The sequence below is a fragment of the Mustela erminea genome, chromosome 6, assembly GCF_009829155.1.
Source record: "Mustela erminea isolate mMusErm1 chromosome 6, mMusErm1.Pri, whole genome shotgun sequence".
NCBI classification, from domain to species: domain Eukaryota; kingdom Metazoa; phylum Chordata; class Mammalia; order Carnivora; family Mustelidae; genus Mustela; species Mustela erminea.
In genome coordinates this window covers 7,511,207-7,574,923 of record NC_045619.1, presented here as the reverse complement: position 1 = coordinate 7,574,923, position 63,717 = coordinate 7,511,207, and the positions used below count along the sequence as shown (strand labels likewise).

At 48.5% G+C, this 63,717-nt stretch overlaps 1 long non-coding RNA gene and 1 other non-coding gene across 3 annotated transcripts; one reads left to right on the top strand and one right to left on the bottom strand.

The window, feature by feature from the left end:
- Window positions 1–14,768: 14,768 nt before the first annotated feature.
- Window positions 14,769–14,875, bottom strand: LOC116594583. The gene has a single exon (XR_004287296.1). It is a non-coding gene; the product is annotated as a U6 spliceosomal RNA (small nuclear RNA).
- Window positions 14,876–23,822: 8,947 nt separating this feature from the next.
- LOC116592726 lies at window positions 23,823–63,369 on the top strand. Of its 2 annotated transcripts, none has more exons than XR_004286595.1 (4): window positions 23,823–24,445; window positions 50,794–50,870; window positions 59,999–60,098; window positions 63,336–63,369. It is a non-coding gene; the product is annotated as an uncharacterized LOC116592726 (long non-coding RNA). The 2 variants fall into 2 exon arrangements; XR_004286594.1 differs by lacking the exon at window positions 23,823–24,445 and adding an exon at window positions 38,515–39,104.
- The last annotated feature ends 348 nt before the right edge of the window (window positions 63,370–63,717 follow it).

Sequence of the window (63,717 nt, the reverse complement as noted above, 5' to 3'; positions counted from 1 at the left end):
TCACTAGAAACTCGATTTCTTGTGTAGGGACAATATTTTCTCTAGATGCCCCTTCTTTCCTTTCTATTTGAACCAATTTCGAACACCATTAAAACACCTTTTGCTGAGCCCGCTGTTGGGCTCCCTAAACTGGGCTTCACCCCTTGGAACACAGAACCTCACACAGACCGCCCTCTGTGCTCCTTCCAGGAATATCTCCCACCTCATCCAGTCAAGCCTCCGAGCTGGCCCTTCGAGGCAGGGGTCCCCCTCCAGGCGTCTGTAAATACACACTGGGCACCTGCCTCCCTGTAAGGCCCCCAGCACGGAGACTTCCTCTCTTCTCTGAACTTTCTGACATCTCCCCCACAGTGAGGGCATATTTCTAGCTAAACCCAGGCTAGGATGAAGTCTGAAACAGCACGGTCACTTTCGCCAAAGTGTCCCTTTTCCTCCCCTTCAGTCAGAGTAGCCTCAGAGTAGCAATTTTTCAAACTAATTGTGTCTACATTTTGGATTCTGAGACATGAAACTATCCATTACACCAACGTAGAACCTATCATCCTATACTTACCGGAGAACGAAACTTTTTTCAGATGCCTTGATAATTAAATATTCTATTTTCTGCCAAACTCCTTGTCTCACCATGGGTTGCCTCTATCTTGCTTAAAGACACTGCCCTCCTGTCAAAGAGGTGAGAAACTTTAGAATCATCTTTAATGCCACCTTCCCCCTCCTCCTCAATATTTGCGCAACCGCCACCATGTCCTATCGATTCAAGTTCAACTTGACATCATTGAAGTCTACTCTCTTCCCTAGCCCCCGCGCCGTGTAGACCTTTAGCATCACTTGAGTCACTGAAATGACTTCATTAATCCCCTCACCTTTAAGAACCAGGAGCCCTGATAACAGAAAGTATCATAAAGAATAATCCTGGGGCCCAGCCCTGTAGGTTCTGGAGATTTCTACCTTTTCAACCAGCTCCCGTTCCGTGGGTCTTCTAAACTATCTTCTCCAGATCCTTCAGGAAGCGTCTCCATTCGTCCACAGCTGTTGGAGAACATGGCAAAGTTAGCGGAAGAAGAAAGTTACACCTGCCAACTCTGTCTCTTTTTAATCCCACTGATGATTAAATCTCCCTGAGTTTCAGATCTTCTTGAAAATACAATTGCCTCGAAGGTATAAAGACATAGAAACAAACTGACGCTAATAAAATGCTGAATAATCAGACGACGGGACTGCAAGAGGGTGGAATGTTATTTTTCCAAAACCGTAAAAACTAAGACACACTGGAAAGTGTTTACTACACGACGCCAAGAGGAAATAGAATCATCACAGGCAACGTGACTGCGACGATCTGTAAAAATAGACAACATGCAAAAATGAGATTGGAGTCGGGCGGATGACATGATGGGGCATTTATAACTGTTTTTGTTTATTCCTGCTATGTTTTCTCTTGTATTTAAAATCGGGAAAAAATCATCCCCCTTAGCAGTTAAACTGTCTACAGTTTTCAAAAGCCTCCATTTACCAAGATGAGTGACTCAAGCTGGTGAAACCTTAGCCTCACAATTTACCTCTTCCATAAGCGCTCTTACATGCCCGAGGAGCCCACTGCACCTCTGTCAAATCTTTGCTTTTCAACAAGGTCATTTGCGGGACTCCCTGTCTCCATTCCCACCGCAGCTCATCTCAGAGACCCCTGGGACTACATTTAGTGGCGGTCCGTCCCATCACGCGGCCACAGCATGTCTCAACAAAGACGGCAGAAGCCATAAGGCTCAGGAGACTTTCTCTCTCTCCTTGCTTTATCCGAGTTCCCAGGCACCTCTTGCTTCCTTGTATCCCCCATCCTCCTGAGGATCCGGCCTCATCTGTGTATTTTTACACTCCGATTCACATTTCTACCTGAGGCCTTGATTCCCAAGGTCCTCCTATGGGGAGAGGTCAAATGAACTTGGGTTGAAATACTGACTCTGCCACCATCCCATGAGGGGCTCTGACCACGCCCCTGAGCCTGTGTTCCTTACCTTTAAAATAGGGATAATGGGGGCACCCGCTGGCTCAGTTGGTTAAACATCCCAGCTCTCGATTCTAGCTCAGGTCGTGAACTCAGTGTCATGGGATCGAGCCCCACATCAGGCTCCACGCTCCTCACAGAATCTGCTTGAGATTGTCTCCCTCTGCCCCTCTTCCCTGCTCATGCGCACTCTCTCCCTCAAATAAATAAATATTTTTTTTAAAAACCCAACATATTGGAACAGATTAAATGTAGACACAAGTATGAGATTCCAGCTGTTTTATATTAAGGCAAACATTAAAAAGAGATTTAAAAAAAAGAAAGAAAGAAAGAATGTCATCCCCTCTGGTGTTCACAGAGTTCCAGCCACCCTGGAGGGAGTCAGCCCCTGCCCCACGGCCTTGGCCTGGGACTCTCCTGCCACATCTCTGCTGGGCTGGCTTCTGAAAGTCTTAGAAGTCACCTGAGCTGTCACCTTCTCAAGAAGGACTTCCTCTGTCACCCTGTGGAAATGGCCACCCGGTTCACTCTATTACATCAACCCACTTTGTTGGCTACATAGCACTTAGATTTATCTAAATTGTCTCGGCCACTTATGTGATTACTTGTTTACAGTCTGTCTCGCCTCCTCGTTCGGAAGCTCCAGGAGAGCTCCTCAGTCTGTCCTGTTCACCCCTGAATCTCCACGGCCTACCCTGGTGCCTTCATTGGTTGGATAAATAAACAGAGGAATGAAAATCAACTGCCCTCGCTTTTATTTTGTTCATGCCTACCAAGCCAACCGGCGGGTCGGGGTTTGTGGGGGGGCCCCTGCGAAGGAGTATTAAACTAATGGTATCAATATGAGTATTTTTTCTCATCCCTGTAATAGCGGTGGTTCGCTGTGGAGTTATTTTTGTGTAATCTTTTTATATATGAGTCTAAGAGCTTGGTAATCATTGCTACTGTTTATTACTGTTACCACCTACTATTCACTGATGGGCCAGGCACGGGTGGGAACTCTACCAAACACTTAATCTTCACAAAAATAGAATCTAGGAAGTTGGTGCTGTTACTGCCCCATGTTGCAGATCAGGAAACTGAGGCTCAGAGAGCATGAGTGACTGTGTAAGTTCTCACCATAAGGGATGGTAGAGGCAAGATTGGAATCAGGGTTCATCGGACTCCAAAGCTGCTGTGGTCCTCCCTGGTGTCCCAACTGACACCCAGCCTCTCCCCTTCCCCACCCAGAGCATTCAGCCCACCCTGCCTTAGTCTTTGATGATGATGATTCTACCTTACCCAATCCCTTGCAGAGGCCTGGCCACCCTGTGGGGCCATCATCCATGGCCCAGAGTAGCAATCTTTTTATTTTATTTTATTTTAAATATTTATTTATTTATTTGAGAGAGAGCACGCATGCACCTGCGTGCACACGCACACGTCGGGGAAGGCGGGGCACAGGGAGGAAGAGAGAATCGCAAGCAGACTCAACACTAGCACAGAGCCCAATGTGGGTCTCGATCTCACGACCTAGAGATCACGACCTGAGCCAAAATCAAGAGTCAGAGGCTTAACTGACTGAACCACTCAGGCGGCCTGGCAATCTTTTTATTTTAAACTGTGAGATACTCCTTTCTTTGGTTCTTTTCCCTTCGAAAGACGTGGTCTTTAGGGAAGGAGTGGAGACAACACCTGGTATTTTTTGTTGGTTTGCTTTGTTTTGTTGTTTAGAATCTCAGTTCTTAATCTGTTGAAGGTCAGAGTTGAGCAGTTGAATAAACTGGGACTTGGAGGGACAGCTCCACGATTGACTGGGTAGCCTGACATGTGTACAGCCCATAACTATTTGCAGAGGGTTTTCACTCCACCATCTCATTTTCCCCTTGACACTGACCGCCCCCGAGAGGCAACTTGGGATGGTGGAGATGAGGCAGTCTTGGAACAAGATGAACCTGGGTGCACATGGCAGCCCACCACTGAGACGCGTGACTGGGGTCGGGTCTCTCCATCGGTCTGAGTCTCTTACTTATTTTGTATTTTGAATTCTTACACAATGAGCTCAATTTTTTAAACACCTTGGGAAGGGCGCCTGGGTGGCTCAGCTGTTAAGTATTTGCCTTCGGCTCAGGTCATGAATCTGGAGTCCTTGGATTGAGCCCCATGTTGGGCTCCCTGCTCAGCAGGAAGCCTGCTTCTCCCTCTCCCACTCCCCCTGCTTGCGTTCCCTCTCTCACTGTCTCTCTCTCAAATAAATAAATAAATAAATAAAATCTGAAAAAATAAAAAATAAATAAAAATTGTGGTAAAATATACATTTACATAGCATGAGACCACTTTAAGAGCATAATTTAGTACACTTAGAATGCATTTAGTACATTCAAAATGTTGTATAACCATCAGCAACTCTTTCCAGAACTTTCTCATTATCCCAAACAGAAATTCTGTACCCATTAAACAATAATTCCCCATTCCTCTCTCCCGTCAGCCCCCGGTAACCTCTGTTCTATTTTCTGTCTTCAGGAGTTTGCCTGTTCTAGAGACCCCATGTAAGTGGAATCATATAATATTTGTTCTTTTGTGTCTGACCTACTTTACTAAGCACAATGTCTTATAGTTTTGTCCATATTGTAGCATGTGTCAGAATTTCCTTCCTTTTTAGGCTGAATAGTAGTTCATTGTATGTATAGACCGTATTTCGTTTGTGCATTCATCTGTCAATGGATACGTAGGGGTTTTTTCCCCCCCACATTTTGGCTATCATAAATACTGCAGCAAAAACATTGTGTGTATAAATATCTCCTTGAGACCTTGCTTTCAATTCCTTTGGGTATACCTAGAAATGGAATTGTGGGATCATATGGTGAATTCATGCTACTATAACAAAACACCGCAGACTGGGTAACTTACATAACAGAAATCTATTTCTCACAGTTCTGGAGGCTGGGAAGTCCAAGATCAAAGTCCTAGCAGATTTAATTTTTTAAAGTTTATTTATTTATTTAAGAATGTTTATTTATTTATTTAATTACTTATTAAGTAATCTCTACACCCAATGTGGGGCTCAAACTCATGACCCCAAGATCAAGAGTCACATGTTCCTCCAACTGAACCAACCAGGAACCCCTAATAAATTCAGTTTCTGTTGAGAACCCTCTCCCTCGCTTGTAGACAGCCATTTCTGGCTATGTCCTTACATGGCCTTTCCGTAGTGTGTGCTCGGGAGGAGAGCAAGAGAGAGAGCTCTTCTTCTCTGTATAAGGATACCAGTCCTATCGGATTAAGGCCCCACTTATGACCTCATTTAACCTCGATTGTTTCCTAAAGAGCCTTTAACCAAATAGTCATACTGGGGGCTGGGACTTCAACATATGAATTAGGGAGGTGAGACACAATTCAATTTATAGCAACATCCTTGCCAACACCTACTATTCTCCTTTAATAATAATAATAATAATAAAATCCCAAGGAGTGAAGTGGTATCTCGTTGTAGTTTTGATTTACATTTTCCTAACGACTAATGACACTGAGCATATTTTCATGGCTATTTGTAGGTCTTTGGTGAACTGTCCATTCAAGTTCTTTGCCCTTTTTATAATTAGGTTGGTTGGTTTTCTACAATGTGTTAGAGGAGTTCTTTATATAATTGGATATTAAATGCTTATCCTGCTTACTATGATCTGCAAAACTTTGCTCCCATTCTATGGGTTGTCTTTTCACTCTCTTGGGAATGTCCCTTGATGCACAAAAGTTTTTAATTTTGGTGAAAATTAAAATTAAATTAATCAAAATTAAAATTAAATTTTAAGACAAGGGGTGCCTGGGTGGCTCAGTGGGTTAAGCCACTGCCTTCGTCTCAGGTCATGATCTCAGGGTCCTGGGATCAAGTCCTGCATCGGGATACTCTGCTCGGCGGGGATCCTGCTTCCCTCTCTCTCTCTCTCTCTCTGCTTGTCTCTCTGCCTACTAACTCTCTCTCTCAAATAAAGAAAGAAAATCTTTAAAAAAAATTTTTAAGACAAAATTAAAATTTTGTCTTTGTCACCTGTGCTTTTGGTCTCCCATTTAAGAAACCACTGCCAAGGGGTACCTGGGTGGCTCAGTGGGTTAAAGCCTCCGCCTTCGGCTTAGGTCATGATCCCAGGGTCTTGGGATTGAGCCCCTCATGGAGCCCCGCATCGAGCCCCGCATCGAGCCCCGCATCGAGCCCTGCATCAGGCTCTCTGCTCAGCAGGGAGCCTGCTTCCTCCTCTCTCTGCCTGCCTCTCTGCCTACTTGTGATCTCTGTCTGTCAAATAAATAAATACAATCTTTTAAAAAAAAAAAAAACAAACAAGCTTCCCTATGACCCTGCAGTTCCACTACTGGGTATTTACCCCAAAAATACAGATGTAGTAAAAAGAAGGGCCATCTGTGCCCCAATGTTTATAGCAGCAATGACCACGGTCGCCAAACTGTGGAAAGAACCAAGATGCCCTTGAACGGACGAATGGATAAGGAAGATGTGGTCCATATACACGATGGAGTATGATGCCTCCATCAGAAAGGATGAATACCCAACTTTTGTATCAACATGGACGGGACTGGAAGAGATGATGCTGAGTGAAATAAGTCAAGCAGAGAGAGTCAATTATCATATGGTTTCACTTATTTGTGGAGCATAACAAATAACATGGAGGACAAGGGGAGATGGAGAGGAGAAGGGAGTTGAGGGAAATTGGAAGGGGAGGTGAACCATGAGAGACTATGGACTCTGAAAAACAATCTGAGGGTTTTGAAGGGGCGGGGAGTGGGAGGTTGGGGGGAGCCAGGTGGTGGGTATTAGGGAAGGCACATATGGCATGGAGCACTGGGTGTGGTGCATAAACAATGAATTCTGTTATGCTGAAAAGAAATTAATAAAAATAAATAAATAAAATAAAAGTACTCAAAAACAAACAAACAAACAAACAAAAACCCATTGCCAAACCTAAGGTCATGAATATTTGCCCCTGTGTTTTCTTCTAAGAGTTTTATAGTTTTGTTTATTTATTTATTTATCTAAAGATTATTAATCTATTTATTTATTTGACAGACAGAGATCACAAGTAGGCAGAGAGGCAGGCAGAGAGAGGGGTGGGGGGAAGCTGGCTCCCTGTCTAGCAGAGAGCCTGATCCCAGGACCCTGGGATCATGACCTGAGCCCAAGGCAGAGGCTTTAACCCACTGAGCCACCCAGGGGCCCAGTTTTATAGTTTTAGATTTAGCTCTTTGATCTATTTCCAGTCAATTTTTGTATATGGTGTGAGGTAAAGGTACGGCTTCATTCTTTCGCACGTGAGTAGCCAGCTTTCTCAGTATCCTTTGTTCAGGTTGACTGTCCTTTCCCCGTTGAATGTTCAAGGTACTTTTGTCAAAAATCGATTGACTGCACGTGTGAAGGCATCTTTCTGCGCTCTGTAATCTATCGGTCTACATGCCTGTCTTTATGCCGCACAGGGGAGGATGTCACCTCCCTTGCAAGTTGTCGTGAGGATGAGAAAAAACCCAAGTGAAGTGCCTCGTGCACAGCTGGGTGCACAGCAGGTGCCGGACCGATGGCAGCTGTCCTGAGGAGACGTCTGCCCCGCTGCCTTCAGGTCGAAAGGCCGAGAAGCACTCAGGTTCCCCCAGACACACTGGGCATTCGGCCCCGGAGAAGTCATCCCCGCCCTCGCAGTCCGCCTGGGGAGACCGGAGAGTCGCTCCGAGGCCACAGGCCCTCGTCTGGTTGTCCCGCTTGTGTCCGCTGCTTCCCAGCACCTGCAGTAGATTCTCCATGTCTGCTTCTCCCTTCCCGAGCTGCTGGCCACACTCCGATCCCCCGCCGAAGACCCTGGGACAGGAGCCTGGTAGTTACCTGTGAAGGGTTTTCCTGGAGGGGTGGGGAGGGAGAGAGAAAATGAGAGCAGGAAGCAGGAGAGCCCCCGGCGGGCTGCCCTGGGGGCCCTGGGGACCCGCTGAGCCACCTCCGCACTGGGCTCCTGGGTGGTTGATCCACTGACGCCCTCAGGCCTGGGGGTTTTAAACCGGCCCGTCTGGGTTACCCCCGCACAAAGAGCTGAGCGGGTTCCCACCCGGCTGGAAGAAACCCCGAGGCTGAGAAGCAGAACGAGGAAGGGACTGGAGGCGAGAACCGTCACGGGGAACCATCGCCTGCACCCGCGGGGGGACTAAGGAGGACAGAGGGGATATGAGGTGAGACTCCGCGGGCGCCTGCAGCCACCGCCACCGGCCGCGGCTCCGCCTCTCCTGCTCCGTGACTCCTGCAGGCTCAAAGCTTCTACTGCATCATCCTGGACTCTTGGCTCTAGTTCCTGCAGATCTCTGGGTTTCTGTGTCACTCTGCTGTCCACGCCTTGCCTTTCACCTGTCCTCCAGAGAAGCCTGGGTGGCCGTGACTTCCCACCAGCCCAGCTCTTCGGCACTGGCCGCCCTCGCCCCAGGCCCTGAGCCTCCCTCCGTCCACGTTTCCAAGGTTCCAGAAATAAAGCATAAAAACGTGTTCATAAGAACTGACAGTTTCTTCAGCAGGAGCTGGGGTGTGACGGCACCCAGGGTCACCCAGATGGCTTGTCAGGGTGTCCCTTGACAAATGAGGATATTGGGGATCGGTGGAATTCAGAAACGTGCCTCAGGGCACAGTTATTTAAGAGCAAGCGTGGACTCGAACCGAGTCTCCTGATTCCAAATCTCATACCCTTTCCATGTAATCGTTTTACCTCTTATACAGGGAACGGAACCTCCAAGTGCCGAGTGTCACGAGAATCTTCTCATGAGAATCTATCTGGCAGGTTACTTCATTATCCCAAAGGATCTGCCCAGGGATCTGTAGGTCCTGGAGGACAGAGCCCAAGATTGAACCCTCAATAAACAAACCCATACCTCTTGTGCCAGTTCGAATAGCACTTCTTACGAAATTCTAGTGGGAGCAAGTGGGAGCAGACGCCGAAGATTTCAGAGAAAAGGTTGTGGGAGAAAAGCATGAGATTGAGAAGAATTCTGATGGTTCCCTTCGATGTCCCTGAGAACTGGGGAAAGCTGCGTAACCAGTCATGGTCCTGGTGGCAAACAGTAGGAGCCAACTGGCCAGCCCACGCTGGAAAGGGTTCATGGGGAGACTGTGGGATGGCTCACCCAATGGTGGGAAGGCTGGGAAAGCAGTCTAGGCTGGAGCAGAGAGGCCTTCGTCCGCCTAGACTGAACCACAGGAATGGCCAGCTGCAATCGCCGTTCCTGGACACCCTGCTGGCCTGGCAGCTCTGGGGTGCCTCCCGCCCCCTGCTGGGCCCCAGCGCCACCCTCGGCCGTCCTGGGGGGTGGGGGGTGTTGTCTGATCCATTTCTGTTTCTGGGATGGGAGCTGGGGACTTGAGATAATGCCCCAAATCAGAAGTGTGTGGAGGCTGGGCAGCCAAAGGGACGAGAGTTTTCAGAGCTATTGTTATTCTTCCTCGACGCGGGACACCACCTGGTTCCTCCGAGACACGGTGGCTCAAGGCTCTTCCTTCTTAAAACATTCTGGCTCCCGAGACTTCCTCCTGCAACTCGTCTTCCTCTGCAGCCAGGTGTCTTGATAGGACTGTCCATACTCATGGTCTCCCCTTTGTCACCATCCCAGCCAGCAGTCTGCCATTTCTTCCCAGAACTCCACCCGCTGGAACTGCCCACCGAGAGGTTACCAGGAGCTTCCAGGTGACAGTCCCACTTGTCGATTTCCGTCCTTCTCTGCGCTTGGTGAAACCCTCCACTCCCTAGTTACCTGCTTCGTTTTGCTTTTAACTGAGGTCGTATGCTATGCAGTACACAGGGGCAGATTGGAGTTTGATGGGGCCTGAAGCTGATGCATTTGGAGGAAACTTCCTTAAGAAAAATATGATGGAGTTGCATAAAGCAATTGCTGGAGCCCCTTCCGGGCATTCAAAGGAGCTGATGCCAGTGAGGGGCTGCGAAGCGTAAGCTCCAATAATTTCATGAATCATCCCTGAGAAGAGACAAGCTAGTTTACGGAACCATTCTCTCTCAACAGACATGGTGTGTCTGTCGGTTTTTTGCCATTACCAAAACACAAAGAAAGTTCGAACATGCAACCCTTTCGTGAACACATGTCTTTCTCTACAACAGACAAGAACTACCGAGAGCTGGGTCGGCAGATACGGAAAATGACTGTTTCATTTTTATTTTCAGGTTTTATTTCAAGGAGGGCTACATTGCCCTTCAAAGAGGCGTCACTAAATACCACTCCAACCAGCCATTGCAGTGGGAATTCTCAAACATCCTTGCCAGCACTGGGTATTATAATCTTTTGGGGGTTTTTTTTTTTTTTTTTTTGACAAGCTAATAGGAAAAATAAAAAGGCATTTCAATTTTAATTGAATTTATTTTAATTTACTGTATTAATTTCTAAGGCTGTTGTAATGAAATACCACATACTGGCTGGCTTTAAAAACCCAGAAACTGACACCTGGGTGGCTCAGTCGGTTAAGCATCGACTCTTGATTTCGGCTCAGGTAGGGTCTTGGTCTCAGGGTCAAGCTCCGCACAGAGCGTGGAGCCTGCGGGAGGTCCTCCCCTCCCTCTGCCCTTCCCCCCTATTTGCGTGTGTGTACTTGGGTGCTCTCTCTCTCTCTCTCTTTCTTTCTCTCTCTGTCTCAAAACAAAAGCAAAAAGCCCAGAAACTTATCATCTCACAGTTCTGGAGACTAAAATATGAAATAAATACGAGAGCCCGTGGGGTCCTGGCTCTGAATCCTGTAGGGGACCATCCTTCCTTGCCTCTTCCTAGCTTCTGGTGCTGGTCACCCACCTTCGGCATATCGCTCCAATTCTCTGTCCTCACACGGCGTTCTCCTTGTGTCTCTGGTGCTACACGGCCCTCTTCTTCTAAGGAGGACACCAGTCATGCTGGATTATGAGCCCGCCCCACTCCAGTATGACCTCATCTTAACTAATCACCTCTAGGACAACCCTGTTTCCAGATAAGTCACATTCTGAGGTACAGGGGGTTAGGATTTCCACATATTTTGGGGAAGGGGGACACAATTCAGCCCATGACATTGACCTTCCTCTAATTCCTAGGGGCATGGAACTTCTCTTTTACTAGAAATTTGGATCCTTTCTTCTGCAAATGGCCTTTCCATATTGGTTACCCAGTCTTCTATTGGGCTGTGTGTCATTTCCCTGCTTCTTTCTGTATCACTGATCTTTTCCATGATGAACCTGTCATATGTGTGGCAAAGGCTTGCTCTCAGCTTATCACGGGTGCTTTCAATTTGGTTTTAGTGTCTGCCTTGACGGCTGTTGCATAAAACTCCCTACGTTTCCCTCCTGCTTCTCTGGCTCCGCGTCTGTTCTTCCTCCTCCCTCCCTTCCCTTGACGCCTTCCCTGTCTCATCAATGGCACCACATCCATCTCTGCTCCAGCCAGAAACACGGCACCTCCTTCGATCTTCCTTCTCCTTCATCTGCTGTATCTGACTTATCACCAGGCTCCACCATTCAGCCTCCTAGGGGCTCAGTCAGTTGAGCATCTGACTCTTGATCTCGGAGTTGTGAGATCGAGCCCCACATTGGGCTCCGTGCTGGGAATGGAGTCTGCTTGGGATTCTCTCTCTCCCTCTCTTTCTGTTCTGCCCCTCACCTCATGTGCTCTCTCTCTCAAAGAATAAAAAATAAGTAAACAAGTAAGTATAGTGCTGATTTATATGAAGTAGATTGATGTGTATTAAGAAAAAGAAGCAGAATAATGGACAGAGAAGAGGGAGGAGCTATTTTGGGCAGGAGGGTTAGCAAGGGCCTCTCGAAGACGGTGGCATGGAGCAGAGCTCTGAAGGTAGTGGAAAGTGAGCACGCAGGTAAAGGCCCAAGCTGGGGACAGACTTGAGTGATGTATAAATGGGGACTCTCTGGCAGAGAGTATTCTAAGACACGGGATTGGGTTCGATGAATTTCAGTAGAGAAGCAAAGGGACCCAAAGAACATGTAAGGGGCAGGAGCCCACCATGCCCTATGCCGCCCAAATGCACACCTCCCAGCTAACCTCTCATCTCCGAGAACCCCAGCTCCACGTGGTTCTGAACATCCCCTATTTTGCCCCAGTCTCACATAATTACCCTTGTCATATACTGGACCCTGTCATCAGCAAATACAGCACATCTTACAGAACGTCCATGTCTAACATCTCGGTCTTGGACCTCCACCTCCAACTATATTTCTAGCTCCTTCCTTTTAGTCTCCTGATATGACAATTCTTCCTCACTTTTGGGATCCCTAAGCCACCAGCTTTCCATTTTTTAACCGGTCCTCCTATCCTTCCTAGGTTAGACTTGAGGTCCATCATTTTAATCCATTCCTTGCAGAGCCGCTGATATGGCTCAAGCATGCTGAATGTTCTCATTTTGACTTCATCACACAAATCTCAAGTAGGTCCTACGTGTGATGAAGTTAAAATGAGAACAGCGCTGCTCAGAAATCCAGCACCCACCCAAAAATGCTGATCCATTTTTTTTTTCTCCCACCTCTCTCAGAGATAGAGAAGTAATCAGTCATAAACACGGGCTCCTTCTTGGCACCGGTTACATAGATATTTTGTCTGGATGAAGGCTGTCAGGGGGCAAGGAGATCCGAGGGCTGGCTACCCATCCTGTGGTGGGAGGTCCTGGGGCCAGGACTTCTGATTTGTTTTTTTTTTAAGATTTTATTTATTTATTTGACAGACAGAGATCACAAGTAGGCAGAGAGGCAGGCAGAGAGAGAAGAAGGGGAAGCAGGCTCCCTGCTGAGCAGAGAGCCTGATGTGGGGCTCCATCCCAGGACCCTGAGACCATGATCTAAGCAGAAGGCAGAGGCTTTAACCCACTGAGCCACCCAGGCGCCCCCAGGGCTTTTGATTTGCACAAGCTGGTGGTGAGACTAGAGGGGCCCCTGAAGGGGGAAGGACACGGTGTCTGTTCATCAACAGTAGCTTGGAAAGTGCTCGGCATCACCTGGTGTGGGACGAGGAGATTCTATGTGGGAGTACAGATGGAAAAAGAGTCGGGATGAGTTTGGTGTTCCAAAGGAGTTGGGATTCTCTCTGGGTGTCTGGCCTCCGCAGGAAAGCTAAAGCAACTCCTGGGATCCCGAGACACCCACCACCATTCACCTGCGTCAAGGTGGACTGTGAGCCATCTTGCCCCCCAGGAGGGTCTCCCACCAGCAGCTGCCTCACACTACCCACTGGCTGCCCAGCTAGTGATGTCTTTCTGTCTGGAGGCCTCACGCAGGGCATCAAAAGTCTTCCATGTGAACAATGACCTCGTCAATAGCCCACGACGTATGTCAGCACTCCCTGAACAGGCAGGGTCTCTGGACATCTGGAGGGGGTGGGGCTGGATCTGGGAGGCCTCTACCTAGAAGGGGCGTGGCTTGATCCTCCCTGTGGAGACTGTGGTCTCCACAGTGGTAACACCTACTTCCCATATCCTCGCATTTCAGGGCCTTGCTCTTTTTGGAAAAGACACCAATGCTATTTAATTCTTTCCCCAAATGGGGTGTGGTGGGAGGCTTCTAAGCCCTCTCAGTGCGCAAGGTTTCCCGAATCTACTTGCTTAGCTCCCACCCCGTGGCCACCTCCCTAGTGTGTGTTCTCTCTCCCAGATTGCTGCCGCGGCTTGCTTACCGGTCCCTCTGGCTGGCAGACACCGCCCCCCACCCCGCCCCGATCCATCCTCTGAAGCCCAATTCTGGTACATCAGCCCCTTGTTTCCCCTCGGGGGTGGCAAACTTCAGCCTGTAGGCCAAAGCCAGACCGCCGCCTGTTTTGGTATCGCCCCTGAGCTAAGACTGGTTATTACATTTTTTAAAAAAAGATATTATTTATTTGACAAACAGAGATCACAAGTAGGCAGAGAGGCAGGCAGAGAGAGAGAGGAAGAAGCAGGGTCCCTGCAGGGCAGGGAGGCCCTATGTGGGGCTCGATCCCAGGACCCTGGGATAATGACCTGAGCCGAAGGTACAGGCTTTAACCCACTGAGCCACCCAGGCGCCCCTGGTTATTACATTTTTAAGTGGTTGGGAAAAATTCAAAAGAAGAATGTATTCCGTGACTTTTAAGAGTTATATGAAATTCAGGGGGCGTCTGGGTGGCTCAGTCGGTGACTCTTGATTTCAGCTCAGGTCATGAGCTGAGATTGAACCCCATGTCAGACTCCACACCCAGTGCAGAGCCTGCTTCAGAGTCTCTCTCTCCCTATGTCCCTTCCCTCCCCCTCTCCCACCCCTGCTCATGCATATGTGCACCTGCTCTTTCTTTAAAAAAAAATTTTTATTAAGGGCTCCTGGGTGGCTCAGTGGGTTAAGCCGCTGCCTTCGGCTCAGGTCATGATCTCAGGGTCCTGGGATCGAGTCCCGCATCGGGGGGACCTCTGCTCGGCAGGGAGCCTGCTTCCCTTCCTCTCTCTCTGCCTGCCTCTCTGCCTGCTTGTCATCTCTCTCTGTCAAATAAATAAAGAAAATCTTTAAAAAATTTTTTTATTAAATAAAATAAAAATATATTGCTTTAAAAACTATATGAAATTCACATGTCAGTGTGCATAGAGAAAACTTTATTGGAACAGAGTTACACTATGACCTATGGCTTCTCTCCTGCTATCCCAGCAGAAGTGGAAAGTTGCAATAGTCTAAAATACCTACCGTGGGGCCCATTATATCAAAAGCTCACTGACTTCTCCTTTAGGTCACATATGTATTCCCATTGCCTCCGGATTAAAATCCAAACGGCAAACTCTTTTTTTTAATATGCGGAACACTTCACGAATTTGCGTGTCGTCCTTGAGCAGAGGCCACGCTGATCTTCTCTGCACCGTTCCAAATTTCGTATATGTGCTGCCAGTGTGAGCACCAAACAGCAAACTCTTCAACATGACCTTCAAAGTCCTTTGTAACCCGTCTCCCAGTTCAGATTCCAGGAGGTTCAACTTCTTTCATGTTCACAAATTCTGGAATTCTTCCCACTTTTTTACCATGCCCTCGCTCCCCTTCTCTGCTTGGCCAACTTATACTCGTATTTTCAGGCTCTGCCCTGGTGTCCCTGTCCTCCAGGGAGCCCTTCCTGACTCTCCCCAGGGCTGATTAAATGTCTCTCTGGCGAGTTCCCTCAGACCCTTCTATCCCACTACCTGCCACAGGGCAGGTCTCTGGGAGGTTAGCTGCTGCAGAGAAGCCAAATGAGCTCCTGACTTAGAAGTGTCAGTTAGATTGAGTAATTAAAGGATTGGTGGTGACCTCCGAGAAAAATTTCAGTAGAATTGGGAGCAGAAGCCAGGTTGCTTTGGGGAGGAAGTGGTGTATCAGGAAACTGTGGCAGTCAGTGTAAACAACTCTTTCAACACGTGCTTTGGCTTAAGAGGGGAAGGGTCTAGTTGCTGGAAAAGGACCCAAGGTAGAGGGAGTGGGGGAGGAGACACGTGGGGACTCTTGTTTGTTCTTAGCGAGGCATCAGTAGGGAGACATCAGAGAAGCCCGAGAGAACATCAAGGAGCCGAAGGTGGAATCCGGTTTGGGATCCTGTGCGGTGGGGTGGATGGCCTTAGGCGGTGCCTTAGTCAGCGCGGGCTGCTAAGACAGCATACCACAGACTGGGAGATTTGCAAACAGCAAACCTGTATTTCTCACGGTCCTGGAGGCTGGGAGTCCAGGTTGCACACTGCATTACATGGTGGAAGGATTAGAGAGCCCTCTGGGCCCTCTTTTATAAGGACACTAATCCCATTCATGAGGGCTTGGCCCTCATGACCTAATCACCTCCCAAAGACCTTACCTCCTAGTACCATCACATCGGGCATGAGGGTTTAACATTATGACATTTGTGGGATACAAACATTCAGCCCATAGCAGTTGGTAAAAGGACAGGTCTTCCCCTTGGAGGCAATATGTGGGTGCAGTCAGGGGCACCTGGATGGCAGGATGATGGGGGGTCCCTGTCTGAAGCCTTCCAGCTTCTGTGTGTGAGAGGAGAGGCTGGAGGTCTGGGGAGACTGGAGCGGACAGGGTGAGCCCCTAAGGAAGACAGAGCGCCCGACGGGTAGTCTCCGAAGCCTTGTTATGGTTGACGTCCATGAATTTATGGCACCGGACTCTGTGGTGACATGGTTTTCTCCAGCAGAGCTGAGGGCCCCAGTGTCCCCAGGGACAGGAAGAGCAATCAGACTGCCCCGAGTAGAGGTTCCCAGACAGGTGCAGCAGAGAGACAGCCCAAGAGAAGCCAGGGGGTTGTCGAGAGAGTGGTCGGGCTGGGGAACTGTGGCATCCCCGCAGGAGGGGAAGGAAGTGAAGAAGGAGGAGGGAGTCAAAGACCATCTGAAGGTAAAGAACGGGAAGTGTGAGCTTGGCAATGAGCCAACAGCCGGAGGGGCGGGGCCACAGGGAGAGAAAGGGCTCCGGGGGTGTCAAAACACGGGGTGAGGTCACAACGTCCACAGTTCGGCGCTGTGGACGTTGGGAAGTGGAGTGCCCAGGTGAGAGGGAAGGCCAGGAGCTGAGCACGCAGGCTCTCCGCTGTGTGACACAGGGGCGCGCCGACAGCACAGCAAAGGAGGGTCTTGGGTCGAGGGGAAAGAGAAACCAAGTCTGGGCCCAAAGCTGCCGTGAAGGGGTGAGGCAAGAACTTCAGAGGAGACGGGTTCTTGACCAGACTCTAGAAGATAATGGCCTGGAGGGAGCCTCAGGCAGGTGCACCAGGGGCACGGAAGGAGGGCAAAGGAACACTGGGGAGGGGGCGGGGCGGGGCGCGTGGCCTCACGGAACAGCCCGACTTCTGTTCAGACAGAGGCTCCAAACTGCAGGCCCACAGGCCAAACCCCCACCGCTGTGCTTTGCTTGCTCAGAAAATGAAGAGTCGACATGAAAACCCTCAGGAGGTTTCTCACAACGTTTCAGATGGCAGGTCTCTTTCTGATCGTTTTTTCTAGGGTAGAATTCCCATACCATAAGATTCTCCATTTTAATGTGTATAACTCACTGGTTTCTACTACCTTCACAAGGCTGTACAACCGTCTTTGTTACCTAATTCTAGAACACTCCTCTCAACCCCCAAAGAACACTGGTTCCCATGAGCAATCATTCCTGCTCCAGCCTGAACCCCAGTGACCAACCAATCATCTCTCTCTATGGGTTCTCCCATTGGGAACGTTTCATGTTGAACAGATGACATAAGAGGACTTTTATGTCTGGGCTTCTGTCGCTGAACGTAATGTTCCCGAGGCTCAATCATGTTGTGACACGTTTCACAACGTGTCTATGGCCGAACCATATTCCATTGGATGGACGTACCACATGGTGTTCGTGTGGTCATTCTCTGACGGACTTCGGGCTGTGTCCACCGTGGGACATTATGAATATTACTGCTGCGAACATTCACATACAAGTTTTTGTGCCAACTGTTTGCTTACATACCTAGGAGTAGACTCCTGGGTGACGCGGTGGCTCTACGTTTCACTTTCTGAGGCGCAGTCCATAGTTTCACAGCCCTGCACCGGTTGGCTTTCCCACCAGCAGGGTGGGAGTGTTTCTTGCCTCTCTTGAAACCACTGGAGACCTGGCGGGACTGAGTCCACATTCTGCACATGGCTCAGGACACTTAGGCTCTCCAGCTTGTCACTCTTGTCACCACAGGCAGTGGGCACGTGGGCATCTACTCTCCCCCAACCCCTGCCATTAGTCCTTCATATGTCATGCATTTTCCTTACCTGCCAGGCCCCAAAGGTAAACCCTAGGCTGTGTCATGGGAAGAGCAGCAAGACGGTGGGTGATTTTGTTAAGCAAGAACCAGCTTTTGAAATGACCAAGTGAGAAGGTCCTTGGGAGGGTGGAGAGCAAGGGTTTGTTAAGATGGGACAGGAGGGGCACCTGGGTGGCTCAGTGGGTTAAGCCTTTGCCTTCAGCTCAGGTCATGGTCTCAGGGTCCTGGGATCGAGCCCCGCATCAGGCTCTCTGCTCGGTGGGGAGCCTGCTTCCCCCTCTCTTTCTCTGCCTGCCTCTCTGTCTACTTGTGATCTCCCTCTGCCAAAAAAATAAATAAAATCTTTAAAAAAAAAAAAAAAAAAAGGACAGGAATGACAGAGCAGTATGAAGAAAAAGAATGACCAGAGTTGCTGATCTTTTGGGCAGGACCAATAAGAGGTATGGCGGGCTGAGCATCCTTGCCTAAGGGCTGAGGCCCAGCCCCTTCCACGGTGGTCCTGGCCGATAGAGAAGGGCGAGGCCTCCAGGCCCTGCAGCCCAGTGACCTCAAACTCCAGGTAGAATTGGTCTCAGTCTCGATCAGTACTGTCCAATAAGGAGAGTTATGAGCCACATATGTTATCAAACTCTTTTTATCTTTGCCAATCATTGAGTCTAAATGGTATCTTGCTGTAGTTTTAATTTAACTGAGGTTAAGCATCTTTCAATATATTTAAGAGCCATGTTAATTTCCTTTCCTGTGAACTCTTTGTTCACACCCCAAGACTGCTTCTCTCTAGGATTTTAGTCTTGCGCTTTGATTTATAGACGTTTTTCTTCTGCTACGGAAATTTGTCTGCATACGTGTTGCATATAGTGTTCTGTTCATTGTCTTTTTCATTTTGTTATTTTCTCTGTGAAAAATTTTAAGATTTTTATTGTGGTCAAAGTTGATGACTTCTGAATTTTGAGTCATGCTTCAGTAAACCCACCCCACTGCAGGATTATAAATTTTTTTAGTCTGATTCTTTTATGATTTCATATTTTAGATTTATATCTTAGAGCTGTTTGAAGTTTATTTAGTTTAAGTAATGCAGGAAGGATACAAATGCATTTGTTTCCAGATGCTGTTTCTGGAACTTCTATCTTATTCTATTGACTGATTTGTGTTCCCTCAAAAAACGATTTTTTTTAAAAGATTTTATTTATTTATTTGACAGAGTGAGAGCACAAGCAGGGGGAGCAGCAGAAGGAGAAGGAGAAGCAGGCTCCCCGCTGAGCAGGGAGCCCCATGCAGGACTGGATCCCAGGACCCTGGGATCATGACCTGAGCCAAAGGCAGAGGCTTAACCATCTGAGTCACCCAGGTGCCCCCAAAAAAGGATCTTTAATTACCATAGTTTTACAGTATTTTAAGATTTATTTATTTATTTGAGAGAAAGAGAGCAGGGGTGGGAGCAGCGGGAGACGGAGAGAATCTTAAGAGGACTCCCCACTGAGCATGGAGTCCAATGAGGGGCTCTATCCTAACACCCTGAGATCATGACCTGAGCAGAAATCAAACGTTGGGCGCCCAACCACCTGAGCCACCCAGACACCCCTACAGTATGTTTTAAAATCTGCTTGGGCTGCACCCCAACTTCTTACTTTTCTTGATAATTTCCTTAGGGGTGCCTGCCTGGCTCAGTTGGTAGAGGTGAGGCTCCTGGTCTCTGAGTTGTGGGTTCAAGCTCCACATTGAATGCAGAAATTACTTTTAAAAAAAAATGGAAAGAAAGAAAAGAAAAAAGAGGAGTGCCTGAGTGGCTCAGTTGGTTAAGCCTCTGCCTTTGGCTCAGGTCATGATTCTGGGGTCCTGGGAGGGAGTCCTGCACTGGGCTCCATGCTCAACAGGGAGTCTGCTTCTCCCTCTCCTGCTCCCCCTGTTTGTGCTCTCTCTCTCTCTCTCTTTGACATACAAATATAATCTTTAAGAAAAGGGGGGGTGCTGGGTGGTTCAGTCAGTTAAGTATCTGCCTCTTGATTTCAGCCGAGGTCATGATCTCAGGGTCGTGAGCTTACATCCCACATCAGGCTCCGTGCTCAGCAACGATCTGCTTGAGAGTCTCTCTCTCCTTCTCTGCCTCCCCCCTCTCACACTTGCTCAGGTGAGCTCTCTCTCAAATTAAATAAATAGATAAATAAATAAATAAAAGTAATCTTCTTGACTCTCAAAAACCAGCTTTTCTGTTTCTTTTGGGGAGCCCACATTAAATGTATAAATTAATGGAGAAATAATTGATATCTTTCTAATACTGATTTCCCTCCTTTTCTGACACAAAGCGTCGCATAATCTATTCTGCTCCTTCCTTTCTTTCACTCAACAGTATATCCTGGTGATCTTTCCCTACTTCGTAAATGTTCCTTATCCTTCTGTACAGCCGCAGAGCATCTCACTGGTAGATGAACCTTAGTGTGTTGACTGGTACCCTATACACGGATACTTACCCTTTGCATCTTTCGCTATTACAAACACAACTTATTTTGTGTGCACACACACGCCACTCTACCCCAGAGACTTTGTGCTCCTCTCCGCTAACCCCATATTCACGTGGCTCACCTTGTCACCTCCTTTCTTCTCCAGGAAGCTCATCTCAGCCACCTGGCACTCCCAAGCTCCCTACTGCTCAACTCTTTTCTGTTAGCAATCACCACCTTAGAACACGCTGTATCATTTACTTTTACAATTAACTTTGCTATCTGCCTCCTACCACCCAGTTGGAAGGGTTTCGGTTTTGGTTTGGGTTTCATTTTGTCCAATTTATTGTTTACTCATTTGCGTTCTTGGCATACGGAAGAGTATCTGATGAAGAAAGAATAAGCACTCAGGAATAATGGTTAAAGGAGTGAATGACTCTGCAAACATATTGGTGAGGTAAATTCCCAGAATTGGAATTTCTCAGCCAAAATGTAAATCTTCCATTATATTTTCAAACTAATCTTTTTATATTTAACAAGCTCCTGTTTTTTTATTTTTTTTTAATTTTTTTAGAGAGGGAGAGAAGTGGGGAAGAGAAATAGAAAGAAAGGGGAAGAGAGAATCTTAACCAGTCTCTACGCCCAGCACGGAGCCCAACATGGGGCTTGGATCTCACGCCATGACATCATGACCTGAGCGGAAATCAAGAGTTGGATGCTTAACTGACTGAGCCACCCAGGCTTCCCTAAGGCTATTGATTTTTTTTTTTTTTAATTTGTTAAGTAATCTCTACACCCATTGTGGGGTCTCAAACTCACAACCCCAAGATCACACTTGGAGTTGCACACTCCACCAACTAGCCAGGAACCCCAAGCCTATTGATTATTGCTTACTAAATTTGTACTCAAACACCTACTGAATTCTTTCTGGGTTACAGATTTTTAGTTAAATTTCTTACATTTTCTAACTTATAATTTTATTATATTTTCTTTAAATAATATCCCCTCTTTTTTAATCACTTGTCCATTTGTTTATTTATATTGGTAAGTGCCTCTGGAACAATTTTAAATAAAAGTGATACAGTGAATTTCTTTGTTTTGTCCTGATTTTAATGAGAATAAAATCAGTATTCTAGTATTTTATCCTTACAAATTGGCTTTTTGGCTTTCCGGGTATGTGGGTGGGTGTGTGTAATTATATTTTAAGAACATATCCTTCCCTTCCCATTGTTTAGAAATTTTCATTTTAGGGCGCCCTGCTCTCCTTGAGCCTGATGCTCTCTCCCTGCTTGTTCTCTCTCTCTGTCTGACAAATAAATAAAATAAAATCTTTAAAAACAAAAAAGAAATTTTCATTTTAAATTGGACATGGATTTTGACTTTTACCAAGTATTTTTGCAACATAATGTAATAATCATGCAATTTTTCTCCAATGATTTATCAATACAGTGAATAATATCAACAATATTCCCATTATTGAACCATCCTATATTTCTCAGTATGCCCAAAGTCGGTTGTGGTATATGTATGTTTTACGTCTTGTTAGATTTTATTTGCTAAAATTTGGCATACAATTTTTGCTATTACATTCATAAATGAGACTACTAGTCTGTAGTGTTCCTCCCTTGTGCTATCTTTGAAAGACTGGGATATTGGGGCACCTGGGTGGCTCAGTGGGTTAAGCCTCTGACTTCAGCTCAGGTCATGATCTCAGGGTCCTGGGATTCGAGCCCCACATTGGGCTCTCTGCTCATCGGGGAGCCTGCTTCTCCTTCCCCCTCTGCCTGCCTCTCTGTCTACTTGTGATGTCTCTCTCTGTGTCAAATAATTGAAAAAAAATCTTAGAAAAAAAAAAAAAGAAAGACTGGGGTATTGATATGTAATATTCATAAAAGGCATTTGGAAGAATGGACCTGATAAAGTAGTTAAGAGGGTAAATTCTGGAACTAGGTTCAAATTTGGATCTTCCACTTACAATTATGTAGCCTTGAACAAGTGATTTAACCCCTTTTTTAAAAAAAATATATTTTTTAAAGATTTTTATTTATTTACTTGACAGAGATCCACAAGTAGGCAGAGAAGCAGGCAGAGAGTGAGGAGGAAGCAGGCTTCCTGCTGAGCAGAGAGCCCGATGAGGGGCTCAATCCCAGGACCCTGGGATCATGACCTGAGCCGAAGGCAGAGACTTTAACCCACTGAGCCACCCAGGTGCCCCTAAAAAAATTTATTTTTATTAATTAATTTTTTTAAAGATTTCATTTATTTTTTGACAAGGAGACACACAGGAAGAGAGGGAACACAAGCAGGGGGAGTTGGAGAGGGAGAACAGGCTTCCAGTGGAGAAGGGAGCCCGATGTGAGGCTTGATCCCAGGACCCCAGGATCACGACCCAAGCCAAAGGCCGACGCTCAATTGAGCCACCCAGCACCCCAATTTAACTCCTTTTGCCAGTTTTTTCATCTCTAAAATGGGGACATGATTTAACTTCTTCAGGATTATCTTTAACTTTTTTTTTTAAGATTTTATTTACTTATTTGACAGAGATCACAAATAGGCAGAGAGGCAGATAGAGAGGAGGAAAGCAGGCTCCTTGCTGAGCAGAGAGCCCGATGCGGGACTCAATCCTAGGCCCCTGGGATCATGACCTGAGCCGAAGGCAGAGGCTTTAACCCACCGAGCCACCCAGGTGCCCCGGATTATCTTGACTATTGAATGAATTCAACAGAACAGCAGCTGCCACTACGGGCTCAATAAAAATAGGATTTTTTTTCTTTTCTAGGAACTTGAAGAATTTGAATAACACTTTTAGTCTCCGCACCTTAAAGTGTTGGTTGAATTCACCCAAGGACTTGTTTGATCCTGGTGCTTTTCTTTTTCCCTTTGTGGATGGGAAAACCACTCCCCAATAACATCTTCATTTTTTATATGTGATATTTGGTCTGTTTCAAATGCAATTGTCTTCTAGGATTGATTTTAATTCAGCCTTTCTCGTTTATTTGCATAATATTCAATTCTTTTAAGGTTTTTTTTCCACTATAACGTTTCCTCATTTTCATTTCTCATTTTGTTTGAAATGGTCTTAAGACCTTCCCTCCTTCCTTCCCACCTTCCTCGCTTTGTTTCTTTTTTTAAAGTAGGTTCCACACCCAGCGTGGAGCCCAATGCAGGGCTTGACCTCACGACCCTGAGATTCAAGACCTGAGCTGAGATTAAGAGTTGGATGCTTAACTGACTGAGCCACCCAGGTGCCCCAGGAAACTCTCTTCAATACCTCAAAAAGTCCAAACACTATAGGTCTGTACTACTTAGCAAAACTAGCAAGTCTCCTGCTTTGGGCTGAAATGCTGTCAACCCGTTGAGGTAATGGTGGTTATCACCTGCTAATCCAAAGCACTAGTGGCAGATCAGGGTTATAATTTATTTATTTTTTTATTTATTTATTTTTTTTTTTTTAAAGATTTTATTTATTTATTTGACACAGAGAGATCACAAGTAGGCAGAGAGGCAGGCAGAGAGAGAGAGGAGGAAGCAGGCTCCCTGCTGAGCAGAGAGCCCGATGCGGGACTCGATCCCAGGACCCTGAGATCATGACCTGAGCCGAAGGCAGCGGCTTAACCCACTGAGCCACCCAGGCGCCCCAGGGTTATAATTTAGTTACCACACAAAGGCAGATGTCCTCAGTAGATACAATTTTTTAAACCACGGATCTGTAGTGAAGGTGACAGTGGTGGGTCACCAAGGGTCCTTGGTCAATGACCACGGTCAGTAACAATAAAGATGTGTTCGGAAATATCTTCTCGCTCTCTGCCGGTTTGTGTTAATCTTCATCGGCTTGGACAGAAAAGCCTTAACTAGTTTAGCAAGAGAAGGGTTCTCTGCTTTTGTCCTGGATTGCCCCTAGCTGTTGTTTCTAAGTTCTGAGAGTTCAGTTACCATGGCAACTGTGTGAGGGAGCCCCAGAGAGAGCTGTTTGTTAACTTTGAACAGGGTGAGTCTGGAAGGAGGCAGGGAAGCTCGGAAAGAGGTTGGTGTGACCCATTCATTCATTCTCCTGGCACTGGGGATACCCGTGTGGACAAGACTGACAAAAGCCTAGCAAGACTGACGGATGGTTAAGAGTCAGGTAGATCTCTCTTCAACTGCCAGCCCTGCCTCCTAATAGCGGGGAGACGTCTGTCTACCGGCCTGGGGACTGAGCCTCCCTGAACTTCCTCTGAGAAATGGAGCTATTCACATCTGCTTTGCAGGGGCTGAGATAACTCCTGCAGGCGACTGGACCTAGAGGCTGCGCTCTGTAAGTGTTGGCTCCCTTCCTCCCAGGACCAGCGCAGCCGTGTATGGGCTCTGCGACTTGGGGGACGGTGTTTATCTGCTTGGGGATTCCATGTCTTCCTGGATGATTTCTTAAGTCCCCTCCGGTTCTGGGAGCCTTGGATGCTGAAGGGTTAAATATGGCAGTTTGGCTGCTCCTTCCTCCCAAGCAGAACAAACCCGACTTACCCGGAAGTACAGGTTCCTTCTGCCGCCAGCAAACCCCAGCCGCAGGTTTTCCAGGGCTGGGCTGATTTCAGGTGTGAACCCATGCTTGTCAGACCGGATTTCCTGGTTTGGGGTTTGGGCCATCCAGTTGCTCTCAACTGATCCTGCAGGGGATGCATCCCTCTGCTTCTCTTGGCTCCTCTGCTTGGGGGTGGGGCGGGGGGCTGGGGACCCAGACCGCTGGGTCAGTGGAGAACAGCAGTGGGAGTCAGCACACGGGGCAGGGAGCTGCGGAGCCTGGCCTTAGCTGCTTCGTGGGTTCTGTTTGTTCGTTTTAGGAAGGTAAAATTCATATACCATATAGTTAACCATTTTAAAATATATCATCTGGGGGCACCTGGCTGGCTCAGTCCTTAGAACATGCGACTCTTGATCTCAGGGTAACGAGTTCAAGCCCTGCCTTGGGCACAGACCCTCCTTTAAATAAATAGGAAAATAAATGAAGGAAGGAAGGAAGGAAGGAAAAAGAAAAAGAAAGAATCATTCTTTGGTGTTTTGTGCATTTTCAATGTTGTGCTGCCGTCAGCTCTATCTTGTTCCAAAACGTTTTCATCACTGTCCCGGGAGATCCCGTGCCCATTAACTAATCCCTCTCTGCTTTTCTCTCCTCCCAATCCCCCGCAACCACTAATCTACTTTCTGTCTCTATTGATTTAAATTTACCTATTCTGGATATTTCGTGTGAAGGGAATCCTACACTGTGTGGCCTTTCTGCGACTGGCTTCTTCCACTATGTTTTTGAGGTTTCTTTTTCATGGCTGAATAGTATTCCAGCGCCCAGGGAGCACACATTTCATACACCCACGCATCTGTGAGCACACCGTCTGAGTTGTTTCCACCTTGGATTATGGTGAGTAGGGCTGCTATGAATATTCGTGGGCAAGTATTTGTTTGAAAACCTGTTTTCATTTCTTTGAAAGGGTATATACTCTTGGTAGGACCGCCATTCTGTCCCGCTGGGAGAATAATCATAGCCTTCTTCACCGGCTGGCATGAGGGTCAAGGGGAGAGTAGAGGAAAAACAGTCATCGTCACACTAACAACGCCCCAGTTTACATCAGCAGCCCGTTAAATATCTTCGTGTAGCTAACTGACCTCTACACTTAATGCACCCCAGACCGACCCCTTACTCTCCGCCGAAGGCAGCGGCTTAACCCACTGAGCCACCCAGGTGCCCCGGATTCCACTTTTTGAGGCTCAAACCCCACAGGCACCCTGGACTCCTCGCTCTGGCTCACGCTCCCCATCCCCGCCCCTGGGGAAACCAAACTGGCTCTTCACACCCACACAGACTCTGACTCCCCGTCACCGCCAGCAGCACTGGGCCTCTGCCTGCTCTTCTAATTCTTCCCCTGCCCCTTCCACCCAGGCTCATCCCGGCCATGGGTTATCCTTCTCCTGCCCAAGTCGGAGCCTGTCATTCTTCTGCTAAAGACTCAAGGGCTCCTCTCACCCAGAGTGAAAGCTGAGTTCACAGCGGCTGGCAGTGCCCCGTGGTCTGGCCACCCTACCTCCAACTTTGTTTCCCCGCTCGCTCCTCTATAGCCCCTGCACACCCCAGCCCTCCACCCTGGCTCCCCATGGGCCTGGGCAACTCTGGCCTGAGATCCTGGCACGTGTGTCTCCCTCCCCTCCAGCAAAGGCTCAAACGCAACCTCCTTAATGCAGCCAACTCTGACGCCCTATTTCCAATGACACTGCAGACCAGCCCACGGTATGCCTCACGCCATGTCTTTCTACTTTGTCTCCCCCAAGAGCCTTTCTCACTTTCCAACAGGCTGCTGCCCTTGTCTGTTGTCTACTCTCTCTCTCCCCTGCCTGAATGTGAACCCGCCAAGGGAATGGGTCTCCATGGGTTTTGTTCCGTGATCTGCTCCGAGGGCCTAGAAAGTACCCAGCACATAGTAGGTGTTTGATGCCCATTTGTTGAATCGGTAAACAAACGATAGTGACCATTCAGCCTGTTACAGGCCACGAGCTCCCATGTAAATCTCATAAATGAGCTGGAATTTTTGGCTTTCATCTTACGGCTCAGGGCACTGTAGGTGGCTTGTCCCGAGATCACACAGCTAGCACACGGCGGAGACGGGTTTCAATTCAGGTCTGTCTGCCTGACTTTGAACCGTTGCTTCTTTTTCCTTTGCCCCGTGGTCACTGCAGCTGTGTTTAGTATGACTCGCTCACTCCCTCATTCATTCAGTACATTTCCCAACCCTCCTCCAGCTCTCCGCCAGCAAAACGCCAGGCCTGATCACTCACCCGGCTCCCTCACTTCGATGGGCCATGGATTCTGCCCAGAGGAGCTCAGGTCCCACAGCCTGGCCAACAAGTGTCCCTGGGAACTTTGCAAACCAAAAAGCCGGGTGGGGGTGTTTCCTCTCCACAACGATTCATGACCTCTGCCAGACAGGAGTCCATTTGAACTGATGTCCCTCATTTAGAGCAGTGACAAAACCGCTTCCAGCACTATATCCCCCGGCCCCCAGCCTGAGCGGGGCCAAAAGTGCACGCACCACGGCAGGCACCCCGCATCTCACCAGGTAGACAAGCCTGGAGGAGGGAGGCCGAGGGTGTGGGTACAGGCCCAGGGCCAGCCAGACCAGAACACGGGCTGAGAGGCGGGAATCTTAAGAGGAAGCGGGCAGGGGGAGGGCTCGGTCTGGAGCAATCATGATTACCAAATGGGAAAGACGCCAGCCCCAGAGGCTGTCCTGGGGCTTCCTCTCCCTGTTCTCAACCCCAGGGACTCACCCAACACAGCTGAGCAGTGGGGGCCAAGGGGATCCATCCTCCTGCTTCCTTTCCTCCCCATGCCCAGAACTCCATTCTTGGTGCCCACCCCCCCCCGGCTGCCCCACTGTCCCATCCCCATGAACCTTCCTCCCCCGCCTCCCAAGGAAAGGGGGAAATCATTCGGCCAACGAACTGCCAACTGCCTTGGTACTTCATTTTATAAAAAGTCACTAAGGAGTTGGAATTGGGATTGGGGTTTGAGTAACCACACATACTCTTGGTCATGCCCTCTGGGTGGCTTTCTCGTGCTTTCGTTGAGTGAAATGAAACACATATTGGAGAGCCTCCTCCGTGCCAGACCCTCAGCCAGGCGCTGGGCGCCCGAGATGCTCAGGGTCTGCTGGAGAAGCTAAAAAGGCAACCATAAACCACAGTGTAGCCGTGGGAAAAGCTGGGGGGCTCTGGAACCCCAGAGGAGTCCCCAGGCAGCCCGGGCAGAGAAGACACCCCGGAGGAAGATGTGAATGACAGAAACGTTATGATAATCAGCTGAAGCTCCAGGCTCAGGAGTGAGCTCCTCATTCTAATGATGAGGTCCCTGCTATGTCTTTCAGAGGCATGGAGGCTACTGCCTAGAATCTAATCCAGGCCTCCCTTGGAAGGGAGGCGTGGGCAGTAGAGTAAATATCCTGCCCTTGAAACTGTACCGCTGCGAATTAGAAAGGGCGCTCCCATTACAGAGAGCAGCCAACTGAGTCACAGGGGCGGGGCCCTCACTCCCCTAGATCACAGGCTGCCTGGGAGATGGGATATTGGGCTTAACACAGCATCTGCCCCACTGAGGCATGAAAGACTTTTTTAAACCATTGGTAGCAGGATTTTTATTGGTATGGTAATATAGAAACAGGTTGCTAAAAAGGTAAATGTTGTATGACCCAATTTTATTTTATTTTTTTTAAGATTTTTATTTATTTATTTGATAGACAGAGATCACAAGCTGACAGTGAGGGAAGCAGAGAGAGAGAGAGAGAGAGAGGGGAGGAAGCAGGCTCCCTGCTGAGCAGAGAGCCTGATGCGGGGCTCGATCCCAGAACCTTGAGATCATGACCCGAGCCGAAGGCAGAGGCTTTAACCCACTGAGCCACCCAGGTGCCCCGTATGACCCAATTTTATAAAATACATAGGCACCTATACATCAATTTTTTAAGACTACAAAATATTAATAGTTATTATCTCTAATTGTAGACTGCAGATGTTTATAAAAGACTGGATTATGTAGAATATTGGACATACACTAAAAAAGAGAATTAGACCATGAAACTTCATCAGCCCAATAGCCATCAGATCATCCCTGGCCATAGAGTTATAGCTCTATGATTTATGACATATGACATATGACATCTATGACATATGACATAGCTCTATGACATGGAAGGAAATACACACATCATACCATTCCTTCTCTAAACATTTCAGTGTGTCTCTGTTAAAATAAGAACTTTTTCTGTATTACTATATATATATATATATATACCTGTACCATATAGATAACTATATATATATATGTATACACATTATACATAATATATATACACACAAAACCACAATACCATTGCAACTAAAAAGATATACAATCATTCCTTACTATTATCAAATGGCCAGGCAGTGTTCAAATTTCCAATAGTCTCATAAATGGCAGAGATGTTTCCATATTACAGTGTTTGGGTTATAATTGGGATAAAAATGAAAACTGCCCTGTGCAACTAATTGAGATGTCACTTAGGTCTCTTTTGTACATGGTCCCCCTGCATGCCTTTTTATTTTCTTTGCAAACATCTCACTTGTCCTATCCTCTCCCACAGTTTGGATTCCGCTGCTTGCATCGCTGGGGTATAATTCAACCAGCTTCTCTGTCCTTTGTGTTTCTGATAAATCGATGGTCTAACCGAGAGCCTGATGAGATTCAGATTAGTGTTTTCTGGCAAGACTAATTCATAGGAGGTGTTGTGTGGTTTCATTAGGGGGCAAATCATGTCTGGCTGTTTCTCTTTGTGTGATATAAGTGGCCATTGCTGCTCAAACCTTATATCCCTTAATTCATGAAGGGTTGCAAGACAAAGTCATCCAATTTGAACATTCTCTCTTCTACCATGAGCTGGAATGCTTCCAGGAAGAGAAACTTCTGCTCAACCCTATTTGGTTCCTCTGAGGTACAAATCATAAAGGAAAGGCAGGATAAATGCTTCATTCTTGCCCTTAATTTACTGGTCTTCAGAATAATTAGTTGGATTTCCCGCACCCAACAAGGGTGACAACTTTGGTTTTTTTTAATTATTACTTTTAGTACCATTATGAACACACAGATTTAAATATTTGATGTGTTTTAGTCTGTTACACTTACTATTCTTATTGATGTTCCAATCATCCCATCTTTGGTGTGTGGGAATCTCTTCAACTTGGCTCTGAGGTCCTTGGAACATCCCGTGAGACTCAATAGTTTCTTTGCTAGACGGTGTTTCAAGATGTTCCAAACTACTCTTGTGTTCTGCTCCTTGTGTTCTAGCCAGGAGTCAGCCATTCTCTACGGAGCCCTGGTTCCTTTTGAAGGAAATGGTATTTAGAGATCACAAGCTGGTGCTAGGGGTATAAGAGGCTTCTAAAATTTTTTTCTTTCTTTTACTTTTTATTTTGAAATAATTTTAGACTTACAGAATAGTTGCAAAAATAGCTCAGAAGTTCCCGTATACCCTCTTACCCGGCTTCCTCTCAGGTTAACTTCTTACATAACATAGTAAAATTATCAACGCCCCCCCTCCAAAAATGGGCACAACACTTCTAACTAAGCTACAGACTTTATTCAGATTTCATTAACGTCGACTTTTCCATTAATGTCCTTTTTTTTTTTTTTTTTTTTTTCTGTTCTAAAACCCAGTCCAGGGCGCCTGGGTGGCTCAGTGGGTTAAGCCGCTGCCTTCGGCTCGGGTCATGATCTCAGGGTCCTGGGATCGAGTCCCGCGTCGGGCTCTCTGCTCAGCAGGGAGCCTGCTTCCCTCTCTCTCTCTCTCTCTCTGCCTGCCTCTCTGTCTACTTGTGATTTCTCTCTGTCAAATAAATAAATAAATAAAATCTTTAAAAAAAAAAAAAAAAAAAAAAAAAAAATAAAACCCAGTCCACATCCAACCTGTCATGTTTCCTTACTCTTCTCTAATTTGTGACATTTCCTCCGTCTTTCCTCACCTTTTATGACCTGACATTTGAAGAGTAGTGATGAGGTGTTTTGTAGAATGTCCTGCACTTTGGGTTTGCCTTGTGTTTTCTCATGATTAGATCGAGGTTGTGCCTTGTAGGGGAGAATAACACAGGAGCAACCTTCTCTTTAGGGCTCCAGGGGGTATGTGATGCTGATATGTCTTATTTCTGGGATGTTAAGCTAATCACTTGGTTAGGATGGAGCCCATCAGTTCTCTCCAATGTGCACTTAGTATTTTCCCTTTAACAAGCATCTTGGGGCAGGGGCGCCTGCCTGGGTGACTCAGTTGGTTGAGGGTGCCACTCTTCATTTCAGCTCAGGTCATGATCTTAGGATTGTGGGATCAAGGATGCCGCACTCAGCAGGGAGTCTGCTTCTCTCTCTCCCTCTCTCTCTCTCTCTCCCTCTCTCTCTGCTCCTCCCCGCTGGCACACACTCTCTCTTTCTCAAATAAATAAATAGATCTTTTAAAAATATATATCTCGGGGTGCCTGGGTGGCTCAGCAGGTTAAAGTCTCTGCCTTCGGCTTAGGTCATGATCCCAGAGTCCTGAGGTAGAGCCCCACATCGGGATCTCTGCTCAGCAGGGAGCCTGCTTCTTCCTCTCTCTCTGCCTGCCTCTCTGCCTACTTGTGACCTCTGTCTGTCAAATAAATAAATAAAATATTTTATCTACATCTATATCTATATATATCTATATCTCAGGGCACCTAGGTGATTCAGTCGGTTAAGTGTCTGTCTTCAGCTCAGGTTATCATCCTGGGGTCCTGGGATCGAGTCCTGCATTGGGCTCCCTGCTCAGTGTGGAATCTGCTTTTCCCTCTGCCCCTCCCCCAGCTTGTTTGTTCCCTCTCTCTCTCTCAAATAAATAAATAAAATCTTTTAAAAGTAAATAAATAGGGGAGCCTGGGCGGCTCAGTCGGTGAAGCAGCTGCGTTTAGCTCAGGTCATGATCCCAGGGTCCTTGGATGGAGCCCCGTGTCGGGCTCCCTGCTGAGCAGGGAGCCTGCGTCTGCCTCTGTCTGCTGCTCTGCCTCCTTGTATTCTCTCTCTCTGTGTCAAATAAATAAAAAAAATATTTTTTAAAAAAATAAATAAATAAAAATATGTATTTTGGGGGAAATACTTTGGACCATGCAAATATCTGTTTTTTCTTAAAATTTTCCCTCTAATTTTCACATGCATCAGTGGATGTTGCCTGCAAAGATTATTATTGTGGTGTTCCAATGGTGAGTTTCTGTTTCTCTTATTCCTTTCTGCACTTATTAATTGGAATCCTACTGCAAGAAAGAATTGTCCCTTCTGCTCCCCTCCCCCCAATTATTTATTTATTCAATTATTCCTTTATATCAGTATGCATTTGTGGATATTTTATTCTGTGGGTTTTAAGCTAGTACTGCTGCTAGTATGATAGGCTTTGAATAAACGTTTCAGGGCCAAAGGATGGCGAACAGGGGAAAGAGGAGAAGAAAGTGGAAGTGGAGCTTGTCTCATTTCTTCCGAACACACTTCTTCATCCGAACACACTCTACAGATTAGGCAGAGTGTTCCAGGCCACCCATGTGCTGGTGGCAGTGACTTTTGTACAATGCAAACCTGATTCTGTTAGGAAACACCCCACTGCCTGAGGTTTTGGGGGGCTGGTTCCATGTCTGATTGGCAGCTCTCGGTCCTCAGGACTCAGTCTGGCCGGGACAGACCCACTGAACGCTGGTTTCTTTGAGCCACATTCTGCCCCTCCTAAGCCTACAGCCCTACAAAGTTTCCCCAGCTCGTTTAGTAAAAGCCGGAGGCCTCACAATGGCTTCAGGGTCTTCCCACTCTGAGCCAGCGCTCCACCCTCCCGGCCCTCTTCTCTCTGTCCTTGGTTCACACTTTGACTTTGATCACTTCAGTTCCGTTCAGCCAGGGCCGGGTCTTGGCGCTGGCCTGGACTGCTCTTCCCTTAGGATGGCCAGTGCTCCCCAGTCCTCCTCCTTCAACTCTTGAAGGTCACCCTTTGCAGGAGAATGTCGCTGACCTCCCTACCCCAAACTGCCCTCTTTCCTGACACGCTGCTCCCTCCTTCCCCTCATAACACTATACATACTTGTTTGAGATAACCTTTATTTTTTCATCTCCGGCCTCTTTCTACAGGAATCTAAGTTCTGGGAAATGCAGAGGTCCTACAGTGTGACAGTGGGAAGGGGACAATGACTGCACAATGTGAAAACCAAAACAGGTAGCCAGGAAGGGCTCTCCAGAACAGGTAACCTCTAGATCTAGAGCTGAAGGTCATTTAGGTGTAGTGGTTGAATGGAGGCATGTCAGGGAGAGAGAAAGTCCTTTAGGAAGCAGGGGGGCGAGAGCGGGTTACTCGAGGGGAACTGTGTGAATGGCCAGGACATTGGAGTCACCTCCGCACTCCAGCCAGGGTCTGGCCAGAGTCTCGGGTGTGCCGGGCCACTCAGCCAAGAAACAATCAGAGGGGAGGGGAGAGCAGCAAACAAAACCACACAGCCCCTGGGGTCAGCAGGGAGATAATGAACAAACAGGGTAAGCGAGGGAATGTTTAATGCCACTGAGAGTAAGTAAGGGGAAGGAACAGAAAATGGTACCAGGGAGGTCACCTTTAAGGGGGGGGCGGAGCAAGGTCAGGGGCGGAGCAAAGTTGGGGGCGTGGCCCGAGGATAAGCTCGGGGGCCAGAAGAACACTCCAGGTAACCATACCTTGGTGGAAGAAGCTAGGCATCAAAAACCAGAGCTCAGAGACGTGGAGGAGGGATGTGGGGCCAGATTTTGCTGGAGGACATGGAATTTGGTCTTAATCCCCAGGAGGGAGAGCCACTGAGGGGTTTGAAACCTAGACGTGACTTGCATTCTAGGGGAGAATCCATCCCCCTCTTTCTGAAGAAACGGACTCCACTCAACAATGCCTCATTTTCCAGCTTTTTTTTCTTTTCTTTTTAATTTTATTTACTTTTTAAAAAAGATTTTTATTTATTTATTTGACAGAGATGGAGCACAAGCCGGGGCAGTGGCAGGCCGAGGAAGAGGGAGAAGGAGGTCCCCAGGACCCTGAGATCATGACCTGAGCTGAAGGCAGACTTAGCTGACTGAGCCACCCAGGCGCCCCTTCTCTTTTTTCTTTTTTAATATTTTATGTATTTATTTGAGAGAAAGAGAGAATGAGTAGGGGGAGGGGCAGAGAAAGAGGGACCAGCAGACTCCCCGCGGAGTGCATCGCCCCTCCTACAGCTCAATGGAGGGAGGATCCCAGGATCCTGAGATCGGGACCTGAGCCAAAGTGAGGCACTTAGCTGACTGAGCCACCCAGGCATCTTTCAACTTTTTCTTAACTGTTTCCCCTAAATCCTAAGGACTGAATAACCGGGGCACGGATAGGAGGCCCCCAAAGTTTGCAGCTTCCCCTTTACTTGCTGACTCCGTTTGTCCTTTGGGTCCATTTTTCTTCCTTACATTTATCATAATTTATAATTATACATTTGTGTGAGTGTTTACTTGTTCATAATGTCTGGGCCACCGACCACTGTTAAAATTGTGGGGTATATACTTCCATTCATTTCCAAAATAATTTTACATGAGAACAGTAATAATGCCTCATAGTTACTGAGCCGTTATTATGTGACAGGCCTGATTCGGAACACTTTAAGAAGCATAAATTCATGCAAATCTATCTTGTGACATTGCACTAGTTTTTAATCTTCATTTTACAGACCAAAAAAAAAAAAAAAAAAACCCATGAAAGGGCGCCTGGGTTAAGCCTCTGCCTTTGCCTTGGGTCATGATCTCAGGGTCCTGGGATCAAGCCCCACATTGGGCTCTCTGCTCAGGGGGGAGCCTGCTTCCCCCACCCTCTCTGACTGCTTGTGATCTCTGTCAAATAAATAAATAAATAAAATCTTAAAAAAACAAAACAAAACAAAACATGAGACCCTTCATATGTGGGATCATATTCCATAGGCCTATCCCCAAACCTTGTCTTATTCAGTCATGTTTTAGAGGTCGCTTCTGGTTGGTGTACACAGAGAGAGTGCTCCCATTTTCCCTTGGATGTAATGTTCCTCTGAAGGACCAGATTTTAATTTTTCTCTTTATCTCCTATTAAATTATCCCCAGTGTTTTAGTGACTTTCCATTATAAAGCTCTATTCCATTGTATATTAATCTTCCAGTTTACACTGAAAAAATATGAAGTCCAACTTTCGGAAGCCTGGGGTGGCCTTTCTCCAGCCTGAGAAAACTTTCTGTGTTGCCAATCTGGCTTTTCTCTAAGGTTTAAAATTGTTCAAAGGCTTAAAGACTACCTCACCCAGTCCTCCTTCTCCCACAGAAGCCGAGGGCTGGAGTGTGCTAGCGGGTCGCAGGGCTCTCCTGGCCAGCCCGGAGTGCTGTGGCCAGGTTAGAACTTGGGGGACTTTTTTGCCTTTCTCTGCGGCCCTCCGTGGGCCCTGCATTCACTGCCCGCAGGCTCAGGTATAAGGTGCTTTCAGGACTCCAGCCCTGCCCAGCCCTCAAGCCTCCTTTCTCCCTCCCCCACCTGATCCCTCCCACAGCTCACCTTCCCCCTTCTGGGCCCGGGAGCTCCCGCATCTTTACAACTCAGCAGTACCTGACTTGACAGTGACTCGGTTCCTCTGCGTTTCCTGCCAGACCCCCAGCTCCAGGAGGCAGGGGCAGGCTCTGCTTCGCTCCCAGAGTCCCCAGCTCCCAGCACGGCCTCCAGCTAAGAGCATGAGATTGAAGAAATGCATTGAGGAGCACATGGATGCTTGTAATGAGAAAATAGTGGGGAGTTATTACAGTGGTCAAGGTGAAAATCAAGGTAGGTCTGGCTGGGTCAGTGGTGGGCAGTGGAGGTGGGCATGGGTGGGGAAGAGAGATGAGCCCCGATGGGAGAGAGGATTTGCAGAGATAGAATTGAGGGTTTTTGTTTGTTTGTTTAGAGGTTTGTTTTTAATGAGGAAAAAATACACAATGGCCAGTCCACATTCTTTTTGTCCCAGAGGGGTAACTGACCAGTGGGCAGGTTATTTAGAGCCACTGAAGGTTTTTGAGTAGAGGAGTGGTTGCTCTGTGATGCACATTGTCATGCATGTTTTGCATTTTGGAAGTTGTTTCAGTCTGAAGGTAATAGGGGCTTGAGCCTGGTCTGGAGGGGAAGTCTGGAGGGGAGACTGGTGGGCTCATTCCTCTGTCCACCTTGGCTGGGACCCCGCACAGCCCCAGAATCCCAGCCGGTGGGCCCACCCCGGAGCCACCGGAATCTCTCAGGCTCATGCGTGTGCGGGCATGACTGATATTCCGCCTGCAAAATCGGTGTTGCAGCAACACGGCTGTTGCCATGGTAACAGGGTCGCTTAGGCAGGTTCCCTCGGACCTGGCTTCTGAACCACACTGGGAGGGAAGGAAGGCCAGTTTACCACCAGGTGACCCATGGCCCCTACAAGCCACTGAGTGAAGGAAAGGCCCACCCCTTTATCCTCAATGCAAGTCACGGTCGAGTAAGACGACCTGTGTTCAAATCCTGACCAGGACGCTTTCCATCCTCAAGCTGCCTAACTTCTCTGTGCTGTGTTTCCCTCAAGAGTAAAATGGGTGTGAGGGTTACCTGAGATTATACATGAAAAGCCTTTAGCACAGGGGCGCCTGGATGGCTCAGTCAGTTCAGCGACTGCCTTCCTTCGGCTCAGGTCATGATCCCAGGGTCCTGGGATGGAGCCCCAGGTTGGCTCCTTGCTCAGTGGGGAGCCTGCTTCTCCCTCTGCCTGCTGCTCCCCCTGCCTGTGAGCTCTCTCTCAAATAAATAATTAAAATTTGAAAAGAAAGGAAGGAAGGAAGGAAGAAAAGCCTTTAGCACAAACCTGGTATGTGGTAACCGTTGGCTAATATTAAATCACCTTAGCCCCTCCCCTCCCTGCCACCCCCGGGTCCTCTGTAGAAGTTGGACAGGAACCCACAGGCCTCTTTACACAGCAAAGCCACAGTGAGATGCAGGACGGTCTTCTAGGACAAAGAGCAGGCCCGAGATGAGGAAGGGTAGGTGTGCCTTCTTATGTGGGCTTTAGCAGTTCCCTGTGGCAAGGCCAAGAGCTTCCTGGACTGTCCTGCGGCTGGCCCAGCTTCCCCCAGACCTGTGGTCGGTCTTCCCCACTGAAGTCGGGCGGGCACGCAACTACGTGATGACCGTTCGCTTAAGGCATATCTGGGGAACTCACTGGAGCCCCTTCATTCTTTTGTTCTTTCATTCATTCGACTCAACATATGCTGTGCTGGACATTACAGAGCCCATCTGTAATGTGGCCCAGAGCTCACGGTCCTTGCAGAGGAACAAAGTGCCAAGCACAAATGTTATTTTATTTAGCCCGTTGTGGGACTCGATCCCGAGACTCCGGGATCATGACCTGAGCCGAAGGCAGTTGCTCAACCAACTGAGCCACCTAGGTGCCCTGTAACTTTATTTTTTAAAGAGGTTTTTTATTTGAGAGAGAGCGAGAGAGAGCAAGCACAAGCCAGGGGGTGGAAAAGGGTGGAGTGAGGGGGTGACGAGTCCTCAAGGAGCTCATGGTCCTTGCAGAGGAACCAGAAGAGCAAACAGGTGACTGATCTGGCAGCACCTGGGCCATTTGGCCCTGCTTGGGGAGGCAGGTGTGGACAAGGGGCACCCTGGGGTGGAAAGCCCAGCTGTGGCAAGGCAGGGAAGTGAGGACTTTGGTTTTGCTGCATCTTAAAGCCTGCAGTGGGTTGGCTGGAGAACAGGCTAAAATGTGGCCCAGAGCCTTACAGGCCCCCTGACAAGGGGTAGACTTCATTCAGAGGACAAGGGACCACTGTCCAGGGTTTTAAGTATGGAATTTGCTTTTTCCAAAGATGCAGGATAGGAATGGATTGAAGAGGGTGAATGGGCCATCGGGGGTGGGAGAGAGGGCCGGGGAGTGGTGCTCCGTGGGGTGAGCTGGGACAAATGGTGAGACCTGTATCTGAGGGACACTGACGGGCAGCATCAGTAGGATGGGCCCCTGGCTGAGGGGATGGCCCTGCAAACTGCCGGAATGACACTCAGGCGCCCGTGCTGACTCTGGTCCCAGCACTGAGAACAGCAGGCCATGCAGCTGCCATGGGAATTGTGCAAGACCTCCAAGGCGTGGTGGGAAGCTCACTGCCTCCAGAGTGCAGCCCGCGTTTGGCTGAACGACCCGAATGGCCAGTCTGTGTCCCCTCCTACAGGAGAGCGTGAACCTGGCACAGCACAGACACTCAGTACACAGCAGTTGGATTATGAATTCGTTAGGACTGTGGGAGCACAAAAGGTAGCCTCCGTTCACTCAGTATGCACCCACTAAACACGCTGGGGACAGACCTTGTACATGACCACCTGAGCCTACTGTGGAGACTGAACGAGGGAAGGACCGAGACATAAATATCACAGGACTTGGGGAGAAAGGGGGTTTCCTTCAGGACTCTTCACAATGCAGAGGTGTCAAGAAAAAAAAAAAAAAAAAAAACTTCCAGCCTGTTATGGGGCCAGGATCTGGCTTCTTAGAGTCTACACTGAGGCTCGCCATCATTTGGGAGAAACACCAACAGTGTTCGGGTCATGTGGCCTTTCTAAAAACAGGCCAGGGAGCCAGTATCACCTGGAGCTCCTGGGCCCTGACACACAGAAGAGCCCAGGGCAGGGCAGGGCCCACAGCAGGCTGGCTTCCGGCATCTTCCAGGGCCCACTTCCTGGCCCCAGGGAAAGAGGTGGTTGTTTTATTGGCTTCTCCAGGCCGGGCCTGCAGCCTCCGCCCAGTACAGGCCTGGTGCCAGGAGCCTCCGAATATTTAATGGGAGGAAGGAATGAAAACCCGTGTGACTGGGTCTGTCCCAAACTGAATGTTTCGAGGTTCGTTTGCCAGACTTGTGCCCAACATTTTCTTCAGTAGCAAGGAGGGTAAGGGTGTCTTGAGGAGCATGGCGGGTGCCAAGCACAAAAGTTATTTTAAAGAGTTTGTCTTGAGAGAGCGAGAGCGCGCAGGCCAGGGAGAGGGAAAGAAGGGCGGACTGGGAGGGCAAAGCAGGCCCCGGGAGCCCCAAGCAGCAGTCTGTTGGTCTCCATCCCGGGGCCCTGATATCGTGACCCGAGCCAAAGGCAGAGGCATAACCGACTGAGAAACCCAGGCGCCCCACAAATGCTGTTTGAGACCGCCATTCCCATTACACAGACCAAGAATCCAAGGCACAGAGAAGCGACCGAGGTCGCACAGATCTGCGTGCAAGCGCTGCCTGCTTCCACCGCAGCGTCCTGCCTGTTCTGTCCCTGTGCCTTTTACTGTCCCCCCTTCCCCCAGGCCCCAAATAACGAGGGGGAGGAGAAAGGAGAGGAAGGCTCCTCTCGAGTCTGTGGTTAAAAGGAATGAATGTCTCAACCGCCCAGCCCCCAGCCGAAGGTGGGTCGCAGCCCCCACCTTCTACTTCGCCGGGTCTCCGCGCAGCCCCCCTCCCCCTCGCTGGGCAGGGCTCGCGGCTCTGAAACGCCGGCGGCTCGGGTCGCGGGCTCCCCCCGCCCACCCGCACTCTCTCCTGCCCGCTCTGCTGTGCCGTCAGGCCCCCGCGGTCACACCTGCCTCCCGAGCGTGACCGGGCCCGAGTCGGGGCCCCGGCGCCATTGCTGGAGGCGGCGCGTACAGGGGACTCTCCCGCAACCCGGTCGGGACGCGTTTGTTTTTCCACCATCCAGCCCGGTCTCCGCTCTCCGAGGGCGTCCGCCCGCCCAGGGTTCCGGCCGGAGGCGCAGGGAGGGCGCGCTCGAAAAGGGAACTCGATCGGGCAAACAAAACCCCAGCGGTTTCCTCTCCCCCGCCCCGGAGACACAAAGGGTCCACGCGGGGCGGCGGGGGCGCAGGTCGCACGGCGGGGCGCGGGGAGGCGGCGCTCCAGCCCCGGGCTCGTCCCCCGCCCCCACAACCCCCGGCCCGGCCGCCGGCGCCCCGGGGCTTCCGCGGAGGAGCGGCGGCGGCGGGCGGCCACACCCGGCCCCTGGGCCCGCCGCACCCGCCTCCCGGGGGCCGACGGTCCGGGGCGCGGGGACGCTCGCCGGCAGACCCGGGACAGGGATGCCCGGGCCCTCGGGCGCTTCTCGCTGGAACCTCTGAGAGAGCTGAAGCTCGAGCCCCCCGCGGCCCACCCGCCCGATCCCGGCCCCAGCCCCAACCCCAACCCAAGCCCCAGCCCCAGCCCCAGCCCTCTGCCGGGACCGGAACCCCGAGCCGCCACCACTCCCCTCGCCGTCGGGGGTCGCAGCGCAGCGCAGATCCGGGCCGCGGTCACGTGCCCGCGGAGGGCGGGGCGGGGCGGGGGAGGAGGCGCCCGGGGTCCCCGCGCGGCACGTGCAGGGCCTCGGCGGGGGCGGAGCTCCGGCCCGGCCTCTGCGTCCTCAGCTCGCCCGGCACAAAGGTGTCCCGGGCGCCGGCCGGGTGCGGGAGCCGCGCAGCGATCGGAACCCCCGGACCCGCGGAGGGTGCCCGGGTGGCGCTTGGCAGCAGCCGGCAGCTCCCGCGCCGCCCTCGCGGAACTCCCTGTTGGGGATCTGCGGAATAGGTCTGACCTTAGGAGTCCGACCAAGAGTTCTTGTCAGTAAAGGCAGGACAGAGCAGTTGGTCCCCTTGAGTTTTCTACTTGATTTTTGTTTTTTGTTTTTTAAATGGGGAACTTTTAACACAGACGAAAGTCGTGACGGTAGAATGAGCCCCAGCTGCTCATCACCCAGATACAAGCACCGACTCGTGACAGTCTGGCTCTGTCTGTCCCCGGCTCCGTCCCCACTGCCCACAGCCCCTCCCCGTCACCGTGGAACCGATCCGTAGCGTCAGGTCGAGTGCAGTTGTGCCCCTCACCCCCTGGCAGTACCAGTGGGTTTTGGGGAAAAGCCTGGTTTGTTTAGAAAACTTTTTAAAAAACAGAGTAGATTAAAACATTAAGGAGGGGAGATAAAGACGCTGATTGGAGCTGAGATGGAGATAAACGCAGTGGTGGGTGGGAGGCGTGGAAAGACAAAAGGTGGTGGAAAGCCCTGGCGGTGGTTTCTGGGACATTAGGTTGCCCAGGCAAGAGCTGGAGCGGAGGAGCCAGCGCGCTGATGAGAAGATGGGGGATGCAGGGCACTCACTGAAGGTCAAAGTGACCAGATTTGCTGATGGATTGAACAGGGAGCTTGAAGGAACGAGGCTTGAAGAACGGGAAACTAGGCGGCTGGCGGTGCTTTTATTACCTGCAGTGGGGACCAGATCTGGGAGAGTGAGGGGAATCAAAATCAGGCTCGGCCATGTTACTTACCTCTGAGCTGCCTCTTAGGTACCCAAATGGGCATGGCAGCATGGAGGTGGCTTGAGAATTCTGAGACCAGAGCAGGACTAGAGATACAAATCTGGGAGTTGAGAGCCAGTAGTGTATTCAGAATCCTAGGACTGGACTTGGTGTGGACTGAGTCCAGGAAGGTTGGAGGGTAAACAGGAACGTGTGCTGTCTCAGGAGTCAGGGGAAGAAAGTGTTCCATGCAGGAGGGAGGGATCAACAGTGTGAAATGCCACTGAGAGGTCAAGGAAGGGGAGGACAAGAAATTGACCATCGGATTTAGTAACATGGACGCCCTTGGTGACCTTGGCAAGAACAGTTTCAAAGGAGTGACAACTGAAAGCCAACACAGAGACTTGAGAGAAAGGAGAGCGAGAGAGTGATAAGTTAATCTTTGAAGAAATTTTGATGTGAAAAAAAGCTAGAGTTGGAGGCGGAAGAAGGCATGGGGACAAGGAACATTTCAAAACAAAACAGGGGCCCCTGGGTGGCTCAGTCGGTTTCAGAGTCTGCCTCTTGATTTCTGGTGGAGTCTTGATTTCAGGCTTGTGAGTTCAGTCCTACCTTGGGCCCCGGGCTGGGTGTGGAACCTGCTTAAAACAAACAAATCAACCCCTAAACAAGCTTTTGATACAGAAAATGTAAAGCTTACACAAAAGTAGAAAGAATAATGTGATGAACCCATTCCCATCATCTAGCTTCGGTGATTATCAGCATACCACCAATTTGTTTCAGCCATGCCTGCCTACTTATTTTATTTTAAATATTTTATTTATTTATTTGACAGAGAGAGATCACAAGTAAGCAGAGAGGCAGGCAGAGAGGAGGAAGCAGGCTCCCTGCCGAGCAGAGAGCCCGATGTGGGGCTCTATCCCAGGACCCCGAGATCATGACCTGAGCCACCCAGGCACCCCTGCCTACTAATTTTAAAGCAAATCTCAGGACACATTCCAGTTCACTCTTAGACTTCTGCATATATCTCTGATAGATAAGGATTCAATCTTTTAGTAGATTTTAGTTGTTTTTCTAAGATGGTGTTTTTTAAACATAACCACAGTGTAATTATCACACCTAAAAATAATTAGCAATAATTCCTTAATATCTTCTATTATGTGGTCACAGGTGTTCACATTTTCTTCACTATCCCATACATGATCTCTTTTTAAACTTGGTTGGTTACAATCAGGATCCAAATAGGTCCATGTATTACATTGGTCTGGTATGTCTCTTTAGACTTTATTGATCTATAACATTCCCTTTCCTCACCCTTACCCCTCCTCCTTTAAAGTTTTTTTTTTTTTTTAAGATTTTATTTATTTATTTGACAGACAGAGATCAGAGAGTAGACAGAGATCAGAGAATAGGCAGAGAGGCCGGCAGAGAGAGAAAGCAGGTCTCTGCTGAGCAGAGAGCCCCATGGGGGCTTGATCCCAGGACCCTGGGATCATGACCTGAGCTGGAGGCAGAGGCTTTAACCCACTGAGCCACCCAGGCACCCTTAAAGTTTTTTTTAAAGAAACCAAATCACAGGTACGTGGGTGGCTCAGTTGATTAAGTGTCTGCCCAGGGCTCAGGTCATGATCTCAGACTCCTGGGATGGAGCCCCATGTCCAACTCCCTGCTCAGAGGGGAATCTGCTTCTCCTTCTGCCTCTGCCCTTCCTCTCTGCTCATGCCCGCAACCACTCTGTCTCTCTCTCAAATAAATAAAATGTTTTAAAAAAGAAGAAAGAAAGAAACCAAATCATTTGTCTTTTAGAAGTTCCCATATTCTGGGTTTTGCTGATGACACAATGGTGTCATGAACTTCCCACGGTGTCACATAAGGTCTGGTTGTCTCTCTGTGTGACTGCTCTGCTATCTTCAGCCAGATCCTTCGAGTATAAAGGTCCCCGCTAGCCTTTCACCCGTCACCCCCTCAGCATTGCAGCCCCAGTCAGTGGTGAAGAGAAATCCTCATGAGGGGCAGGACTTGGAGACTATTTCATTGTTTACATGGTTTGAGCTTCGAAGTAACTGGAAATTGGACTCCTGTGCAGCATAGGCCTGGAAGATGGGTGACAGGAGATCTGGAGAAGGGGTTCTGGGAATGGACTCCTCAGCATGGGCTCTGTGTGGGCGCTTCTGGGTCCCATGAGCATGTGAATGCTCTCCGAAGGCCGGCTGCCATAGACGAGGCTCTCAGGAATCAGGAGGACAAATGACACATTCTGTGGATGTCAGCCAGCCTCTCTCCCTGGCCACGCTGGTGCTTCTCCAATGGGTCTGCATGGCAGTGATCGGGGACATGAACCAAACAAATAGCAAGGACGTCCCCTCCTCAAACTGACCTGGCTGGTGCGTTCCCTGAGTGTTTCTCCTCCCAACAGCAGAGACCAACCCTGATGTCCTCCGCCCCCTGCTCCCGTACAAAGGACCAACCAGCCACCTGTTGGACTCCTCAGAGGAGATAGCAGTTTGCCCTCACTGGAAGAAATATGCATTCTGGATAAGGTTTACCCTCCCTGCCTGCAGTGTTTCTGCCAGCGCCACCGTCCACTTTCGGAATGCCTTAGGCACTCTCGTGGTGTTCCACACAACAATACTTTTGATCAAGGGGATCATTTCCTAGCAGCAGAATTGCAGCTGTGAGCATGTGTGCATAGAATGCACTAATTTTTTCTAAAGATTTTATTTATTTATTTGAGAGAGAGAGAGGGTGAGTTGGGGGCAGAGTGGAAGGGAGAGGGACAGGCAGACTCCCCACAAGCACAGAGCCCGACGAGGGGCTCGATCCTATGACCCTGAGATCATGACCTGAGCCAATATCAAGAGGCAGATGCTTAACCAACTGAGCCAATCAGTACCCCCAGAATTCACTAATATGACTGTGTACCCCATCACACAGAACCAGCTGGCCTGATAGAATGGCAGAATGGCCCTACTGATGCCTCTTCTGGCATCAGTCGAAAACTCCCTAAGAGGATGGTGTCTGTCTTACACGATGCTTTGGACCTGTGATCTAGGCACGGTGCCATTCAAAATTCTGGAACAGGAGTGGCTGTGCACAGCACTACTTCTGCTTCTCATTCCTCCTCCCACAACTTTCAGCTGGATGGGAGGTCTTAGCTCCCAAGGGAGGAGAGCGAACATCAGGGGACGTGGCTAGAGCTCCGCTGAGTTAGAGTCTGGACATTTCGCATTTCTCAGTTGGTGAACAAAGAGCTTACTCTGCTAGCCCGGATGACTCACCTCAGTTGCCAAACCAAACTGTTGGTTATAGCGCGGGCAGCAAAGCGACGTCCGGAACCTAGAGGATCCCACGTGGCACCTCTTATTACTTGCATGTGCAGGATTAAAAATTAATGGGATATCAAAGTAACCCTGATAAACCAGAACCCCTGAGAACTCAGAGCTTTTAAAAATGAAGTTTGGATGGGGCGCCTGGGTGGCTTAGTGGGTTAAAGTCTCTGCCTTTGGCTCAGGTCATGATCTCAGGGTCCTGGGATCGAGTCCCGCATCGGGCTCGCTGCTCAGCGGGAAGCCTGTTTCCTCCTCTCTGCCTGCCTCTCTGCCTACTTGTGATCTCTGTCTGTCAAATACATAAATAAAATCTTTAAAAAAAAAAATGAAGTTTGGAGGGCACCTGGGTGGGTCAGTGGGTTAAAGCCTCTGCCTTTGGCTTGGGTCATGATCTCAGGGTCCTGGGATAGAGGCGCGCATTGGGCTCTCTGATCATTGGGGAGCCTGCTTCCCCCTTCTTTCTCTCTGCCTGCTTCTCTGCTTACTTGTGATCTCTGTCTGTCAAATAAATAAATAAAATCTTTAAAAAAAAAATATTCACCACCGCTTTGTGAACAGCTACAGACCTGCTATGGAAGACTGGGGCACTTCCCAGCACAGCTGTGTCCTTTAGAGATCATCCTAGCGTTCTATCAGACCAGCAGCTCAAGACGTGAGATGTGGTATGTGCTAGGATCAGTGTCAAAGTGATGGAGATTCTTTAGGACTATATTGTGATAGAAAGCAGGAGAGCTAACGTAGCCCTGGGGTAACACAGGCAATGCGGCCTGCTGTTCATCACAGATGAATACAATTTGCTTTTCAGTCACCATTGAAAACTGTGCGTTTGCCAGATTAATAGCTGCATACCGAGTACCAGAGGCTGTGTTGTTGTATTACAGTAAAAACACTGCGTCTGGCACAGCAGCTGTGATTAGAGCTACCGTTTGGTCAAGTTATGGTAGTCCACTGTCATGATCCATCTGGCTTTTGCAAGGGCTAGTCCTGTGAATTAAACATGATCCTAATCTTTTCCATTCCACCCAGGCTGTAGGAATGCTTCTGATGTGCTGTGTTGACCAAAGGAAGGACTCAGACAGTTTCAGGGACCTCTACCTGGTCTTTCTAAACACAGGGGTTCTTACTGTGTAGGTCAAGGAATAAATGGGTGGGTTCTGCTGGCCGATAAGTAAATCCATTCTGATCACTCCAAGATTTGGGAAATGACTAGAGGACCATTAACTCTATTTACTGCCAGCTTCCAAATGCCCCGGGGCGGCGATGGCACTTGGGTCTCCTGGGATCGACATCAACTCAAACCTGTATCTAAGAGCCCTCGAAAAAGCTGGGCATTCCTCTGTTCATTTATTCTGATAAGTGACTAAAAGTGTTTTTGGAGAAGTTGGGGAGCCTCTGGTGTATATACTTGTTGCGACCCTACAGGGTCCTTCCTAGAGGAACCCTGACCTGCTCTTCCTTTGATGGGTTCCGCTGTAAGAACCAGTTCCTGTCCACCCAATAGGTGAGAAATGTAGATTTTCCAACCTCATAGCTGACCTCAGTCATCTGCCAAAGCCATCCATCACCACAGATCTCTGTGCTAAAGGCCATCTGATTGCCTGCCATTCGCATTTTCTTCCCTATGGTGGTCATTGTGTCTGTCTTGCCTCTGATGACGAAATGCTACCCCCGGCCTCTGCTAGTCAGACTCCTATCATCCATACTGACATTGAGGAGCCCAGGACCACAGCGGCATCTCCTTTGTAGACCCAGGCCCACAGCACGGCTACTGCTGTTCTTCTGCAGTGCTGACCTCTGACTCTGAGCTGCTTCAGTGAAGACAGTGTCTTCCAGAGACGGTAGTCAGCCTGTCGATTCTTGGGTTTTGCATAATAAATCCATTTTTTAAAACGATTATTTATTTATTTGACAGAGACACACAGCGAGAGAGGGAACACAAGCAGGGGGAGTTGAAGAGGGAGAAGCAGGCTTCCCGAGAAACAGGAAGCCTGATACGGGGCTCGATCCCAGGACGCTGGGATCATGACCTGAGCCGAAGGCAGACGCTTAATAACTGAGCCACCCAGGTGCCCCACATAATAAATCCATTCTAACATACCTCCCTCAGCTTTTTGAGGCTTCTCTCCACTCTGCCCAGGCAAGTCCAACATTTCTACCCAATTTACTATAGAATGTCTTTGTTCCAAGCTTTGAGGGGCTGTTCTGGAGACTGTTAGAACTGGAGTTCCAGGAATCCTTGCCAGAATACTAAATCCTGAATCGCGAGAGAGTTTCCCAGATCAGTAAAGTCTCCCCTTCCAGCGTTATAACCCACCCCTCCCTGATCCATTGCTCTCCAGACACGTTCCCAGGCATGGCCTTGTTCCTTCTGGAACAGATTAGTGATGTCCTGAAGCTCTTTTGTAAGACTTGACCCTGGTTTCTGGTCCGGAAACCTTGAGGGCGGGAAAGGGCAGATCTCAAAGAGGACAGGTATCCTTATACAAGACAGTTGCCTCTAGTGAGGCCTTTAGGAGGTCTCCAGGTAATGGAGGCTGTGTTCCTCTCACGAAAGAGAGGGGCCCGGTGCTGCTGTCCTACGTGGTGAATCTGGGTATTTAGGATTCTCCGCTGAATCTGCTCCATTGTCACATCCCGTTCTTAGAGCTCCACTCCCTCCCTCCCCAGTCCCTAGCAGAGAGACTTGCAGGAGCTGTGAATTTTATAAGTAAAACGTGGGGTCTGATTTCAGCATTGTCTGTTCTCTGGCTGCAGGAGATGAGGGTCTCTTTAGACACTACCATGAGGATTTCTGGTTTTCTTTCTTTCTTTCTTTCTTTTTTTTTTTGGTGGGCAGCAAAGCAAGGTTCATGGAGCCATAGCAAAGTTGTAGTACAAAGCTCTCAAGGAGGAAGGGGCCCCAAGGGGGTTGCCCAGATTTCTGGTTTTCATATCGTGCTTTGAGTTGCTAGCAGACTGAGTTGAGCCCATTATTTTCTTCCTTCTGGACTTTAATGGCCATTAAGACAGTCAACCAGCTTCATAATCCTTATAATGACCATTGCCCTCTTGTTTTTCAAGTTATTGATTTGTCTTGGGCTCTGGCGAATCTTCTCCCTGTATCCCATTCTAACCTACCCAAAGTTAAGAGTCCTGCTAACGCGCTGGTACGGCACCCTTGGGGCGCTCTCATCCCACGTAACATCAATAACACTGTCCTCGACCACACCTGGCAGACACGTGATCCGGTTCCAAAATCCCATTCGGAGAGCTTATTTCCTGGAACCACATCTGGTAACCTCTTATTTTAGATCCCATCAAATGCAGACCCTTAAGCAGGGGTTTGAGGGCAGACAGTCTATTTTGCGAAAATGATCCCAGGAGGTCCCAGGAGAGGGTAGCATACAGGGTGTGGTTGATATATGGGTACAGGAACGTGCCATTACCCCTGTGAGCAACGAGGACCCCGTCTCAGGCTCCCTTTAGGAGGTGTGCAGGGCTTTCCTCTGGACTGTTTCTCTCTAGGAGTAAGGAAGCCCGGCATTTGCCCAGTAATGCCCACCTCCCACCATCTGAGGGCTGCTCTTAGGACTGTTCATTTCCTGGCATTTACATAGTGTCCGCGATCAGGCTGGACATGTTCCCTGTGATCAGAGAAGGTGCTTCGGGCCGAGAGTCTTGGGTGCTTGCCCTGGGAAACCTTGGGGTGCTCAGGAACGACGAGTGCTTCAAGGACCTGATCAGGTTCTGCCAGTGCTGAAGTCTAGGTCCCAGGCCCCGGAGGGCCCCTCCCCTGGCTTGTCACACAGCCCACAGGCCCTGCATGATCTGGCCTTGCCTACCCCACCGTCCTCATTTTGTGGGCTCTCCTTTTCACTCGTGCTGATCTTTTTCTCTGTTCATGAATCCCTTTATTTGTTTCTAGGCAGGAAAACGGAAACCAAACTGGTTATTTTGACCCGGAGAAACTAATGTAGGAGATTAGCTAAACAGCTATTGGAAGACTGGAAAGGCAGGAGAGGAACACTGAGACCGAGACAGGAGACAAGGCCAGGCTGTGCTGTGTGATGACCTTGAGGGAACAAGGGAGAAAGTATTTGGGGAACCACCCAGACAGCATCTTGGCCGTGCATGGCCTACGAACGGTTCCTGTTTTCCCTTCTTGTTTCCGTTCTATCTTCGACTTTATTCTACAAACATTTTACTGACCAGGGCTGTCCAGTCCCTGTGCCCAGAGTAGGCCATGCAGGGATGCATGCCTGACCTGTGGCTCAAAAGAACCATCTGATCTTGCCCTGAACAAGGCTTGAACCTTGTGGATATGGATTTTGGGAATCTTGGTTTACCCTCTGCTCTGTTGACATTGAACTTTGCTGTGAGCTCAGACGAGCCATGCGGCACCATACCTCAGGGCCTTTGCCGTGATGTCCCTGTGCCCTGGTACATGGCTTCTCCTGTTCCTTCTTCCTGTCATACCAAACTCCCACTCCTCCTCAAGACCTAACTGAACTATCCCTCTTTCTTTCCCTATGCAGGACTGTGGCTTCATCTGTGGAATTTACATATGCGCACACACATCTATTAGACCTTGTATTACAACTTTTTTTTTTTAATCTGTTTTTCTCCTGGGATGCCTGGGTGGCAGTGGGTTAAGCCTTGGCCTTTGGCTCAGGTCATGGTCTCAGGGTCCTGGGAACGAGCCCCGCGTCAGGCTCTCTGCTCAGCAGGGAGTCTGCTTCCTCCTCTCTCTCTGCCTGCCTCTCTGCCTGCTATGATGTCTCTTTCTCTGTCAAATAAATAAATAAAATCTTTAAAAAAAAAATGTTTTTCTCCTGCGCAGAGTATGACCTCCTTTGGGGCCTCATTCATCCCTGTCTTCATTCATTCATTCATGCATCTTTTTTGAGTCCCTGACTATCCCAGGCGTGGGAGCAGCTCCGTCAATGTCTGCTGGAGGGATGAATGAACTGGTGTGTGGTTGCTCTCCCGATGGGTGCTATGTTGCTAGGTGACAGCCTTTAGTGATGATTAGCGAGAAGGGGGAGAATCTCCGCTGTTGAGTGAGGTGAGAGTAGACACATCTTCCTGCGGGATCAGGGAGACTTCGTGGTCCACGGAAGGGCCACACTTGGCCCTGCCAGTGTGGCAGGGGTGAGGCGGGGCTTCTGACCGTGGGTGGGGAGAGAAGGGACAGGGGGAGGCTTTCGAGGATACGCACGTCGTCTGAAAAATTCCTATGAGGCTATCTTTCCTTCCTCCTTCACATAGGGAATCACTGCAGTAAAAGTTTTCTTTTTTCTTTCTTTCTTTCTTTGGGAGAGAGCGAGCGAGCATGAGAGGGGAGAAGGTCAGACTCCCCATGGAGCTGGGAGCCCAATGGGGGACTTGATCCCTGGAGTCCAGGATCATGACCTGAGCCGAAGGCAGTTGCTTAACCAACTGAGCCACCCAGGCGCCCTGCATTAAAAGTTTTCTTAATGAGAGTAAAGAGGAGCTGGTAAGGACCATGTGAGTGACAGAAGTGGGCTGGGAGACCGTGGCTGTGTCTGGAACGGCGGCTGCTTGGCACAAAGGGATGGCCACCCACAGGATGTGTCAGGTCCGCGCTGCAAGATCTTTGACATTTTCAGGAGAGGCTACCAGGCCAGCTTGTACTGTGACGTCTCCTGATTTTTCAGTATCGAAAAAAAATCAAGATTTTACAAAGCCAGAAGTTTTTGGCTCCGTCGTCATCTGGCCTAATCTGGATCTTTCCTACGAGACCCAGCCCGGAGAGCACCTTCCTGGGGAGCATTTCCGTCATATCACTCGCTCGGGAGTCTCTCCGCTTGGCAGCTCCTGCAGCATGCCCGCCGGGTTCAGTGCCTCCCTAGCTCTGTTCTTTCCCCCATGACCTCCGTTCACAGCCGGCTCCCCCTCTAGTCTGGGAGCACTCTGAGGGTAGTAAGAGTGCTGTGTGTGTCTCTGCATTTGGCACATGAAAGAATAAGACATGTGCGTAAGTGAAGCATCTGGGGGAACACAGGCCTTAGGTAAGTGAAAGACAGCGTGTGGATTTGGTAGACAAGTGGGTAGGGTACCGAAGGCTGAGCTAGGACCTTAGAGTCAGAGCTGAATTTAGTAGAAAGAAACATCCCTAACCATGAGTTGGGAGGCCTGGAGGAAGGTAATGAGCTCACCATCCCTCAAGGTATCTGAACAGAGATGAGCTGATGAGCATCCAGAAGATGCTAGAAAGAGGGGAGCTTTACTGGGTGACAGGTTGCGCTGGATGGTTACCTGTTCCCTCCGCTTCCGTCATATCACTGATTTGTGTTCCGTAGAGCGAGATTGAACAAACCGCTAACCCAGGCCATAGAGGCATTCAGGTGGTTGGGAGCTGGGCCTGTGCTTCCAGGCAGACCTGATTTTGAATCTGGGCTCTACCACTTTGCTGCGCCAAAGTGGGCAAGATGCTCACCCTCTCTGAGCACAAGTGACTTAGTGTCTATGGCCCTGGAATGCTTTCTTCACTTCTTCCCCGCAGGGCTCTGACCCACGCAGCAGAGACAAAGGCTACCTCCGAAATGGACAGCAGGCACTCAGTGACAGCTAGCAGTGAAGGTAAAGGTTGCTCCTGGTTAAAGCCATTCTTCAGACGCCCTGGGAAGGTGGGGTGTTGTCCTGCCCCACAGTGAGTCCAATACCACCAGGGTCTTTTCCTGTTTTGTAAAAGAAAACCACTGGGAAGCACCAGAAGAAGCTGTTAGCTTACCTCTGAAGGCTAATGTTTTTGGAAAAATCCCATCCTTAGGCATCAGAATCACTTCCAGTAGGGAGATGCCCACACTCCAAGGGGCATATGGGATCCGAGTAGATCAGAGAACCTGCCGATTTGGGTCTTCTCTCTCCACACTCCGGGCCAGAGAGTCACTGAGAGGGAGGGTGGGTAGGATCACCTCCGTTATTTAAATCATTATTTCTCACTCGGTCTCCCTTCTCTGTATCTGCCAAGCCCATATACCAGAATTCTCATCTGTTACTTTACTCTTATGAACCTGGGCAAACCAGAACATAACCCAGGGCTTTGGTTATTTGTGTGAGAACTTGACTTAGGCCTGGACCTCGGTCCAGCCTTCCTCCTCTCCCTGCCTGCAATGAAGACAGCTGGGTCCCCAGTGCATCCCAGCAGGTATAAGTAGGCAAGCTGCAGGGGAGCCTGGGTGGCTCAGTGGGTTAAAGCCTCTGCCTTCGGCTCAGGTCATGATCCCAGGGTCCTGGGATCGAGCCCCGCATCGGGCTCTCTGCTCTACAGGGAAGCCTGCTTCCTCCTCTCTCTCTCTCTCTCTCTGCCTGCCTTTCTGCCTACTTGGGGTCTCTGTCTGTCAAATAAATAAATAAAATCTTTAAAAAAAAAAAAAAAAGTAGGCAAGCTGCAAGAGAGTGAGACCAGCCACCTCCCACGCTGCTCACCCATCACAGGTAGAACAGAAAGTGAATGGGCACCTGCCAGTCATTTTAAAGTGATACCACCTACCATGAAGTGATTGTCGAGCGCTCACTCTCACGTTAGCCCCTCTACCCATCAGGGAGAGCAAGCAAGGGAGAGAAGGAAAGGTTAGAATTGTCCGTTGTGGGCATTTGCATGGAAGCACCCTCTTTATGGTGGCTTAAAACACTTCTGGCCACACACACTTGCTAGGAGACCACCCACGTGGTCTCCTATTATTATTCCAATAATATTATTATTATTCCAATAATAATGCAGTCCCTGGCACGTGGTGAGCCTTCAAAACAGTTAATTTCAGGGACATCGGCCAGGCTCAGTCGGGGGAGCCTGTGACTCTTAATCTTGGGGTTGTGAGTTCAGGCCCCGTGTTAGGTATAGAGATTACTGAAAAATAATAAAATCTTGTAAAAATGGTAATTGTAGGGCACCTGGGTGGCTCAGGTGGTTAAGTGTCCGACTCTTGATTTCAGCTCAGGTCATGATCTCACGGTCGTAAGATCAATCCCCACATTGGGCTCTACGCTGCCCCTCTCCCCCCTCAAAAAAATAATAAAAATGTTAATTGTAGCAAAACAGTAGCCAACAACAAAAATAATAAATACACAGAATAAAAATATTAACAGTATAAAAATAGTATGATATAAAGAGTTACCAAAGTCGGACTTCACTCCAGGTGTTGGGTGCTATTAGAATCTGCTGAAACTACAATACTCCTATGATTCTTCTGATGTGCATGTATTGAGTTCTTACTGTATATGTATGATTATGTCCCTGATGTTCATTTTATAGATAAGAAAAATGAAGCTTAGAGAAAGTTAAATAAGCAGCCAGACATACTGCTAGTGAATTTACAAACCCATGTCATCTGGCTTGAGAACCATTCACTTGAGTATTAGGCTCGACTTAGTCACTGATGTTGGGTCATTTCACTTATCCAAATAATGGTTGGTAACTGATCATTCCAATAATTGGTAACTCTGGAACCCAGCCAGAAGAGGTGTATCGAGCTTTAACTTTTTTTTTTTTTTTTTTAAGATTGTATTTATTTATTTGACAGAGAGAGAGACAGTGAGAGAGGGAACACAAGCAGGGGAAGTGGGAGAGGGAGAAGCAGGCTTCCTGCAGAGCGGGGAGCCCGCTGCAGGGTTCCATCCCAGGATCCTGGGATAATGGCCCGAGCCAAAGGCAGACGCTTAATGACTAAGCTGCCCAGGGGCCCCTAGCTAGCTTCATCTTGAATTGGAATCAGGAACTGATGCAGAAACTGGGTGATAATGCATTGATCCAGGCGATAGCAATGCCCAGGACAGGTATTGGCTGCAGGCACGGCCAGATGGCACAGGGTAGACGCGGCTTTCCCATTTCTTGTCTCTGTTTGTCCCTTTTTCTCTTTGCATGTTTGTTTCATTCCCTTTGGCCACAGCCAGACCATCTCTACCTGGTGGGAAAGGCAGATCACAACCTAAAAGAAGAACCCTGTCCCCTAGTGTCCCTACAGCAAGGTGGGCTACACGCCCATTTGACCGGTCACTCTGGACAGGAGATGGAGCGCCACTATTGTCCAAACCTGGACTATGGGCTCAGCCCCGCAGTTAGGTGGTGGTCAAGGCCCTGTGGGCGGGCATCCCACCATGGGATGTGCTGGGTCAGTTTGGCAGTGGAAAGAGAGGTGTTAGGAAAACAAAAGCAGGCCTCCACTATCGGGAGGTCTACAACTAACGGAATATTTCAACACAGTGCGGTAGGTACTGGGTGCTGTGGGTTTGGACCGTAGGGAGCTGTCATTTCTCGCTGGGGTTGAAAGAAGCCTGTCTGGCTGGTGTGGCCTGGCGCCTAGGGCAAGGCGACTGAACAGCATCCAGGGCCGCTCCCTGCTCCCTGGGGGCCCGCCTCCCCCCCCGAGTCCCCAGCTGCCCTAGCTCAGCACAGTGCCAAAGGCAATGGATGGGACATCAGCAAGCAAGCCGTGGAGAGCAGCTGGGGTTAAAGATCACTCCTGGGCTCATGACTGAACCTCTCCTTGGATACACCGCGCCCCTCCTTCTAATTCCGACTCTTCCCGCTGGCCGTTTCTGCATTTGCAGGGAGGAAGACAAAAGAGAAAGAACTGGATGTAGACAGGGAAGCATGACCCTTGACAGACACAGAGTGGTCATTTCCCTTTGGATTTTTTTGAGGGGGAGGGGACTTCATGGTCAGAGTTCACAAAATGCCAAACACAACCTCAAACTCCTGCCACTTAAGCCAGCCTAGGTAGGTCGGTGTCAGGAGACCAAACTGCTGCATGGTTGCCTTGGCAACCAAATTTGTTAGTGATAAAACCTCAGAGCCACAGCGGAGGGAAAGCTACAATCTACAACACTTTCACAGATTTATCTAGTCAAGCAAAATCCCGGGTGAGGAGGGGCTCTCTGGGAAGGAGCTAGGTGATTCCCTTTGATAAGAGGACCTGGGGGTGCTGAGAGCATCCATTCACCAGTGCAGCAAAGAAATAACCCCTGTGGGGTGCCTGGGTGGCTCAGTGGGTTAAGCCTGCTCTTAGGATCCTGAGATCGAGGCTTGGGATTGGGCACTCTGCTCAGCAGGGAGACTGCTTCCTCCTCTCTCTCTGCCGGCCTCTCTGCCTACTTATGATCTCTCTCTCTCTGTGTCAAATAAATAAATAAAATCTTAAAAAAAAAAAAAAAGAAAGAAAGAAAGAAAAGAAAGACCCTTATGACCGCATGAGCTCCCGCCTAGAGTGGCAGAGCCCTTCAGTCTGGAGCACTGGGGATGCCAGGGTTTTGTCGGTTCTGGGCTGACCACTTCCCGGGGTACAGGCAAGACTTGGGGCCTTTCTGCACTAGAACCAAGTGCTATGCCCTCGTGGGCTTGCTGGGTCACAATGACCAGAACGATCTCTACCCTTTGGGTGTTTGTTCCCTGTTTTTTTCATCAGGCCTCTGCTGTCTTCTCTTTCATGCTCTGGGACTCTCCATCCCTCCCACAGCTCGCCTCACCTGTCCACTTTTTAAATAAAAAAGAGCTCTGTAGGGCTGCCCAGGTGGCTCAGTCAGTGAAGAGTCTGCTTCAGCTCGGGTCGTGATCTCAGGGTCCTGGGATCGAGCCCCACATCGGGCTCCTTGCTCAGTGGGGAGTCTGCTTCTCCCTCTTTCTCTGCCCTTCCCGCCTGCTTGTGCTCTCTCTCTCTTAGATAAGTCAATAAATAATCTTTTTAAAAAATGCTCTATAACATGGGAATGGGGAATCACTTATAATCACAACTGTTTGATTCAATGATTTTTTTGTGCAGTGCTGGATAACATTGTCCCTATAATTTTTTTTATCTGTCCAGGAAGCAGATGAACATTAACCTCCAATATGGGAAGCCTCTTTCCCATCTGTCCCTGCCCACATCTGACGTCAATTCTGCTCTGTGTCATTGCAAGGGAAAAAGATCCTGCCTGGGCTGAATTCTAACATTGGCTGTGCGTAGGTCACGGCCATCAACTAATGTGCTGCCATGTGGTTTGGGATAAGCCCACCATACGTGTGGACCCCAGAAATTCTTCCCCAAATGTTCTGGCCCCTAATTCAGATTATTATGGCAGCTGTGATTTCTTTCCCTAAAAATTATTTTTTTTATGTCTTGGTTTTCATTGTAAAGCTAATATTATATTGCGAAATTTGGTAACAGAGCTGTAAACTTTTCTGTATTTCCTTAAGAGACTTTCTTTCCCTTTAATTGGTATATATTTTTTTAAGATTTATTTATTTATTTGAGAGAGAGAGTGTGTCCATGCTCGTGGGGGGAGGAGTCACAGAGGGAGAGGGAGAGAGAATCCCAGGAGGAATCCTGGCTGAATAAGGAGCCCAGCAAGGGGCTTGATCTCATGACCCTGAGATCATGACTGAGGCAAAATCAAGAGTGGGATGCTTAAACCCATGGCACCACCCAGGTGCGGGGTATTTCATTTTTTTAAATATGATTGCAATCAAATCATATATGTAATTTTATACTTTTTTTGCACTTGACGTTTCATAAAAGCATTTTACTTAGAAAAATAAAAGAAAGTAAGCCTTTTTGCAAAACAAACTTTTACATACATAAACACATGTAATGGTGACCACTTCGGGTTCACAACCACACTTATATTTTTTTATTTGTATTTTTATTTTTTTAAGATTTTATTTATTTATTTGAGAGAGAATGAGAAAGAGAGAGAGAGCATGAGATGGAGGAGGGTCAGAGGGAGAAGCAGACTCCCCGCTGAGCAGGGAGCCCGATGCAGGACTCTATCCTGGGACTCTAGGATCATGATTGTGACCTGAGCTGAAGGCAGTCGCTTAACCAACTGAACCACCCAGGCACCCTTATTTTTATTTTTTAAAGACTTTATTTATTTACTTATTTATTTAATTGACAGAGAGACACAGCGAGAAAGGGAACACAAGCAGGGGGAGAGGGAGGGGGAAAAGCAGGCTTCCCGCCAAGTAGGCAGGCCAGCCCCATGCGGGGCTCAATCCCACGATCCTGGGATCATGGCCTGTGTAGAAGGCAGACACTTAACCAAATGAGCCACCCAGGCACCCCTCAATGTAATAATTTAATTTTTAACATAGATGTGAAGGGTTTACTAAACAGAAATTATAAGGCAATGGAAGCAACCAAAAGTTAACAATTAGAGAATGGCTAATTACATAATAGTACATACACTATCTTGACAGCACACAGAGGAGCTATTACAAATGAGAATCATAGGGACAATGTTGCAACATGAAAAACCACCACTGCTACATGATATGGAAAAAGCAGAACTAGAAATTTCATGTATCCCTACAATGTTTGCTACAATGCTGCAATGCTTGGCACCCAAAAACTATTCAATAAATGGTTGATAGTATTAATTTTTGTCATAATGTTAAAAAAAAAAAACAACTAAATATATGTCTATGGAGAAGAGCATCAAGGGACCACACCAAAAATAATTGATTTTTGTGCTGAAAGGGTGGGATTTTGTTCGTATTCTCTTCCTTTTTTTTTTTTTAACAAATTATATTTTCTAAAGAAAAATTTGATAGTGCAAAGCCAAGAACCCCATACAAAATGGAATAAAAAAATGGACAGAGGGGGCGCCTGGGGGGCTTAGTGGGTTAAAGCCTCTGCCTTCTGCTCAGGTCATGTTCCCAGGGTCCTGGGATCGAGCCCCGCATCAGGCTCTCTGCTCAGCGGGGAGCCTGCTTCCTCCTCTCTGTCTCTGCCTGCCTGTCTGCCTACTTGTGATCTCTGTCTGTCAAATAAATAAAAATAAAATTTAAAAAAAATGGACAGAGAATAGACAAGTGCTTCTCATAATGAAAAAAATAAATGAACCAAACAAATGGAGAAATGTTCAGTCTCCCTCATAATGAGAGAAACGTACGTCATAATTAGCCTGACACATCCTTCTACATCTGTCAGATTGGCAAAGTCCAAAGAGTTTGATAACGCCACTGTGTTACAAGAAGGTAGGGAAACAGGTGCTCTGATACCTTGCTTGTGAAACTGTAAGATGGTATAAGTCGCAGTTAGCAATCTGGCACTATGTATTAAAACTGAAAATGGACATGTCCCTGATGCACTAATTGTCCTTCTAGGAATCGGTCCTATGACCTACTTACATGGATGCAAAATAATATGAAAAAGTCTCTATATTGCAGCATTGATATAATATCAAATTCTTGGAAACAATCCAGATGTCTCCTAAAAGGAGATGGTTTAAATAGTTCACGTGAGAGGTACCTGGCTGGCTCAGTTGGTAGAATGCATGATTCTTTTTTTTTTTTTTTTTTAAGATTTTATTTATTTATTTATTTGGCGGAGAGAAATCACAAGTAAGCAGAGAGGCAGGCAGAGAGAGGAGGAAGCAGGCTCCCCGAGGAGCAGAGAGCCCGATACGGGGCTCGATCCCAGGACCCTGGGATCATGACCTGAGCTGAAAGCAGAGGCTTTAACCCACTGAGCCACCCAGGCGCCCCTAGAATGCATGATTCCTAATCTCAGGGTTGTGAATTTGAGCCCCAGGTTGATTGTAGAGATTACTTAAAAATAAATAAGTAGGGGCGCCTGGGTGGCTCAGTGGGTTAAGCCTCTGCCTTCAGCTCAGGTCATGGTCTCAGGGTCCTGGGATCAAGTCCCGCATCAGGCTCTCTGCTCAGCAGGGAGCCTGCTTCCCCCTTTCTCTCTGCCTGCCTCTCTGCCTACTTGTGATCTCTCCCTCTCTGTCAAATAAATAAATAAAATCTTTAATAAATAAATAGTTCAAAAGAAGGAGTATTCTGTAGGCTTTTAAAAAGGGGCTAAGTGTATTACCGTGAACAGGATTCAATATACTGTGTTAGTAAGTAGCTGGAGCGAGGTGTAGAACAGTGTATCCAGGATGTTTCCCTTTGTGTAAATAAGAAAGGAGAGTGTCTGTTACACAGTGACTATCCCCACAAAGATGCACAGAAGTTTCCGCAGTGGCACCTGGTGTGGAGGGTGGGATAGGGTATGCTAAGAACCAGTGAGAAGGAGGCTTTTGCATTTAAACCTTTTTTATACCTCTTGGATTTGGAGCTTTGTACACATAACGAAACACTAACTAAATAAAATAATATTGTTTTTTTTTTTTTAACCTAAAAAGATGCAAGAATGTCATCACTATTTTAGAACTCAATAAAATCATAGCCCTTTGGGGGCACCTGAATGGCTTAGTTGGTTGAGCCTCCAGCTCTTAGTTTTGCTCAGGTCATGATCTTGGGGTTCTGGGATCCCCGCCAGTCAGGCTCTGCACTTGGCAGGGAGTCTGCTTAAGGATTCTCTCTCCCTGGGCTCCTGGGTGGCTCAGTGGGTTAAGCCACTGCCTTAGGCTCAGGTCATGATCTCAGGGTCCTGGGATCGAGTCCCGCATCGGGCTCTCTGCTCAGCAGGGAGTCTGCTTCCTCCTCTCTCTGCCTGCCTCTGCCTACTTGTGATCTCTCTCTGTCAAATAAATAAATAAAATCTTAAAAAAAAAAAAAAGGATTCTCTCTCCCTTTCCCTCTGCCTCTTGCTCTGCTTGCTTTTTCTATGTCTCTCTCCCTCACTCGCTTTCTCAAATAAATAAATAAATCTTTTTTTTTAAGTTTATTTATTTATTTATTTATCTGAGAGAGAGAGGTCACAAGTAGGCAGAGAGGCAGGCAGAGAGAGAGAGGGAGAAGCAGGCTTCCCGCCGAGCAGAGAGCCGGATGCGGGCTTCTATCCCAAGACCATGACCTGAGCTGAAGGCAGAGGCTTTAACCCATTGAGCCACCCAGGTGCTCCAATAAATAAATACTTAAAAAAAAAAAAAAAGAACCTCATAGCTTGGGGCACCTGGGTGGCTCAGTAGGTTGAGCCTCTGCCTTCGGCTCGGGGTTCCGGTTGAAGACAGAGGGGAGCTTGCTTCCCCCTCTCTCTCTGCCTGCTTCTCTGCCTACTTATGATCTATCTCTCTGTCAAGTAAATAAAATCTTAAAAAAACAAAACAAAAACAAAAACTCATAGCTCTACAAGGTTTCTTAATTCAGACTTGCAGCGGACACCTGGATCCCTGCGATGGAAGTGGGAGGGTCTTTTTTTTTTTTTTTTAAAGATTGTATTTATTTATTTGACAGACAGAGATCACAGGTAAGCAGAGAGGCAGGCAGAGAGAGGAAGGGAAGCAGGCTCCCTGCTGAGCAGAGGATGCGGGGCTTGATTCCAGGACCCTGGGATCAGGACCTGAGCCGAGGGCAGAGGCTTTAACCCACTGAGCCACCCAGGCGCCCCGGAAGTGGAAGAGTCTTGAGGTCTCAGTTCTGATCCTGCCTCTGCCTCAATGGGCACAGTGATCGGTTTCTTTGTGAGCCTTCCTTTCTCATCAGTGGAGTTGGATTAGGTAATCCTTAGAGTGACTTTTGCCCTGTGAGTACCTTTGAAAATATTTTATAGTTTACAGAAAAGAAGATACCATGCTCAAACATTTGCTAAAGTGAACGTTTTATTGAAGTAAAGTGCACGAACTTAAAGTGTACAGCTTGACAAACGAACAGGCACCTGAGACACCCAGCACCTGGTGGATGGTAGGACGTCACTAGGACCCCTGCAGACCCCTCCTGGGCCACCACCATGCTCCAAGGCCACCATTATCTGGACCCCATAGGTTAAGTTAGTCTGGCCAAGGACAGTTCCAAGCAAATCATTCCAGCACCCTACAACTGTTTGCACTTTTCTTCCCAGTCTTTTCAAGATGTAAATCCCCGCGAAGTTTGCCAGAATCTAGTCGACACCCCCGTGTGCTTTCATCCACTGCCGATTCTTTGCCATTTCGAACCTCATGGTAAGTAACCATTAATACTGTTTTCTTTCTGCCGCCCTTCATGATGTTAAAGGAAAAATGCCATTTCAGATGTTTCTAGACAAATCACACACAAGCAAAGTAAACACGTGGGTGAACTGCCTGGAATTCACTCTCATCAGATAAGGGAAAAATCCAGGCTGTCTTCTGGTGTCTGCACTCACATAGCCTGGGGCGTGTGTCCTGCTCCCTGGGCTGTGGCTCCCCGGCCCTGCATTCGCTGGGTGGAACCTGGGGGTTAGCTGGCTTCCAGGACGCTCCAGCTTTTGCGGAGAGGGGAGAGGCAAGAGGACCCGGAGCCCCAGGCCAGAGAGGGGGCCTGCCCTCCCTGCTGCCCCCACAGCGAGTGTGAATGAGTGACTTTCAAGTCAGATTCCCCAGTTTCCAACTTGGCTGCCATGATGTAACTTCTCCCTGTTCGTCCACCTCGCTTCTGTTGCAGTGTCTAAGGCCAGTGGATATTTTTAAAAAGTTTGCCTCCGAGAACACAAAGCTGCAACCCTGGGCTTGAATGGAATGGATGGGTTCTGGGGACTAGGGGGCGTGCTTCCGAGCCCCTGCCTGCTCCCCCACCCCACCCCCACTGCCAGGAGCTGGTGTCATTAGTGATTTATGGCCAGCGGGGCCCAGCTGTTGGGGTGGCCGGGGCAGCTGCTCAAGGTTAAGCGGGACTTCTGTGCGGGATACCAGTCCTGGGATGGCCCAGTGCAGTTGTTCCCTCTCGGGGTCAAGGGGGTGATCATGTTGCCAGGCTGGAAGCCAGGACAAGATGAGGGAAGGCTGCAGGCTCCCCGCCCCCAACCACACTCACCCCCCTACAGCTGAGGCCCAAAGCTCTGCTCTCAGTCTGAACCCTCCTGGTGGCCCGTTTGATTCCGGGCTGGCTGACCTGAACGGATGTTTAGGCGCCTGGCCCAGCCCTGTGGGAACCTGGTTTGTGGGAGCTGCTCCCCATTGTCACCGAACACGGGCATACATCAGGGCAAGGGCTAAGAGCCAGAGGGGACATCCAGCTCTTCCTAGAGCCCCGACTGTGTGCCCAGGCCCCATGCCACAGGCTTTACTTGCATGTTCTGATCTAACTCGCAACAAGCCAGTGAGGTTGATTTTACTAATATTTTATTAATGCTTCCCTCCGGAAAACCAAGGTTCAGAGAGGTTAAGGAAACTGACCAAGCTCACACAACTGGCTGTCTCTCTCTGGAGCTTGAACTTCTCTCTCTTTTTTAAAATGAGAATTTATTGCTATTATTCAGCATTTTAGTTATTGATTTTTTTTTTTAACGTAAACTCAGTGCTCCACGGGGGACCTGAACTCGTGACCCTGAGATTGAGACTCGAGTGCTCTCTAGACTGAGCCCACCACCGTCAGGCAGTTTGCACAGGCTAGTATTCAGTCTCCTCCTCCACCTAAGGCCATCCGGGCTCTCCGCACTTGGGAGTGGAGGAGGCAGGCTCAGTGTCTTTCCTAATGTCACTTGGGCAATGAGCAGCAGAGCTGAGACTGTCCCGGGTGTGCGGGATACCAAACTCCGTGCTCGTTTTCCCACTATTTCAGCCTAACTACACCTCCCCCTGCTTCGGGGAGGCTTCCTAAGAGCCCACCGTTGACTCTTCGGCTAAAGGTGCAGGCAGACTCCTGCCCATTCTGCTGCCTTTGACAAACTTGATCTCCCTTTTCCAGAACACTCTCCTCTCTTGGTCTGAGCTGGTCCACACTACATGGGTTTCTTTTACTCCATTGGCTGTTCCTACTTAGCCTCATTTCCTGAAGCCTCCTCCTTTCCCTTCCTCCGATGACCAAGAGGTTCAGGACTCCATCCTGAATTTTCTTATCCCTCTACGCATCTTTCCAGTGAAAGATCAGCCCACCCCCACCCACAGCTCCATAACTTACGACTTACTTCTCTTCATTCCTTTTAATGCCACATTTGGTTTATCCACTCATCTATATTTTTTTTAGGGGGGTGGTGAGGGTCAGAGGGAGATAGAGAAATCTTAACCAGTCTCCACGCCCAGCACAGAGCCCAATAAGGGGCTCAATCTCATGACCTGGTGACCATGACTTGAGCGGAAAGTAAGAGTGGGATGCTTAACCCACTGAGCCCCCCAGACACCCCTATCCATTCATCTGTTGATGGACATTCATGTTGTTTCTACTTTTTAGCTATTATGAACAATGCTGCTAAGAATATTCATGTATAGGGGCGCCTGGGTGGCTCAGTGGGTTAAGCCTCTGCCTTCAGCTCATGTCATGATTCCAGGGTCCTGGGATTGAGCCCTGCATTGGGCTCTCTGCTCTGTGGGGAGTCTAATTCCCCCTCTCTCTCTGCCTGTCTCTCTGCCTACTTGTGATCTCTCTGTCAAATAAATAAATAAATAATCTTAAAAAAAAAAAAGAGAATATTCATGCGTAAATTTTTGTGAGGACTGACATTTTCATTTCTCTTGAATATATACCTAGAAGTGGAATTCCTGGGTCATGTGGCAAGTCCATGGTATGTGTGTGTGTGTGTGTGTGTGTGTATATATATATATATATATATATATATTTTTTTTTTTTTTTTAAATTCAGGGAGTATGTTTTATTTTATTTTATTTTTTTCAAGTTATCTCTATACCCAATGTGGGGCTTGAACTCACAACCCTGAGATCAAGAGTGACACATTCCACCGACAGCCAACCAGGTACCCCAGCAACTCTTATGTTTAACTTCTGGAAGAACCACCCAACTGTTTTACACAGTGCTGCACCATTTTACATTCCTACCATCAGTCTGTGAAGGTTGCAATTCGTCCACATACTACCAGCACTTGTTTGTCTGATTATAGCCATCCTAGCCATCCTGGTGGGTGTGAAGTGGTATCTCATTGTGTTTTTTTTTTTTTTTTTTTTAAGATTCTATTTATTTGAGAGAATGAGAGAGAGAGAGCATGAGAGGAGAGAGGTAAGCAGGAGAAGAAGTAAACAGGAGAAGCAGACTCCCTGCTGAGCGGGGAGCCTGATGTGGGACTTTATCCCAGGACTCCAGGATCATGACCTGAGCCAAAGGCAGTGCTTAACCAACTGAGCCATCTAGGCGTCCCTTATTTTGTTTTGTTTTTAAGTTTTTCATTGTGGTTTGGATTGGCATTTCCCTAATGTTGAGAATGCTTGTGCTCATTGTCGATTTGTACATCTTCCTTTTTTTTTTTTTTTAAAGATTTTTTTACTTTTTAGTAATCTCTACACCCAGTGTGGGGCTTGAACTCACAACCCTGAGATCAAGAGTTGCACACGCACTGACTGAGCCAGCCAGGTGCCATTGTACGTCTTCTTTAGAGAAATATCTACTCAAATCCTTTGTTCATTTTAAAATTAAATTATTTGGGGGGCGCCTGGGTGGCTCAGTGGGTTAAGCCACTGCCTTCAGCTCAGGTCATGATCTCAGGGTCCTGGGATCGAGTCCCGCATCAGGCTCTTTACTCAGCAGGGAGCCTGCTTCCCTCTCTCTCTCTCTCTCTGCCTGCCTCTCCATCTACTTGTTATCTCTCTCTGTCAAATAAATAAATAAAATCTTTAAAAAAATTAAATTATTTGGCTTATTATTGAGTTATAAATG